General features: G+C 45.7%; 2 protein-coding genes across 9 annotated transcripts; one reads left to right on the forward strand and one right to left on the reverse strand.

The window, feature by feature from the left end:
* Window positions 1-25436: 25436 nt before the first annotated feature.
* On the forward strand, window positions 25437-49228 carry borcs8 (BLOC-1 related complex subunit 8). Of its 8 annotated transcripts, none has more exons than XR_009515999.1 (7): window positions 25437-25569; window positions 28242-28354; window positions 29434-29498; window positions 30393-30500; window positions 40994-41021; window positions 48567-48717; window positions 48748-49228. XR_009515999.1 is itself a non-coding variant. In XM_059990948.1 (7 exons), exons 1-6 carry the CDS (start codon window positions 25533-25535, stop codon window positions 41397-41399), a joined length of 489 nt encoding a protein of 162 aa, XP_059846931.1. In that variant the 5' UTR covers window positions 25437-25532; the 3' UTR covers window positions 41400-41432; window positions 48567-48701. The 8 variants fall into 8 exon arrangements, 7 of the variants coding, with proteins under 7 accessions (XP_059846931.1, XP_059846932.1, XP_059846933.1 ...); XM_059990948.1 differs by lacking the exon at window positions 48748-49228 and adding an exon at window positions 41262-41432 and having other exon boundaries at window positions 48567-48701; XM_059990954.1 differs by lacking the exon at window positions 48748-49228 and adding an exon at window positions 41262-41432 and having other exon boundaries at window positions 25541-25601; window positions 48567-48701.
* tmem221 (transmembrane protein 221) lies at window positions 41443-58713 on the reverse strand. The gene is made up of 3 exons (XM_059990946.1): window positions 58380-58713; window positions 52105-52190; window positions 41443-45635 (listed from the first exon to the last, which is right to left on the reverse strand). Exons 1-3 carry the CDS (start codon window positions 58673-58675, stop codon window positions 45169-45171), a joined length of 849 nt encoding a protein of 282 aa, XP_059846929.1. The 5' UTR covers window positions 58676-58713; the 3' UTR covers window positions 41443-45168.
* Between the last annotated feature and the right edge of the window lie 2235 nt (window positions 58714-60948).

The raw sequence follows: 60948 nt of genomic DNA on the forward strand, positions 1-60948 counted from the left end.
TAATGCTGGAGTAATAAAATGGATTCAACAGTGGCTAGATGGGAGATGCCAGAGAGTAGTGGTGGATAATTGTTTATCGGGATGGAGGCCGGTGACTAGCGGGGTGCCTCAGGGATCTGTTTTGGGCCCAATGTTGTTTGTAATATACATAAATGATCTGGATGATGGGGTGTTAAATTGGATTAGTAAGTATGCCGATGATACTAAGGTAGGAGGTGTTGTGGATAATGAGGTGGAGTTTCAAAGCTTGCAGGGAGATTTATGCCGGTTAGAAGAATGGGCTGAACGTTGGCAGATGGAGTTTAATGCTGAGAAGTGTGAGGTTCTACATTTTGGCAGGAATAATCCAAATAGAACATACAGAGTAAATGGTAGGGCATTGAGGAATGCAGAGGAACAGAGAGATCTAGGAATAACTGTGCATAGTTCCCTGAAGGTGGAGTCTCATGTAGATAGGGTGGTGAAGAGGGCTTTTGGAACGCTGGCCTTTATAAATCAAAGCATTGAGTACAGAAGTTGGGATGTAATGCTAAAGTTGTACAAGGCATTGGTAAGGCCAAATTTGGAATATTGTGTGCAGTTCTGGTCACCGAATTATAGGAAAGATATCAATAAATTAGAGAGAGTGCAGAGACGATTTACTAGGATGTTACCTGGGTTTCAGCAATTAAGTTACAGAGAAAGGTTGAACAAGTTAGGTCTCTATTCATTGGAGCGTAGAAGGTTGAGGGGGGATTTGATCGAGGTATTTAAAATTTTGAGAGGGATAGATAGAGTTGACGTGAACAGGCTGTTTCCATTGAGAGTAGGGGAGATTCAAACGAGAGGACATGATTTGAGAGTTAGGGGGCAGAAGTGTAAGGGAAACATGAGGGGGTATTTCTTTACTCAAAGAGTGATAGCTGTGTGGAATGAGCTTCCTGTAGAAGTAGTAGAGGCCAGTTCAGTTGTGTCATTTAAGGTAAAATTGGATAGGTATATAGACAGGAAAGGAGTGGAGGGTTATGGGCTGAGTGCGGGTAGGTGGGACTAGGTGAGATTAAGGGTTCGGCACGGACTAGGAGGGCCAAGATGGCCTGTTTCCGTGCTGTGATTGTTATATGGTTATATGGTTATAAAATGCTAATTCACATCCAGGAAGTGATGCAAATAATGACTGCCAACCTGAAAGGGTCAATTTATTCCAGTCTTTGTCTGTACAATTGTCACTTCTCAGTCCACATCAGTAAATTACCTCCAACTAACTTTGCTTTGTCCTTGTTGACTGTGTATGTATGTTACCAAATGCCTTCTGAAAAATCATTTAGATCACATTCCCCTTTGATCTTCCAGCAGTTCAGTCTAATGTGTTTTTTTTCTATAAATCCACGCTGACTTTGCTGTTACCCACAAGTGTTTCATTTTCTTCTTAAGCCCATCACGCTACTGACAGCAGCTTGCCAGAGTCCTCACACCTGGGCCAAGAGAAGTTGGATCAGCCCTGTGGCTTCCAGTTTCACCACATGTCTTAATGTGTCTTCTAGGCAATGATTCCTTCTCTTCCAGAGATGTGGTCTTTGGAGTTTCTGTTGACATTTCTGTAGCACTGGATTTTTATGGGATGGGGTTGCTAGACCCATGCCCAAACTGCCTCCTTTTATAACCAGGCTTGACACTGTTCACGGTGGAGTTCATGCCCAGCCCTCCTTTCACAGTGGGGTTAGGGGCTGTTCACGGTAGAGTTACTATGGTCAATATAATTCTATTACTCTAGCGCTTTCCCCACATTAGGCCAACAGGTGAATAGCTCCTTCCTTCCTCTCTTCCTCTTCAATAATGCCTTCAAACTGCAGGAACCATTCCAGAAACTAAACTCTGGAAGTGAGACCCAGCATATCTCTGTCTCTGAGGGCACTTATGAGATGTACATCATCAGGTCCTTGGGATTTATCGGCTTTCAGGCTCACCTACATCACTGTTACTATTTTTGAACTCTTGCTAATTCCCTTCATTGTCCTTGTTAGACTCTTGGACCTCTCATGCCTATGGCAGATTTTTTTTTTACCTTCTGTGTAGAAAAATGTGAAAGTAATTGTTGAATTCTGCTGTGGTTTGCTTATTTCCCATGTACTTTCTCCTGCCTGTCTACAAGGGTCCAATAGTTGTCCTCACTATCCTTTCCATGTACATACAAAGGCTCGGGAGAGGGACACAGCTTTTGCCTCAAGTATTGTCCCTCCCAAGACCTGCTCCTCCAGAGACAACACTGAGGTATTTGGATAGCTCCACTCTTATCACCCCAGAGTAAAATTTATTTATGACATGTATATCCAAATATCGTGAAATGCTTCAGAATCAGGTTTATTATCACTGACATATGCTGTGATATATGTTTTGTGGCAGTAGTAAATTGCAATACAAGATTTTTAAAACAAGTTATAATAATTAAATATATTAAAAATTTTAATTAAGTTAGTAGTGCAAAAAGAGAGAGAGCAAAAATAAATACTGAGATAGTGTTCAGGAGTTCATTGTATATTCACAAATCTGATGGCAGAAGAGAAGAAGCTGTTCCTGAAGCATTGAGTTTGTGTCTTCACCTTGATGGTAACAATGAGCAGAGGGCATCATTTGTGTTAACCAACACAACAGGATGTCCTGGGGCCAGACCACATGTGTTGCCACACATTTCAGAAGTAACAGCATGCCCACAATGCTTGGCAGAACAACACTGAACAAAACCGTAAAGGGGAACCATTTTGCTTCCTCTCACCCACACACATGGACAGGCTTCCAGGCTCCACACAGGAATTCACAGTGTCATTTCATCATTGTGTTCGCATGAAGTAATAGTGTGGAAGCTAAGTTACCCTGCCAGGCCTTTACCAGAGTTCTTGACATTTGCAACAAAGGAGAATATGAACCATGGGAGAGGGAACTGACCCTCTTTCAAACTTCCCACTCAGGGTAGAGTTGAACACCTCAGTTAATGTATTTTCTCAGCAGCAGCACTCTGACATTCATTTTGAGAGGACTAGAATATAAAAGCAAGGATGTAAAGATGCTGAGACTATAAGGCATTAGTCAGACCACACTTGGAGTACTATGAGCAGTGTTGGGCCCCTTATCCAAGAAAAGATGTACTGGTATTGGAGAGGGTCCAGAAGAGGTTCATGAGAATGATTCCAGGAATGAAAGGGTTAAAGTTTGAGTGTTGGCTCTGGGCCTGTACTGGCTGGAGTTCAGAAGAATGTGAAATCCTATCAAATATTGAAAGGCCTAGATAGAGTGGATATAGAGAAGATTTTTTTAATGAGTGATTCTAGGTTGAGAGGACACAGTACCAGAACAGAGGGACAACCCTTTAGATCAAAGATGAAGAATTTCTTTAACCAGAATGGTGAATCTGGAATTCTTTGCCACAGTGGCTGTGAGGGGGTCCAGCCATTGGGTATATTTAAAGCAGAGATTGAGAAGTTCTTGATTTGTCGGTATTAAAGGTTGCAGGGAGAGGGCAGAAGAATGGGGTTGAGAGAGATAATAAATCAGCAAGATGGAATGGCAGAGCAAACAATGGGCCAAATCACCTAATTCTGCTCCTTTGTCTTGTGGACAGTGTAGCACTCCCTCAGTCATACAGTCAATATTAAATGGCAGCCCAGGACAAGACTTCAACCCACAACTGCATCGGACTCTCAGTGTGTTAACTCTAGGCAATTCTGATCGACCTGACAGATTGGGTTGGGATTTAAAGATTAGCTTTATTTGTCACGTGCTCATCAAAGCATACAGTGAAATGCATCATTGACATCAAATCAAGGAATATTGTGAGGGCGGCTTGTAAGGGTCACCACACTTCTGGTGCCAACATAGAATGCCTACAGCTTACTAACCTTTGGAATGTGGGAGGAAACCCACACAGTCACGGGAAAAATGTACAAACTCCTTACACACAGCAAAAGGAATTGATCCCTGATTGGTGATTGCAGGCACTGTGAAGTGTTGTGCTAACCATAGTGCCACTGTACTGCCCCAGTTGGCTCTTGTTTGGACTACATCACTTTTCATTCACCCCAAGAACCAATGATCTGATGTTCAGAGTGTACATTCCCTCCTGGACATGAAAAATGTCTTCCTGTTTCTGGAGAAGAATGTGTTTATTAACTTGGTTTAATGTACTGCTGGAAGAGTTAACACAAATGATGGAGAATTCAGGCAAATTCCATCTGTCACCTGATCACTGCAGACCTGGCTCAGATGATCTTTCTGCAGCCTTAGTCCATTAGATGGAAGCTGGCTCTTCAGAGACTCTGGCAGACAGTGAAATAAACCTGGAGACAGAGCCTTAGCAATGGAGCCAACTGTTTATGCCCACGGTGAGGCAGCAGTAGCGAATGAAATATATCACTCTATTGTCTGTCTAAAGGTTGTCACAGAGATCAGAAATCCTGCAGCATACTTAATGTCAGTCTGCTAACAACTATATTCCCCATTAGTCTACATCCCTGTAACAGTTCCTTTGCCTATTGCAGCCAGTGCTTCTATTATAATACTCTTTCCCATTTTAACTCTTATCTCCATTACTACCCTATTCCCTGTTACAGTCTCTGTCGCTGTTACTGCCCTTTTGCCTATAACAACCAATCTCCATAAGACATAGGAGCAGAATTAGGCTATTTGGCCCATTGAGTCTGCTCCACCATTCAATTATGGCTGATCCTTTTTTCCCATCCTCAACCTCACTCTCCAGCCTTTTCCTTGTAATATTTGATGCCTTGGCCAATCAAGAACTGATCAAGCTCTGCCTTAAATACACCCAATGACCTGGCCTCCACAGCTCCCTGTGGTAATTCCACAAATTCACCACCCTCTGGCTTAAGAAATTTCTCCACATCTCTATCCTGAGGCTGTGCCCTCTTGTCCTAGACTTCCCCACCACATCCTTTTCACATCTACTCTGTCTAGGCCTTTCAACATTTGAAAGGTTTCAATGAGATCCTCTCATTCTTCTAAATTCCAGCAGGTACAGAGCCATCAAATGTTCTTTGTATGTTAACTCTTTCATTCCTTGTAAACCTTCCCTGAACCCTCTACAATGCCAGCACATCTTTTCTTAGATGAAGAGCCCAAAACTGTTCACAATACATACTCAAGGTGAGACCTCACCAGTGCCTTATAAAGCCTCAGCATCACATCCTTGCTCTTGTATTCTAGACCTCTTGAAATGAATGCTAACATTGCATTTGCCTTCCTCACCAGTGATGCAACCTGCAAGTTAACCTTTAGAATGTTCTGCACAAGGACTCCCAAGTCCCTTTGAATCTCAGAGTTTTGGATTTTCTCCTCAGTTAGAAAATAGTCTGCAGATTTATTTCAACTACCAAAGTGCATGACAATGCATTTTCTAACATTGTATTTCATTTGTCACTCTCTTGCCCATTCTCCTCATCTGTCTAAGTTCTTCTGCAGCCCAGCTGCTTCCTCAACACTATCTGTTCCTTGACCAATCTTCGAATCATCTGTAAACTTGGCAACAAATCTATCTAATCCATTATCTAAATCATTTATATACAGCATAAAAAGAAGTGGTCCCAACACCAACCCCTGCAGCACACCACTAGTCACTGGCAGCCAATTGGGCAGGGATCCTTTTACTCCCACTTGCTGCTTCCTGTCAATCAGCCAATGCTCTAATCATGCCAATAACTTCCTTGTAATGCCATGGGCGCTTAACTTGGTAAGCAGCCACATGTATGGCACCTTGTCAAAGGCCTTCTGAAAGTCCAAATATACAACATCCACTGCATCCCCTTTATCTATCCTACATGTAATCTCCTCAAGGAGTTCTAACAGGTTTGTCAGGCAAGATTTTTCCTTAAGGAAACCATGTTGAGTTTATCCTATGGTGTCCTGCGTCACCAAGTACTCCATAACTTCATCCTTAACGATGACTCCTGTATCTCCCCAACCACTGAAGTCAGGCTAACAGGTCTATAATTTCCTTTCCGCTGCCTTCCTCCTTTCTTAAAGAGTGGAGTGACATTTGCGGTTTTCCAGTCCTCTGGCACCATGTCAAAGTCCAATGATTTTTGAAAGATCATTATCAATGCCTCCACAATCTCTTAACACATCGTCTTTCCAGTACATCCGGCCAAGGTAATTTATCCTTATCCCTTTCAGCTTTTTGAGCACTTTCTCCTTTCTAATAGTAACTACACTCACTTCTCTTCCCTCACACCCTTCAACATCTGGCACACTGCTCATATCATCCACAGTGAAGACTTATCACCATCACCATCACTACCCTACTCCCTGTTACAGTCTCTGTCACTGATACAGCCCTGTTACCTAGTACAGCCAGTATCTCAATTACAATTCTCTTCCCAATGATAACCCTTATCAACATTACTATCCTATTCTCTATTTTATTCACTCTCCCACATTAGCTCTTTTGCCATACTTTTCCATTATAGACCTCATCCTCATTACAAACCAGTCAAACCAACTGTTCCCAGGACATCTCTTTGCATGAGGAGTCCATTTGAACCTATCCCATCACTGGTTCCCAAAACCATGCAAATCTTTCCTGGCTTAGTTGTGGTGACCAAAGATTTGGTACCACCTATCTGTACTTTTGCTAGTGTTCATCGGTATAGTCCTAACCCTGCCATTCTGTCCTGCAGTCTTAGGAATCTATTTCGAGTCCATTGACAAATAAAGCTAATTTTTATTCCATCGAGTTCCAGCTTCTTTCAGTTACCTGTTTTCCACTGTGTGTTCCAGGAGCAGGTTTAATCTTGCCCTGATCTGCTTGCTGTATCCCCTTTCTTCCACAGACTGTGGCTCAATGGCTGCAGCTTCCTTCACTGAATCAGAGGTTGTAAGGACTGAGTCCTTCACCAGAATCAGAATCAGGTTTAATATCACCAGCATATGTTGTGCAATTTGTTAACTTAACGACAGCACTACAATGCAATACATGATAAATACGTATAGAAAAAATAAATCAATCAATTGCAGTAAGTATACAGCGTATATGTATATTAAATAGTTAAATTAAAAATAGTGCAAAAACTGAAAAAAAAAGTGAAGTAGTGTTTATGAAGTAGTGTCCATTTAGAAATCGGATGGCAGAGGGGAAGAAGCTGTTCTTGAATCACTGAGTGTGTGCCTTCAGGCTCCTGTACTTCTTTCCTGATTGTAACAATGTGAAGAGGGCATGTACTGGGTGATGAGAGTCCTTAATAATGGATGCCGCCTTTCTGAGACCCTGCTCCTTGAAGACGTCTTGGATACTATGGAAGCTAGTACCCATGATAGTACTAATTAATTTTCCAACTTTCTGTAGCTTCTTGCGATCCTGTGCACTAGCGCCCTCCCCCCATAACAAACAGCGATGCAGCCAGTCAGAATGCTCTCCATGGTACATCTGTAGAAATTTTTCAGTGTTGTAGGTGACAAACCAAATGCCTTCAAATTCCTAATGAAATATAGTCACTGTCTTACCTTCTTTATAGCTGCACCGATATTTTGGGCAGGTTAGATCCTCAGAGATATTGACACCCAGGGTCTTGAAATTGCTCACTCTCCGTTTCTGATCCCTCTAAGAGGATCAGCTCCTGTTCCCTCATCTTACCCTTTCTGAAGCCCACAATCAGCTCTTTGGTCTTGCTGATGTTGACTGCAGGGTTGCTGCTGCAACACCACTCAACTAGCTGGTATATCTCACTCCTGTATGCTCTCGCATTTCCATCTGAGATTCTATCAACAATGGTTGTATCATCAGCAAATTTATAGATGGAATTTGAGCTGTACCAAGCCACACAGTCATAGATATAGGGAGAGTAGAGCAGTGAGCTAAGCACACATCCCCGAGGGGAGCCAGTGTTGATCGTCTGATGTTATTACCAATCAGCACGAATTGGGCTCGTTCAGTTAGCAACTAAAGGATCCAGTTGCAGAGGGAGGTTCAGAGGCCCAGGTTCTGGAGCTTATCAATCAGGACTGTAGGAGTGATTATGTTAAACACTGAGCTATAGTCAATGAGCACCATCCTGACATAGGTGCATGTACTACCCTTCCCCTTACTAAGAGAGTTCTACCCATGCAGGCATTGTCTTTTGGATGAGATGTCAGCTCTCTCAGATAGGTGCTAAAGATACCACGGTACAATGGGCTGATATTTATGCTTTAACCAGCTTCTTGTGCACTGATATTCTTCCATGGTTTCTGTGTCACAACATTAACACAACTGGAAATGTACCCTGTAAGGTACTTAGATCATTATGTAGTCACAGGGTCCCTGCCCAGCACAGCAGATGGGATTAAACGGTCTTCTCAGGATGAGAACAACATCTGCCACTTTAACATTTACTGCACACACGCTCTTCGAATTCCACCAAACCAGTGGCTGTAGGGTGCATCTGTCACAGATAAAACTTTCCAAAATTGCTCCAACATCACCACCCAAACTCCCGACCCCTCAACACCCATCATGTTAACATTCACTACACTGACTTGACTAAGTACTATATCTCTCCCAGTGTAGGGTGATCTTTCTCATTTTAATGGCCTCCTTGCTGACTCAAGTGCTCCACCCTGCTCTGTGCCAGACGGCCTCAGGGCGGTCCGTCCAGGACAATATCCACTTCGTCTGGGTGGCAGCTTTCCGCCTTAGGACCCTGCACAAATACCCTTATACCGACCACCCTCCAAGACGGCCTGCGCTGATGACACAATTTCTCCGCCTGTGACATTGCCTGCAGGAGGATACACGGCTTCCAGAAGCAAGCATCAGCCGTGTCATTTCGCAGAAGCTGCAGCGGGTTAGGGGTTTAGTCACGCCCAGACAGGGTGCTCCTGTGCTGGTATGGGATGATGCTCTGGCTGCCGGGGGACTAGTCTCCATCCTATCACGTTGGGTGTCGAGGAGCTTCGGGGGCATTGTGGGGTCCCATCTAGGCCAACACCTGGTCAGCTGGACTTGCTCGTCGGACCTAGGCCTCCAGATACCTCGCGGGAGAGAGTTCCTCTGTTATGTACCCCGTAACTGGGTCACTTACCAGCAAAGATAGAGAGGTCCGTTGAAGTCTGATGGTACTATTTTTAACAGTATTTATTGATAAAAATACACAAAAATAATATCAATGCAAACATACAGATACTATGTGTCGTCAATACTAAATCTAAAAGCGCGGGTATAATAATAATCAATAAGAAATAGCTCTATCGTTGTCTCGGGGATAATGTATTGTCCGATGGAAATATAAAAGTCACTCAAGTTCATTCAAGCTGCAGCTTTTTGGTTGGAGAGAAAGACGGAGGTTTAACTTGCCCATTCCTTTTATGATGTCAATCCTTTGAGAGTCGTTGGGGACTGATTTCCCCTTTGTGGTTAGCTAAAACTGTGCTTCCGTGGTAAAGACCCACCAGTTCTGAGGCAAACGGAAAAGGACGCAGGTGGGCTTTTCCACCGGCTTTCACTATTACGCTGTTACAGGAGCTCTAGTATTTCTTCTGGTGCATCTAAAGGGGCTGTTCCCCAGACCCTCTTTTATCCTGACTCACAGGGTCTCAGATGTCAATCAGGTTGGGATGATGCAATCCCTCCACCAACCCCCCCTCGGTTCACTGCCTGGGGACTTTGATGAATTGTACAGTATTCAATACACAATTCCGTCTCCAAGAGACAATAGCCGTTACCAATGGTTCCGCCTTTTGGAGGCCAGGACACATTCCAAACTCTCTGTGGATTCTGCATGTCTTTCTCTCATTTCCTGGGTCTCCTGACCTGACTTAATAGTGATCTTGCGATTCTCAAAAAGGAGGGGGTCACGGACGTAACACCCCCTTTCTTCAACGCATCTTTTTACCATCAGAAAAAAAACAAAGTAATATAGAGTCTTACAGGATTTTAGAATCTAACACAACACCAAAGTTTTTTTTCTACAGAGTAATACAGTTATACATTCAATTCAGTATCTAGATGGTTACCAATTGCATTGTCACTTCCTTTAATACCTTAACAACTTGTACCTTACTAAAGTCTTGTAGCATCAGACTCCAATTTAGTAACCAACTATTTGTAGGTCTTACTTTTCTTTAGCAAACAAAAACTAAAGAGTTGTGATCTTAGCTTAAGGGTATACTACAAAAGTTCATGCAAATACTAATCTTTATGTTGCTTTCAAACTTAACAGGCAGGCTTCCATGGGGTTGTCTTTATTATTCACATGCTTTGTAGAAATCCTGTAAAACCGGCTTTTGCTATTTAAAAATGGCGTCCCCATTAACCCTCGCCTCTTTTCCGGTAAATTCCCACATGGGGAGCTTGGGCACCCTGGCGAAATAGGCTTTCGTCCACTCCTTCCATAGGAGTTATTTTATCAACAAGGTGTCCCAAACTTAGACCATCTTCTGAATTTCCACCCTATTCTTTAATTTTATGCAAGTTGCTAGTTTTCTCTTCAGGACCCTTCAGGCTATTAGTTTTCAGTTCAAACTCTTTGTTCAAACAGCATTTCAAATTCTGCCTTTTCACACCACACTCTGGAATAACAATAGTATGTGGGGCCCCATTACCTTCCAACTCAACCTGTAATTGATTCTCAGGCTTTGTGGTACCACGCCATTGTCTCTGTAGCCTGATTGCTGCCTTTGATATCAATCCAGCCTTTAAATTTTCTTCATTCAATTTGGGAACTGCATATTGCCCTTTTCCTTCAATAATAATATTCATCTCCCCACTTTTGATCTCCGCATTAACTTTTAACACACCTTAGAGCACAAACACCTGGGAACTCTCACTTCCCACTATTACCAAGGTTAACTCTTTCTTCCCTGAACCAAGTCTATCTGACCCACAAGGACTGCATTCCTTTTCAACTGAATCAAATACCTCAGACTTTTTCTGAGCTTCATTACTAGGTTCAGTACCACGTGCATCCACATCTTGGACACACTCAAACGGGACATTTGCCTCTTCCAGACTTTCAATACCCGTACCCAGTCCAAATTCTAAATTCCCCTGATTCTCCCAGCTACTCTCTGGGCAACTCCCTTCCGGAGTAAACTCAACCCCACGGGCTGAAACAATCTCATCTGCCAACCCAGCAGACTCCTTCAAGGTAATGGCATCCTTTTCACCTAGGACTGCCCTCATTTCATTATCAGGAACACTTTTAGAATTTTCAACTTCTTCAAACAGTTCTGCCAAACCAGACAGATCATCCATGTCCAACTCTGGACCTTTTAACAGCTCTATCTGTTTCTCATCTTTATTTCATGCCTCTAGAACTTTTCTCCTCGCTAAGGGCAGGTCTACCCCCTCTCCCTTACTCTCTTTCACTTTCCTATTCTCCGTTTTCCCACCCTCCTGGTACAGGGTTGGTAAAAACGTCTCAGCCAAATCGATACTGGCCTGATTTAAACTGCTCTCTGTCTCAGCTGCCTTTCTCGACATGCTGCGAATGACCGCGCATGCGGGATAGATCTTGGAATCTAGGGGTGGAGCCTCCACCGGCTGTCTGGTCAGCGTCATTGCTGACCAAACCTTACCACCGGCTAAATCATTACCCAGAAGGACGTCCGCGTCAGTTCTCGGGAATTCTGATCACACCCCTATTTCAACTGGTCCAGAAATGAGCTCACAATCCAGAATGATCCTATGCAAGGACACCATTTCCGTCCCTTTTCCTATTCCTTTCACAGCTACCATTCCCGTCTTGTGACCAAAATCTAGTACCTTACTGCTGATCAATGATAGTTCAGCCCCTGGTGTGTCTCCCTCCCTCACAGACATGGTTCCGTTTGACATACAAGTCTCAGACCCTTCCGTTCTCTGTCTACCTGGGGATCTCTTGTCGATTTACTGATTACCACAGCACATCCGATAGGGACCGCTGCTTTCCCTTTTCCTGTCTCTTTCCTCTGAGCAAAGCACCTAGATGCAATATGCCCCCACTTTCCACAATTAAAACAGGTCAAGCCTGGAAATCTCTGGCCGTCTTGCCTTTCCCCCTCAATCTTACCACTAGCTCCCGGCGGGACCTCTGCCTCAGCCGGCGGGCTTTCTCGATCATTCCCACGGTCTCTCTGGGAACTTTTATTCAAGGAAAACTTTGTCTTGTGGGTTAGGGCGTATTCATCTGCAAACCTAGCAAATTCTGAGATGGACTTATTTGACTTCTCATTCAAATACATCCGGATATCCTCCGAAACACAACCTTTAAATTCCTCAATCAGAATTAACTCCCTGAGACGCCAATAATCCTCGTCCACTATTTCTGCTGTACACCAACGGTCCAAGAGCACACCCTTCTCATAGGCAAACACGGTATACATCTGATTCCACTCTTTCCTGAACTTTTGTCTATACGCTTCAGGTACTAACTCATAACTCCGGAGAATGGCTGCCTTTACTTTGTCATAACTCTCCTCCTCTTCCTCCTCCATGGACAACGCTGTATATGCTCGTTGTGCCTTCCCTTTTAACACACTTTGTAACAACGCCACCCACTGCTCTTTGGGCCACTTCTGATTCACTGCCACCTTTTCAAAAAGCAAGAAATAACTATCAACATCCGTCTCCTTGAACGGAGGTACTAACCTCAACTCCCGACTAACATTAAACCGCTCTTCTCGGTCTGACCCTTGACCTCTCCGCCCTTGCCTTAACTTCTCCATCTCCAAGTCATGTTTCCTCTGTTTCTCTGTCTCCTTCTCGTTCTCGGCCCTCTCTTTCTCTTTCTCAGCTGCTTCCAGCTGTTTTAACTGAATTTCATGCTCTCTTTGTTTCTCAGCGCTTTCCTGCTCCCGTTTCACCTCTAACTCCTTTAGCTGGAGCGCATGCTCCCTTTCTCTCTCGGCCCTTTCTTTCTCTCTCTCTCTCTCTCTCAGCTCTTTCTTTCTCCTTCTCAACTGCTTCTAGCTGCTTTAACTTAATTGCATGTTCCAACCTTAATTTCTCCAACTCTAACTGAGCCGTCCCACTAGCTGGTACCTTTTCAGACATATTTTCCAATACCTCAGCTGCAAACACATTCTTCTCAATATAATACTGAGTTATTGCCCTTCGCACCTCCCGCTTTTTCATGGACAACCTCACCTCTGCGAGGTTTAGCCCTTTTGCCAGATTTATCAAGTCCAATTTGGTGGCTGCCTCTAGCGCCTCTAGAGTCGGGTTTTCTATAAATTCATCCACGTCCATCTTTGCTGGTTTCCCATCTGGCTACCCGCGTAACCAGATCCAAGTTTGGACTTACAAGCCTGATTCACTGGCCTCCCAATTTGGTGTCAAATCCCGGACGAGCCCCCAACTGTTACGTACCCCGTAACTGGGTCACTTACCAGCAAAGATAGAGAGGTCCGTTGAAGTCTGATGGTACTATTTTTAACAGTATTTATTGATAAAAATACACAAAAATAATATCAATGCAAACATACAGATAATATACATCGTCAATACTAAATCTAAAAGCGCGGGTATAATAATAATCAATAAGAAATAGCTCTATCATTGTCTAGGGGATAATGTATTGTCCGATGGAAATATAAAAGTCACTCAAGTTCATTCAAGCTGCAGCTTTTTAGTTGGAGAGAAAGACAGAGGTTTAACTTGCCCATTCCTTTTATGATGTCAATCCTTCGAGAGTCATTAGAGACTGATTTCCCTTTTGTGGTTAGCTAAAGCCGTGCTTCCGTGGTAAAGGCCCACCAATTCCGAGGCAAATGGAAAAGGACGCACGTGGCTTTCCACCGGCTTTCGCTATTACGCTGTTACAGGAGTTCTAGCATTTCTTCTGGTGCGTCTAAAGGGGCTGTTCCCCAGACCCTCTTTTATCCTGACTCACAGGGTCTCAGATGTCAATCAGGTTGGGATGATGCAATCCCTCCACCAACCCCCCTCAGATCATTGCCTGGGGGCTTCGATGAATCGTACAGTATTCAATACACAATTCCGTCTCTAAGAGACAATAGCCGTTATCAATGGTTCCGCCTTTTGGAGGCCAGGACACATTCCAAACTCTTTGTGGATTCTGCAGGTCTTTCTCTCATTTCCTGGGTCTCCTGACCTGACTTAATAGTGAACTTGCGATTCTCAAAAAGGAGGGGGCCACGGACGTAACACCACGTGACTTGAGCCATCTTAGGGAATGCCCCAGGTGCTCTTCCGTGATGTGCTGAGGTGGTTCTGTCCGGGCTGCTCCTGCACACCTTTCACCTCCTTGCCTTTGTCTGTCAACCAGATTCGCCGTGGCAGTCTGTCCCACCATCTGGTGCTGGAGGTGGACCCCAGAGGAGATCTTTTTATGTGGGGGTCCTTCCCCTGTACATTGGGGTACTGTAAAGGGCAGTACCATGCAACAGGTTTTTAAAGTAGGTTCACGGACACCTGGTCCATTTGTCCGTTCTGTGACTGAGAGGAGTCAGTGTACCATGCATATATTGAGTGCGAAAGGTTGCAGCGCCTGTTTATGCTAAAGGGGCAGCTCTTCGGGTTTTGGTTACACTTCAGCCCTGCGTTATATATCATATATGGCACCCAGTACGGAAGGGGGTGGGTTGGTCGGAAGATCTACCGGTTTGTTGCTGGGCCTGGTCAAGATGGACATTCACAAGTCTAGATGGCAGGCAGTTGAGGGCTCTGCCAGGGCCGATTGCCTGTCCTTCTTCTGGGGATATGTTCATGCTGGTTATCCTTGGAGAGAGCACGTGGTCACAATGGGTGCAGTGGGGGATTTCCGGAAACTGTGCCCCCTCTCCTGGGAATTGACTGTTTTAGACAGTAGTAATCATATTTTCATTTGAATTTGTCAACTGCCTTGTAAATACTTGATGTTTGCATTTTGAGTTTTTGTGTAAATAAACTTTTGTAGTTTTGTTAAAAAAGAGGGTGGTACACTGCACCATGAAAGAGGCTGGACGGAGGGGTTCCACAGAGCCAGAGGCGCAATCCTTTGGATGCTGTGGGCCACCAGATCCTGTCTGTTCGGCTGACAGATGCAAAATGCTGCTCATGTTATGTTGGTGGAAACATTCACATTTCTCCTTGTACCCTGGGGCCAGCACTTAGTCCTTCTCAGACAGATTCGCTGACCTTGCTAACTGTAAATAGACTGACTTTACAATGATCATGGGTAATTAACATTTCACTGGCTTTGAATCATTTGGAAATCTTGTGGAAAGTGCTATTGAAATGAAAGTCACAAACAGGAGAAAATCTGCAGATGCTGGAAATCCAAGCCATTATTTTCTTTAACACAAAAAAGAGCTGGTGTGGATTTCAGCACAATGTTTGTCTTGAAACTTTTCTGCGCTTCTATTAAAAAAGAGATTCTGCAACGCTGAGGCGCTTTTAAATGATTCTGAACAATGACAACGTTATTCTGAATGTCAGAACAGATTGCAAAGATTCAAAAGAAGCACAGGACATGCTGGCACGTAGAGCTGCTTCAGGAGGGGCTGTGCAGAACTGCAGCAACAGAATAGAGCTGACCTAGTTTTCCGTTTGTTTTCCAAGCGAGCAGTACCTCGGGGTTGCAGCAATTACGCAACGTGCGCGCAGGGAAGGCAAGATTAGAAAGACAAACAGGAGACATTATTATTAAAATCCACCCCCCCCCCCACACACTTTTCCTTTGCGTTCTCATTAGCATGGAGGCTTACACCAGAAAAGTTTGTGGTTATTTGGGAGGTTCTGTCTGAGAGTGCTGAACCCATATTCTGCCGGATCATTTAAAAGGGAATTTCAGAATCACGTTTACAAACACAGACCTATGTCGTGAAACTTGTTTTGTGGCAGCAGTACATTGAACTTCAATTATACTATCAATTATAATAAGGAATATATAGAAAAAAGTGCAAAACAAGAGCAAAAATACTGAGGTAGTGTTCATGGGTTCATTGTTCAGGAATCTGATGGCAGAGTGGATGAAGCTGTTCCTGAATCGTTGAGTGGCTCCTGAACCTCCTCCTTTATAGCAGCAATGAGAAGAGGGCATGTGGATTCTCAATGATGGATGCTGCCTTTACCAGGCATTGCATTTTGCAGGTGTTCTCGATGCTGGGAAGGCTAGTGCCCATAATAGAGCTGGCCTGAGCTGGTAGGGCAGTGCCAGCCACAGAGGTTTCGCTGGCTGCTTACTCTGCAGAATCTAGCAGCTTTTTCTAATCCTGCGCAATGGCCCCTCCATACGACCAGTTTGCATGCTCTCTACTGTGCATCTATAGAAATTTGCTAAGTCTTTGTTGACACTCCACATCACCTTAAGCTCCTGATAAAGTATAGCCACTGGCGTGCCCTGTTTGTAATTGCATCAATATCTTGGGCTCAGAGATCTTCTGAGATGTTAGTGATGGAATTACTGCAGTTTTCAGCATCATCCAGATTCTGCCTCTTTAGGAACTCATCCTGATAAATACAGGGGAGCGTTTTGTCTCCACCACCCTCCCAGGCAGTGACTACAGGCCCCAGGCATTGATGAATGCACTCCCATCTCATCCTGAATCAATGAGCAAGTCCATGACTCCTGATTATTGACTCCTCTGTCCACAGTCACAGCCTTCCTGCTCAACATATCCAGGACTCTTCGTCTTCTACACCCTCAGCCTCCTCTGTTCTAAGGAAACAACTCCAGCCAAGCTAAATGTTGTAATCAGTTAAACTTCCCTGGACAACAACTGTGGGGAACGAGCAGGAGACGGAGATGTTTGGAAAATTCTGCTGAGAGAAATGGGAAGAACTGCTTTCGTCCCATTGTTCTATCAGTCTAAGTCTGATCAAATTCAGAGTACATTTATTGTCAAAGTATGTATACCAAATGCAACCTTGAGATTTGTCTTCTTGCAGGCAGCCACAAAACAAAGAAATACATTAGGATCTGTGAAAAACCCAACACAACAACCAAAAAACATCCAATGTGTTTAAAAAAAGAACAAATTGTGCAAACAATAAAAATGTAAACAAATAACACATAGAACATGAACTGCAAAGTCCCTGAAAGTGAGGCCACGGAGCCAGTTCAGCACTGAAGTGGGTGAAGCCGGTCCAGGAGCCCGATGGCTGCAGGCCACAGCCACAGAGCAGATGCACGCACCTCAGTTCTGATTTTAACATGAAAGTGGATTGGGAAAACCAGGCCAGTACTGGACCTCAAGAGAGAGAATTTGTAGAATATCTAAGGGATGGCTTTTTAGAACAGCTTGTTGTTGAACCCACTAGGGGATCGGCTGTGCTGGATTGAGTGTTGTGTAATAATCCAGAGGTGATAAGAGAGCTTAAGGTTAAGGAACCCTTAGGGAACAGTGATCACAATATGATCGAGTTCACTTTGAAATTTGAGAAGGAGTAACTAAATTCCACTGTGTCGGTATTTCAGTGGAATAAAGGAAATTACAATGGCATGAGAGGGGAACTGGCCAAGGTTGATTGGAAAGGGACACGAGTAGGAAGGACAGCAGAGTTGAAATGGCTGGAGTTTCTACAAAAAAATGAGGTAAGTGTAAGACAGATATATTCCAAATAAAAAGAAATTTTTGAATGGAAGAAGGACACTACTGTGGCTGACAAGTGAACTCAGAGCTAAAGTAAAAGCTAAAAAGAAGCCATACAATGAAGCCAAAGCCTGTGATAGATTCAGGCATTGTACTGGATGGCTGGATAACTGCAAATGTTACTCCACTACTTAAGAAGGGTGGGAGGCAGCTGAAAGAAAACTATAGACCTGTTAGCCTGACATCAGTGGTTGGAAAGTTGTTGGAATCGATAGTTAGGGATGAGATTACAGAGTATCCGGAGGAACATGACAAGGTAGGCCAAAGCCAGCATGGTTTCCTGAAAGGAAAATCCCGCCTGATTAACCTACTGCAATTTTTTTGAGGAACTTACAAGTAGGGTAGACAAAGGAGATGCAGTGGATGTGGTGTACCTGGATTTTCAAAAGGCCTTTGACAAGGTGCTGCACAAGGGCTGCTTAGCAAAGTAAGAGCCCATGGAATTATAGGGAATTTACTAGCATGGGTGGAGCATTGGCTGATCGGGAGAAAACAGAGTGGGAATAAAGCAATCCTATTCTGGCTGGCTGCAGGTTACCAGTGGAGTTTCACAGGGGTCGGTGTTAGGACCATTGCTTTTTACAATGTATGTCAATGATTTGGACTATGGGATTAATGGCTTTGTGGCTAAATTTGTCGATGATACAAAGATAGGTGGAGGAGAGGATAGTGTTGAGGAAACAGAGAGCCTGCAGAGAGACTTAAATAGTTTAGGGGAATGGGCAAAGAAGTGGCAAATGAAATACAATGTTGGAAAGTGTATGGTCATGCATGTTGGTGGAAGAAATAAATGGCAGGCTATTGTTGAGATGGGGAGAGAATTCAAAATGCAGAGATGCAAAGGGACTTGGGAGTTCTTGTGCAGGATAGGTTAACCTCCAGGTTGAGTTGGTGGTGAAGAAGATGAATGCAATGTTGGCATTCATTTCCAGAGATATAGAATATAAGAGCAGGGGTGTGATGTTGAGGCTCTATAAGGCACTCATGAGACCACAGTTGGAGTATTGTGTGCAGTTTTGGGCTCTTTATTTTAGAAAGGATATACTGACATTGGAGAGGGTTCAGAGAAGATTCACGAGAATGATTCCAGGAATGAAAAGGTTACCATATGAGGAACGTCTGGCTGCTCTTGGGCTGTAATCCCTGGAGTTCAGGAGAATGAGGGAGGATCTCATAGAAACATTCCGAATGTTAAAAGGCCTAAACAGATTCGATATGGCAAAGTTGTTTCCCATGGCAGGGGAGTCTAGGACAAGAGGGCACAACTTCAGCATTGAAGGACATCCATTTAGAACAGAGATGCAGAGAAATTACTTTAGTCAGGGGATGGTAAATCTGTGGAATTTGTTGCCATAAGCATCTGTGGAGGCCAAGTCACTGGGTGCATTTAAGGCAGAGATAGATAGGTTCTTGATTAGCCAGGGCATCAAAGGGTATGGGCAGAAGACAAGGGAGTGGGGATGACTGAAAGAATTGGATCAGCCCATGGCTGAATGGCAGAGCAGACTTGATGAGCTGAATGGCCTCCTTCTGCTCCTATATCTTATGGTCTTAAGACTCATGGAGTAGTGAACTGAACACCAGTTCATCCTTCATCATCAACCTCAACACCTTAATCTTTTTAACATAGCTCAGGTAAACTGGCTAAATATTTGTCCGTTTTCTGCTCTCGGGCCTGGGCCCTGATGCTTCAATCCAGCTTGAAGTCCACACCAGTAATCACTGCCACGGCCATACCTGCATTCTCAAGAGATGACATATCTTTTAGGAGCAGCAATTTGTAAATCTCAAGAATCATAAAATGTAAACATGTTGCATTTGTATAGTGCCATCAGCACTAAAAACAGATGTTCCCACGAGTTGTGTGTTTTGTTTTGTAACTGTAAAAGATAATCAAAAGAAAAATGTATGTTCTTTTCTATTTTTAATGAGGCATTCACTTATTACATAGTGACATAATGACGTATGCCATTCACATATTTTTACACAAAACCCATAATGCAACAAAGAATGTAGCAACAAAGAATGCCTTAACAATATATTTACAATACTAATCAAATATTACTGAAATATTAAATACACAACACTCCTCTCTGCTTAGCTATAAACTCCAACTCAATATAGAATTAATCTCAACTCAAATATGTAATATACTGCTCTCTCGTCATTTATACATACATAGATGTATGCATACACAGTATACTATATAATACAACTACTATTTAGGCATCCACAGCACAGTTAATTTTAAATTGTCCCATTCAGGTCTAAAGATTTAATTGCTATGGAGGATTTCTTACTCTTGTGGGATAGTGCCTGTCCAGACAATGGAGTCACTCTGCTTGGCAGAGTGAAACGATATCAGGTTTTGGGATCTGACAGTTCTGGACCCCCATCTACTCACTTTTGATTATTTCTGTAGTCTGTCACCAGAACTACAGAAATAATCAAAAGTGAGCAATTGGGGCTCCAGAGCTGTCAGAACCATTTCCTGCAGCTCAAGAGTCAACATCTATGACCATCATGAAGCAGATCCCAAAACCTGATACCGTTTCACTCTGCCAAGCATACAGACATTTTTCTTCTGAATATCTTTTACAGTTACAAAACAAAACACACAACTCATGTGAACATTTGTTTTTAGTGCTGATGGCACTATACAAATGCAACACGTTTACATTTTATGATTCTTGAGATTTACAAATTGCTGCTTCTAAAATGTTGAAAATTGACTCTAGTGGTTTAGGATCAGTAACCAGGGTAAACTCCCTCCCATACCGGTACTGGTTGAAACATTTTACACCCCAAACTAGACTGAAGACCTCCTTGTCAATCTGTGCATAATATTTCTCTGCATCTGTAAGGAAACATGATACAAAGGCTATGGGGTGTTCACTTCCGTCACTTGGCTGGCGGGGTGGGGAGTTTGTGGAGCAAACAGTTGAATGATGTACCAGTTAGTAGGTTAATTGGTCATTGACTGCAAATCCAGGGTGTGTAGAATGGAGTACTGGGTGTTGGAGGGGGATGGAGTGATAGAGGGGAGGGTTAAGGGTGGGGGGAGGGCTGGAGGAAGGGAGGAATATTGAAGGGATGGGAAAGAGAAATAAGGAGAATGGAGGGATGAAGAGAGCAGAGGGGAGCGATGGATAGGAGGGAATGGAGGAAGAGAGTGGAGGAGAGAGATGATGGAAGGGGAATTAGGGTGGGGGAGGTTTGGGGTGAGGAGACATAGGGAAGGGGAGGAATGAGAGTGTGGGGGATAGGGGATGGAAGGAATGGTGATGGATTTTTGAAAGAATTCATGTTTGGGACATCACAACCTCAGTAGTTATTGCCCACCCCTACTGCCCATCAGTTGGTGGGGGTGAGTCAGCCGCTGTGGGTGAAGGTGTTACCTAGCAAAGAGCTGACATCCAGTGGAGGTGATATATCTCCTCAATAATTGTCCATGTAGCCCACTTCCCACACAACTACAACATTAACCCACCAAAACTCATGTCATTGGAATGTGGGGGGAAACCAGAGCACCTGGGGAAACTAACATGTTCATAACTAGCATTATGCTCTTACAACTCAGGATGTCAGAGTTCAGAGTTCAATTCCAGCGTCCTCTGTAAGGAGTCTGTATGTTCTCCCCGTGGAGTATGTGAGTTTCCTCCCACAGTCGAATGGTGTACCAGTCAGCGGGTTAATTGGTCATTGTAAATTATCCTGTGATTAGGCTAGGGGTTGTTGGTGGTGCAGTTTGAAGGGTCAGAATGGCCTGTTCTGTGCTGTATCTGTAAATAAAATAATGAAAACATGCAAACTCCACACAGACAGTATCAGAGTTTGAGATGGCACCTGGGTCTCTGGAGGTGCTGTGCTCTTGGAGGGGAACCTACAGGTAGTGGTGCTCCCCTGTGTGGTGGGGATAGGTGTCAGATTCGGAAGGGGCTGTGGGATGAACTGGGGTGAGTAATTGCAGTGATTGAGTCGTTGCTCCTGCCAAGCTCATTGAGAGATCTGTAGGAAGTAATATGTCTGAGGGAGGGACCGAGCCAGGAAACTTTCTGTGGCTAGTAGGCCACCTGGCCCTTCTTGCTTTTTCCTACGTTTGGTAAGATCTTCAAGTTCAACTTCAAGTTTATTGTTATTCAACCATTCACAGGTATACAACTAAAAGAAACAGCATTCCTTTGGTGCCAAGGAGCACAGAACATACAGTCACACACAGTACATATGGTCACAAAAACCACCTCAGTCCACTTCCCTGCTCTCATCACCTAGCCCATGATTTCCATATTGATCTCAGCACAAGGACTGACCTTTGTCTGTCCTGGGAACCATACTCAGCAAGAGTCAGGAGAGGAGGGCCGGAATGGAGAAAGGAAAATCCAAAGGAGTGTAGTGTTGTGAATTCAATATTTTAGTAGTATTTGAGTAATATTGTAAATATTGTTCGATTAAGCATCCTTGTTTGTTTAAATAATTCTTTGCAGGTTATATGTAAAAATAAGTGAATAAGTGTATTGTATACTTCATGATGTTACCATGTTATAGGCGTGCACCTCGCTTCAAGTAGAAATGTACGTACATGAGTTAGCTTCCGGCTCCATGTTTTTCTTTTAATTAGCTTTTTATACTTCGGAGTTAAAAAAAACATTAGATGTGTGAAACAGTTTCTGTCGACGTGCAGACAGAAGGCTGCCTGGCTCACTTCTCACTAACCATGCCAGCAGCTGACACGCTGTTAGTAAAATATTCATCTGAAGGCTTATGCAGAGAGCTGCCCCCCACAGGCACAGGCTTCATTCTGTCAGCCTGGCACCGTTCTGACCCGTGGCAATGAGAAACTCATTCACTTCATACACATCTCTCTGTATTTCTATTTATTGTGTTTTTTGTTATTATTGTGATTTTCATCTTACTGTGTGTTTTGTGCTGCATCAGATCCAGAATAGCAACGATGTTGTTCTCCTTTACACTTGTGTATTGCAAATGACATTGAACATTCTTGAATTCTTCAGAGGTTTTAAAGTCAGTCTATGGACAACAGAGATGGTTTGTGAAGAGGAAATCTCCATCACTTCTATCCTCCTGTTCTCTCTCTCTCTCCAGGAAAAGTTGCTGCTTTTTCCTGAGGGGACAGATTTAACCCTGGAGCTCAGAATCAGAATCAGGTTTAATATCACTGACATATGTCATGAGATTTCTTGATTTGCAGCAGCAGGACAATGCAATACATCAATGTTCAAAATAAATTTATTATCAAAGTACATGTATTTCATGATGTACAACCCAGAGATTCATTTTCTTGCAGGTATTCACAGTAAATACAAGAAGCACATTAAAAGCAATGAAAAAATCACACTCAACAGGATGGACAACCAATATGAAAAAACACCAATGAACTGCAAATACAAAAAGAGAGAAAAAAATTAATAATAATAAAATAAATAAACAATAATATCGAAAACTTGAGATGAAAGTGAGCCCATGGGAAGCCATGGAAAGAGGCCAGGGGAGAGGAAAAAACAGAGGTCATGGGTTAAGAGTGAAGGGGGAAAGTTTAAAGGGAACATTAGGTGGGGCTTCTTCACACAGAGAGAGGTGGGAGAGTGGAATGAGCTGCCAGATGAAGTGGTGAATGTGGGCTCACTTTTGACATTTAAGAAAAACTTGGACAGGTATACAGATGAGAGGGGTTTGGAGGGATATGGCCCAGGAGCAGGTCAGTGGGACTAGGCAGAAAAATGGTTTGGCACAGCCCAAGAAGGGCCAAAAGGCCTGTTTCTGTGCTGTAATGTTCTATGGTTCTATGGTTATGGGAACAGCTCAGTGTTGGGGTGAGTGAAGTTCAAGATGACATAATAATAATAATAATAATAATAATAATAATAATAATAATAATAATAATAATAATAATAAATCACAAATAACTATAAATTACAATAAGAAAAATAGTTTAAATATTGAATTAAGTAAGAAAAAGAGAGCATAAAAAGTTGAGGTAATGTACATGGGTTCATTGTCCATTCAGAAATCTGATGGCAGAGGGGAAGTAGCTGTTCTTGAAACATTGAGTGTGTGTCTTCAGGTCTACAAGATTATGAGAGGCAATAGATAGGATGGATAGTCAGTACCTGTTTCCCAGGGCACCATAGCAAACACCAGAGGGCATATGTACAAAATTAAGGGAGGGCAGTTTAGGGGAGACATCAGGGCAAGTTTTTTACACAGAGGGTTGTGGGTGCCTGCAATGCCTTGCCAGGGATGGTGGTGGAGGCTAAAACATTAGGGGTATTTAAGAGCCTCTTGGACAGGCACATAGATGAAAGAAAAATAGAGGGTTATGGGGCAGTGTGGGTTTAGTACTTATTTTTAAGGATTATATGGGTCGGCATAACATGGAGGGTTGAAGGGCCTGTACTGTGCTGTAGTGTTCTATGGTTCTATACCCTCTCCTTGATGGTAGCAATGAGAAGAAAGTATGTCCAGGATGGTGATGCTCTTAATGAGCGATGCCGCCTTTTGAAGTTGTCCTGGATGCTGGAGAGGCTAGTGCCCATGATGGAACTGGATGAATTTTCAACTTTGTGCGGCAGTGAGAGCTGCTTGAATCTGTGATGCCAGGAGTGACCCTCCCCATGTAGCGTCCCAGTTTCCCTCGGGATCAATAAAGTATATCTGTCTGTCTGTCTGTCTGTCAGGAAAATAACAAGGGTGTGTTGGGAGAGGGAGCAGAAACCTCCTACCCCCCCCCCCAGAGTGGTCCCTGCATCAACTGTGTGCTGCTCCCTCACTGTGGATCGAGGTGGAACCTCAGAAACTGCAGACCGGCACAGGATGAGCTGCTTGGGTGCCTGGTGTCTCTTACATGGCTCTGAGTGTGGACGTAGGGAGTGGGTAGGATCACTTAAGGATAAAGGAGGGAACATGTTCTTGGAGGCAGAGGACGAACTCCTAAACAAGCACTTTGCATCAGTTTTTACTGAGAATGATATGGAGGGTAAGGAGATCCGTGTGGAGTGTGCTGAAATGCTAAGAGCTTTTGATGTAAAGAAGGAGTTAGTATTGGGTTTCGTAATGAACATTAAAGTGGATAAATCCACTAGGCCTGACAGGATATACACTAGGTTTTGCAGGCAAAAGATGAGCTTGCTGGGGCCTTGACTAAGATTCTTGTCTCTTCTCTAGCCGCAGGTGAGGTCCCCAGAGAACTGGTGAGAAGCTAGTGTTGTTCTATTGTTCGAGAAGTGAAATGCTGGAAACAAACTGTCTCATTTTGAGAAAATACTGCAAAAGATTCTTAGAGATAGGATTTATGAGTATTTGGAAAACCATGCCTCAATTTAATGAGGGGCAGTCTTCATGGCTTTGTGTGGGACAGGCCATGTCTCATTAACTTGTTTTTTTAGGAGGTGACCAGGGTGATTGAAGACAGAGCTGTTGATGTTGTCTACATGGATGATTTCAGTAAGGCTTTTCACAAAGCTCATCCAGATCAAACTGCTGTGAGGAAGTGGCTGAGGCAGGTACAAGAGTATCACTCAACACTTTGATAGGGACATGGGGTGGAGTTTAGAGGGGTATGGGCTGAATGCAGGAGATGTGGACTAACTGGGTGTGGCCTCTGTTTGGCAGGGTCTTGTTGGGCCGAAGAGTTTGTAGCCATGCTGGACAGAATCTTTCTCCCCAGGGTGAAGATGTCAAGCACCAGTGGGCAGAGGCTTAAAGTGAGAGGGAGAAATTCAAACGAGCTGTGTGGGACAGGGGTACCGGTATAGGCCATTTGACACATGGACATGCAGGGTGCGCATTCATTCAATGAGGCAGCATGTACAGCACAGAGACGGTGGGCCAAAGGGCCAGTCGCATTGCCGAGTTCATTTCCCTGTAGTGGTGCTGAAAGCCCTGGAGTTCCCGGCTTCTGTCGCTGGCGGAAGGCGCGTCATCGCGTCACCGCGTCACCGCGCCGGGGGGACGGGACACTTCCGGGGCGGCGGCGCTCGGCAATGGAGGAATCGGAGCTGCAGCTGCGGGTTCGGCGGGGTGAGGCGGGCGAGACTACGGACTGGCCCGGGGTTGAGTGCGGGGATGAAAGGGTGGGTGGCGGTGGGTCTGACACGGACAAAGGGAGTGTGGAGGGGAGAGAAGGGGGATTGAGGGAGGGCGGACGGAGAGGTGGCCAAAGGGAGTGTGGAGGGGAGAGAAGGGGGATTGAGGGAGGGCGGACGGAGAGGTGGCCAAAGGGAGTGTGGAGGGGAGAGAAGGGGGATTGAGGGAGGGCGGACGGAGAGGTGGCCAAAGGGAGTGTGGAGGGGAGAGAAGGGGGATTGAGGGAGGGCGGACGGAGAGGTGGCCAAAGGGAGTGTGGAGGGGAGAGAAGGGGGATTGAGGGAGGGCGGACGGAGAGGTGGCCAAAGGGAGTGTGGAGGGGAGAGAAGGGGGATTGAGGGAGGGCGGACGGAGAGGTGGCCAAAGGGAGTGTGGAGGGGAGAGAAGGGGGATTGAGGGAGGGCGGACGGAGAGGTGGCCAAAGGGAGTGTGGAGGGGAGAGAAGGGGGATTGAGGGAGGGCGGACGGAGAGGTGGCCAAAGGGAGTGTGGAGGGGAGAGAAGGGGGATTGAGGGAGGGCGGACGGAGAGGTGGCCAAAGGGAGTGTGGAGGGGAGAGAAGGGGGATTGAGGGAGGGCGGACGGAGAGGTGGCCAAAGGGAGTGTGGAGGGGAGAGAAGGGGGATTGAGGGAGGGCGGACGGAGAGGTGGCCAAAGGGAGTGTGGAGGGGAGAGAAGGGGGATTGAGGGAGGGCGGACGGAGAGGTGGCCAAAGGGAGTGTGGAGGGGAGAGAAGGGGGATTGAGGGAGGGCGGACGGAGAGGTGGCCAAAGGGAGTGTGGAGGGGAGAGAAGGGGGATTGAGGGAGGGCGGACGGATAGGTGGCCAAAGGGAGTGTGGAGGGGAGAGAAGGGGGATTGAGGGAGGGCGGACGGAGAGGTGGCCAAAGGGAGTGTGGAGGGGAGAGAAGGGGGATTGAGGGAGGGCGGACGGAGAGGTGGCCAAAGGGAGTGTGGAGGGGAGAGAAGGGGGATTGAGGGAGGGCGGACGGAGAGGTGGCCAAAGGGAGTGTGGAGGGGAGAGAAGGGGGATTGAGGGAGGGCGGACGGAGAGGTGGCCAAAGGGAGTGTGGAGGGGAGAGAAGGAGGAAGTATTCTGAATCAGTCAGGTTTAATATTTCTATATGTCATGAAATTTGTTAGGCGGCAGCAGTGCAATACATGATAATAGAACTATACAGGAAGAAGTGTAGCAGATTCCCGTCAATTGGGACGCATCAGGACCAATACATTTTGGCTTAATTAAGTGGCTGCCACATTTAACCGACGTTTCATTAAATAGTTAAAAAGATATATAAAAAAGACAAACTGAGTAACAAATTATGTATTTACATGAAATACAAAACAAATCAGAACACTGCCAATAGCACTAGAATATTATGAAACCATATATTAGTTCCTAATAGTAAGTGATGGAGGAATTCATCCAGTGTATGCAATGAACAAAATCAGTGCAGCCTCCTAGTGTAGATAATGGATTGCCTTCATACAATACAATTGCATCATCCAAATCTTCATTTTCATTTGGCATTCAAGATGATTGTTGATACCTTCAATTTCTTTGTGGGTCCTAACTTGCTGAAGTAAAGAAATTGTTTCATTTTCATTCCCAGCTGTTTCTGGCATCCCTGAGCCTGAATGCTTCAAACTTCAGTGAGCAAAACAGTTCCGAATTGTTCTACTGCTTATTTCTCGTCAACCATCAGTGACAAAAATCACTGCTTTTTGAGCACAAACACATGCAGTTAACACTATTTAGAAACTGTTTGCTCTAAGCACAGTGTAGTCTTAGGGCTACATGACTGGCACTCATTAGAAACTGTTTGGCAACAGTCTCCTTTCACAATTAAGCAACTTAAGTGTTCCAGATAAACAAAGAGAATCCCAGTGATTTTCTTGATTTTTGTTTTTTAAGAGTTGTTCCAAATAAGTAGCTGCCTCAATTAACTGATGGCCCAATTAAACTGAATCCACTGTATATAAAATGTTAAATAAGTAGTGTAAAAAGTAAAAAAAAGTGGTGAGGTAGTGTACATGGGTTCATTGTCCATTCTGAAATTTGATGGCAGAGGGGAAGAAGCTGTTCCTAAAACAATGAGTGTGTGTCTTCAGGCTCCTGTACCTCCTCCTTGATGGTAGCTATGATAGGAGGGCATCTCCTGGTGATGGGGGTCCTTAATGATGGACATTACCTTTTTGAGGCATTGCCTTTTGAAGATGGCCTCGATGCTGGGGAGGTAGAGCCCATGGTGGAGCTGGCTGAGTTTACAATTTCCTGCAGCTTTTTCCAACCCTGTGCAGTAGTTTCTCTATACCAGACGGCGATGCAACCAGTTAGAATGCTCTCTGTGGTATATCTGTAGAAATTCAGCAATCTGAAGACAGAAGATACAGAGTTGTAGGAGAGTGATTGAGTAGGTGTGTATGTAGGGGACGGGTGATCATTATCTTGGATCTCAGAACAATGACTGATCTCCGGGAGCAGATATGATCAATGATGTTGGTGAGACTCTGGCCAAAGTTGTTGCAACTTCATTAGCCAGCCTCTCCTCTGTTGCTACGGGACAGAGTACTGTTTTGTATCTTTCACTCCCTGCTTCTCTTCCAGTTACAGATAAATTCACTGAGAGCATGTACTTTCTGGCTAATGAGCCGTCAGTTGCCCTCTACCGTCTCCAGGAGCATGTTCGCCGGTCTCTTCCTGAACTGGTTCAGCACAAGGTGAGAACAGTGAGGGTGGCTGGGAAATATTGTCGTTCCTCAATCCTGTCACGAATGACCAGACCTGCTGTGCTTCCTGGCCGTTAACTTCTCTTCCCCTGTTCATCACTTCATTGAAGTTGGAATGTAAAATATAGAACATTACAGAACAATTCAGACCCTTTGGCCCGTGATGTTGTGCCAAATTTTTAACTTGCTCTAGGATCAATCAGCACACACATCAGTATCCATCAATCTCCACATAGCCTTCCATTTCCCCGTCATCCATGCACTTATCTGAGAGTTTCTTAAACGTCCCTAAATGATTGCTTCTACCACCGCCCCCCCCCCCCCCCCAGGCAGGGCATTCCATACATCCGCCTTGTGTGTGTAAAAAAAAAACTACCTCTGACTTCCCCCTATACTTTCCTCCAATCATTTTAAAGTTTTATCCCCTTCATTAGTCATTTCTGACCTCAGAAAAAGTCTCTGGCTATCCATTTGTCACCTTGTGCACCTCTGTCAAATTGCCTGTCCTCCTCCTTCGCTCCAAAGGAAAAAGCCCTCGCTTGCTTAACTCCATAAGATGTGCTCTCCAATCCTGGCAGCATCCTAGTAAATCTCCTCTGACCCTCTATAAAACTTTCACATCCTTCCCTTATTAAGGTGACCAGAACTGAACACAATTCTCCCCCATGTGTGGTCTAACTAGGGTTTTATAGCGTTGCAACATTATCCGCAGTTCATGAACACAATCCCCTGACTAATGAAGGCCAACACACCATTTGTCTTCTTAACCATCCTATCAATCTGAGCGGCAATTTGGAGCGATCTATGGACTTGTACTTCCTACTCATCCTTCTCATGATGTGCGTTATGCACCTTCCACACAAGCTCTCAGACAGTTAGCACTGCACTGCACTGCAGTGATAAGCACTGCAGCACTTAGCCCCCTTGTCACATCACACTAACAGGTGCTCACATGTGGAGCCTGAGCCCATCACTGAGCCCCCTCGACTGAAAGGGTTTCACTTGCCTAATATGATACCCGTTCTGCTTCGTCAGTAGAGTCTGACATTGGATTCTTGTTTCCTCTGCAGACAGACATGCAAAGCGTAGAAGAACAATGTCAGGGAGCGATATACACCGTTGAATATGCCTGCAGGTGAGGCTCTGTGGGGAGAGGGAGGTTAAAGCAAAGTGCTGTGTGTGAGGGAGAGGGAGGTTAAAGCAAAGTGCTGAATGCCAGACACCCCTCTGCAGCATGATCTGTGTGCACCACAGGAGTGGAATGCAGTAGGTTTTTACACAGAGAGTGGTGGGTATGTGGGACACCTTGCCAGGGGTGGTGGTAGTGTCAGGCACGTTAGGGGCATTTAAGAGACTCTTAGATAGGCACATGGATGGTGGGTGATGGGGGAGAGAAGGAATAGGTTAAAAGGTTGGCACAGCATTGTGGGCTGAAGGGCCTGGACAGTGCTGTTCAATCAGTGTTGCATAAACAAGAGATTCTGCAAATCTTGAAGAACTTGCACAAATGTTGAAGGAACTCATCAGGTCAGGCAGCATCCATAAGGGGGGAATAAACAGTCCCGTCCTTCTTTCCTTTTTCCTATGGTCCACTCTCCTGTCCTATCAGATTCTTTCCTCTTCCAGCCCTTTACCTTTCCTACCCATCTGGTTTCACTTAAAACCTTCTCGCTATTCTCCTTCCCCTCGCCCACCTTTTTATTCTGTTAACTTCCCTCTACCTTTCCAGTCCTGATGAAGTGTCTGGGCCCAAAACGTCAATTGTTTATTCATTTCCATAGGTGCTGCCTGGCCTGCTGAATTCCTCCAGCATTTCGTATGTGATGCTTTGGATTTCCAGTGTTTGCAAAATTTCTCGTGTTTTATAAGCATTTGATGTTTTGGGCCGAGACCCTTTATCAGGACTCCTAGATGCTGCCTGACATGGTGAATTCCTCTAGCCTTTTGCATGTGCTGCATATGTTCACCTTGCAATCGTGCTTTGGACAGCTGTGCTGATGTTCAATGTGCTGCTCCTCTCCTCCTGCAGTGCAGTAAAGAGTATGTCAAACAGTGCGGCCTATTTCACCAACATCGAGGGGTTGCTGCGACAAGCCATCAGTGTCAAGGACCAGATGAGCTCTTTCCAGAGCCGCAGGTACTGAGGGTTGTGGGTTCTGCTTGGTGTGCCCACCCTTCCCACTTATATGGTTTGATTTGAATCATTGTGCTTGGGTGATTGTCGGGGAAGTCATTGAAAACAGCACGTCACACCTGTCTCATTGAGGTGAGGTTAGACTTCAGACCTGCCTTACAATAACTTATCTGTGAAAGTAATGTTTAGTCTCAAAGTCAATTCACACTGCCACTTATTGGCCTCTTCCCCAGAAATGGATAAGGGTGGGGACAGGAGACTGAACAGGGTATGTGAGTGTCATGAACAGCTCTTTGGTGTGCTGGAGGGCTTCAAAGGGGCTGAAGAATCATTTGTGGGATCTGTGATCCTTGATGGGATGGGTAGTTCAGGATGCAGTACACTCCTCCCACACTAACTTTGGACTCCCATGTGCTCCTGCGCAGAGAGAATGTTCCTCTATCTTTAATGTCAGGATGTTGGGGATTCCTCTCAATCTATGAGGATTTGCTTTGCTGTTCCAAATGGAAAAGGAAATGTATCAATTTACATCAGTCACATCTTGCTTTTGATATAAATCCAGTAAGAACAGAAAGTGAATGTTCTTGACAGGAAGGGTGCACATCTCAACAGAGAACAGCCCACAATGTTGAGCCAAACTTACATAAATCTACTCCATAAAGAATCTAACCCTTCCCTCCCACTTAGCTTTACATTTTACTTACATCCATGTGCCTAAGACTCTCATAAATGTCCAGGATGTAGCAGCCTATGACACCCTGCTGTTATGAGTTCCATTCGACCACCACTCTGTGTATATATAAAAAAACTATCTACCTCTGACATCTCCCCTCAATTCCTTCACTCACCTTAATGGTTTAAAGTTCAAAGTAAATTTATTATCGAAGTACATTTATCCCAGAGTGCTTAAGGGAGTAGCCCAAGAAATAGTGGATGCATTAGTGATAATTTTTCAAAACTCCTTAGATTCTGGATTAGTTCCTGAGATTAGTTCCTGAGGATAGGTCAGCTGACAGATGTATGTTCTGGGGAGCACTTCGGGTCCAGTGATCACAATAGCATTAGCTTCAATATAATTATGGAGAAGGACAGGAGAGGACCTAGAGTTGAGATTTTTGATTGGAGAAAGGCTAACTTTGAGGAGATGCGAAGGGATTTAGAGAGAGTGGATTGGGTCAAGTTGTTTTATGGGAAGGATGTAATAGAGAAATGGAGGTCATTTAAGGGTGAAATTATGAGGGTACAGAATCTTTATGTTCCTGTTAGGTTGAAAGGAAAGGTTAAAGGTTTGAAAGCACCATGGTTTTCAAGGGATATTAGAAATTTGGTTCGGAAAAAGAGAGATGTCTACAATAGATATAGGCAGCATGGAGTAAAGGAATTGCTCGAGGAATATAAAGAATGTAAAAGGAATCTTAAGAAAGAGATTAGAAAAGCTAAAAGAAGATATGAGGTTGGTTTGGCAAATAAGGTGAAAGTAAATCCGAAAGGTTTCTACAGTTATATTAAAAGCAAGAGGATAGTGAGGGATAAAATTGGCCCCTTAGAGAATCAGAGTGGTCAGCTATGTGTGGAGCCGAGGGAGATGGGAGAGATTTTGAACGATCTCTTTGGTATTCACTAAGGAGAAGGATATTGAATTGTGTAAGGTGTGGGAAACAAGTAAGGAAGTTATGGAACCTATGATAATTACAGAGGTGGAAGTACTGGCGCTTTTAAGAAATTTAAAAGTGGATAAATCTCTGGGTCCTGACAGGATATTCCCCAGGACCTTGAGGGAAGTTTGTGTAGAAATAGCAGGAGCTCTGACGGAGATCTTTAAGATGTCATTAGAAACGGGGATTGTGCCGGAGGATTGGCGTATTGCTCATGTGGTTCCATTGTTTAAAAAGGGTTCTAGAAGGAAGCCTAGCAATTATAGACCTGTCAGTTTGACATCAGTGGTGGGTAAATTAATGGAAAGTATTCTTAGAGATAGTATTAATAATTATCTGGATAGACAGGATCTGATTAGGAGTAGCCAGCATGGATTTGTGCGTGGAAGGTCATGTTTGACAATCCTTATTGAATTTTTTGAAGTTACGAGGAATGTTGTCGAGGGTAAGGCAGTGGATGTAGTCTATATGGACTTCAGCAAAGCCTTTGACAAAGTTCCACATGGAAGGTTAGTTAAGAAGGTTCAGTCGTTAGGTATTAATGCTGGAGTAATAAAATGGATTCAACAGTGGCTAGATGGGAGATGCCAGAGAGTAGTGGTGGATAATTGTTTATCGGGATGGAGGCCGGTGACTAGCGGGGTGCCTCAGGGATCTGTTTTGGGCCCAATGTTGTTTGTAATATACATAAATGATCTGGATGATGGGGTGGTAAATTGGATTAGTAAGTATGCCGATGATACTAAGGTAGGAGGTGTTGTGGATAATGAGGTGGGTTTTCAAAGCTTACAGGGAGATTTATGCCGGTTAGAAGAATGGGCTGAACGTTGGCAGATGGAGTTTAATGCTGAGAAGTGTGAGGTTCTACATTTTGGCAGGAATAATCCAAATAGAACATACAGGGTAAATGGTAGGGCATTGAGGAATGCAGAGGAACAGAGAGATCTAGGAATAACAGTGCATTGTTCCCTGAAGGTGGAGTCTCATGCAGATAGGGTGGTGAAGAAGGCTTTTGGAACGCTGGCCTTTATAAATCAAAGCATTGAGTACAGAAGTTGGGATGTAATGTTAAAATTGTACAAGGCATTGGTAAGGCCAAATTTGGAATATTATGTACAGTTCTGGTCACCGAATTATAGGAAAGATATCAATAAATTAGAGAGAGTGCAGAGACGATTTACTAGGATGTTACCTGGGTTTCAGTACTTAAGTTACAGAGAAAGGTTGAACAAGTTAGGTCTCTATTCATTGGAGCGTAGAAGGTTGAGGGGGGATTTGATCGAGGTATTTAAAATTTTGAGAGGGATAGATAGAGTTGACGTGAACAGGCTGTTTCCATTGAGAGTAGGGGAGATTCAAACGAGAGGACATGATTTGAGAGTTAGGGGGCAGAAGTTTAAGGGAAACACGAGGGGGTATTTCTTTACTCAGAGAGTGATAGCTGTGTGGAATGAGCTTCCTGTAGAAGTAGTAGAGGCCAGTTCAGTTGTGCCATTTAAGGTAAAATTGGATAGGTATATGGACAGGAAAGGAGTGGAGGGTTATGGGCTGAGTGTGGGTAGGTGGGACTAGGTGAGATTAAGAGTTCGGCACGGACTAGGAGGGCCGAGATGGCCTGTTTCCGTGCTGTGATTGTTATATGGTTATATATGATTGGAGGGTGGCTAATGTAACCCCACTTTTTAAAAAAGGAGGGAGAGAGAAACCGGGGAATTATAGACTGGTTAGTCTGACATCGGTGGTGGGGAAAATGCTAGAGTCGGTTATCAAAGATTTGATGACAGCACATTTGGAAAGAGGTGAAATCATCGGACAAAGTCAGCATGGATTTGTGAAAGGAAAATCATGTCTGACGAATCTTGAATTTTTTGAGGATGTAACTAGTAAAGTGGATGGGGAGAGCAAGTGGATGTGGTATATTTAGATTTTCAAAAGGCTTTTGACAAGGTCCCACACAGGAGATTAGTGTGCAAACTTAAAGCACACGGTATTGAGGGTATGGTATTGATGTGGATAGAGAATTGGTTGGCAGACAGGAAGCAAAGAGTGGGAGTAAACGGGACCTTTTCAGAATGGCAGGCAGTGACTAGTGGGGTACCGCAAGGCTCAGTGCTGGGACCCCAGTTGCTTACAATATATATTAATGATTTAGACGAGGGAATTAAATGCAGCATCTCCAAGTTTGCGGATGACACGAAGCTGGGCGTCGGTGTTAGCTGTGAGGAGGATGCTAAGAGGATGCAGGGTGACTTGGATAGGTTAGGTGAGTGGGCAAATTCATGGCAGATGCAATTTAATGTGGATAAATGTGAGGTTATCCACTTTGGTTGCAAGAACAGGAAAACAGATTATTATCTGAATGGTGGCCGATTAGGAAAAGGGGAGATGCAACGAGACCTGGGTGTCATTGTACACCAGTCATTGAAGGTGGGCATGCAGGTACAGCAGGCGGTGAAAAAGGCAAATGGTATGTTGGCATTCATAGCAACAGGATTTGAGTACAGGAGCAGGGAGGTTCTACTGCAGTTGTACAAGGCCTTGGTGAGACCGCACCTAGGATATTGTGTACAGTTTTGGTCCCCTAATCTGAGGAAAGACATTTTTGCCATAGAGGGAGTACAAAGAAGGTTCACCAGATTGATTCCTGGGATGGCAGGACTTTCATATGAAGAAAGACTGGATCGACTAGGCTTATACTCACTGGAATTTAGAAGATTGAGGGGGGATCTTATTGAAACGTATAAAATTCTAAAGGGATTGGACAGCCTAGATGCAGGAAGATTGTTTCCGATGTTGGGGAAGTCCAGAATGAGGGGTCACAGTTTAAGGATAAAGAGGAAGCCTTTTAGGACCAAGATGAGGAAAAACTTCTTCACACAGAGAGTGGTGAATCTGTGGAATTCTCTGCCACAGGAAACAGTTGAGGCCGGTTCATTGGCTATATTTAAGAGGAAGTTAGATATGGCCCTTGTGGCTAAAGGGATCGGGGTATGGAGAGAAAGCAGGTACAGGATTCTGAGTTGGATGATCAGCCACGATCATACTGAATGGCGGTGCAGGCTTGAAGGGCCGAATGGCCTATTCCTGCACCTATTTTCTATGTTTCTATGTATGTCGCCATATACAACTCTGAGCTTCATTTTCTTGCAGGCATTCACAGTAAATACACAGAAATAACAAAAAAGCAGAATAATAATAAAATATTGAGAACATGAGCCAAAGAGCACTTGGAAGTGAGTCCATAGGTTGTGGAAGCAGTTCAGATATGGGGCAAATGAAGTTGAGTGAAATTTTCCCCCTGGTTCAAGAGCCTGATGACTGAGGGATAATAACTGTCCCTGAACCTGGTGGTGTGGAGCTCCATATAGGTGTACTTAATAAACTACATCCATTACCCTTTGTAGGATTTTCCGTTCAAGGGCATGATGTTTCCATACCAGGCCACTATGCCTCTGGTCAATACATTCTCCACCACACATCTATAAGTTTGTCAAAGTTTCAGATGAAATGTCCTCTGGTATTGGCCGTTGGTTCCCCGGGAAATGGGCTCTGTCTATGCCTCTTATACTCTTTTCAAGTCTCACCTGTTGTCTCATTTGATTTTTAAGGAGATGGATGTAGGATTTAAAGATGATGAGAAGTGAAGTGCTGATTTAATGAACCCCCGGGGGAGAATTTAATTTGATATTTGGATTTTAGTATTTGTAGTTGTGTTCTAGTTCTCTGAGTACTGAGTGTTCATTATGACATGATTTGGCGTGTGTGTGAGAGAGAGAGAGAAATCCCCTTTCCCCATCTCAGTGTCTGTCTCTCACACTCACACACCAGGCGCAATTACACCATTTTCCTGTGCACCACACACACCAGCTTCTTGAAGAGGCATTCACATTCAAGTTCAAGTTTACTGTCTTTCTGTTTGTTAATATATACAACTGAACTAAACAACATTCCTCCGGACCATGGTGCACACACAAAACATATGTCACACACATCACATTTAACAAAATATCACCTCAAATAAGTCAATAAAATACAATTCAAAAATGAATGTATTGAAGTAAACAGTTTGCTCTCCTAGTGATGGTATTCATTGATCTCACATCCTGAGGGAAGAAGTTGTTACCCAGTCTGGTAGTCCTAGTTCTGATGCATTTGTTCCTCCTTCCTGATGGTAGTGAGGCAAAGTGACTGTGGGTCAAATGGCGCAGAAACAGGCCATTCATCCCATCGCATCCATGTTGACCATCAAGTTCCCAACTAGATGTAGCCCATTCACCAGCACTTGGTCTACAGTTTCCTATGTCTCAGTGAATCAAGAAATAAACCAGAGTACTGCTTCTCTGAGAGTGCTTACTTACTTAAGCTTTGCAGCAATTATAGAGGCATCTCCCCCCTCTCTACAATAGGAAAGATACCGTAGATTCCGGACTACAGAGCGCATCTGATTGAAAGCCGCACGCTCTAATTTTAGAAAGAAAATCAATTTTGTACTTGTACAAGCCGCACCGGATTTTAAGCCGCAGGTGTCCCACGTTGTAATATGAGATATTTACACAGAAAGATATTACACGTGAGGATTTTTTAACATTTAATTAAATCCTTATGGTAACATAAACAAATATATATTGCAAATGCTTTTTTTCGAACAGTGCCTGTAACACAGCTACTTTTAAATATACATACGTATCGGTAACACACAAATTACGTTGCGTATACTTTTTTACTGAACAGTGCACGAACAACATTCCAATATCTCCTAACGACTGGTAAAAAAAATATATATACTGCAGCCTACCAGGAAAAGTTATTGATCACCTTCTTCATCTTCCTCCTGTGCACTAAAACCATCAAAGTCCTTCAGTATCCGAATTGAATAAAACCTCAGGATCTCGTCACTCACTTCAGTCTCTTCGTTGTCGCTCTCACTTGAGCGCACGCGGTCCTCTTCATCACGCAGCAGTCCAGCCTTTTGAAACCCGCTGGTGATGGTGGATGTTGTGACATGGCTCCACGCATTTAGGATCCATTGGCAGACTTGAGTTAAAGATGCTCTTCGCATGCGTCCTGTTTTGGTAAAGGATTTCTCGCCGCTCGTCATCCAAGCCTCCCACTCAACGCGCAGCGCCACTTTAAATGCCCGGTTCACGCTGATGTCCAGTGGCTGCAAATGCTTTGTGATGCCCCCAGGAATCACAGCTGGAATTGAGTTTGTACTCTTGATGGCAGCTTTCACTAAACTTTCATTGTCAGCCGCTTAAAAAATCACCATCGGTGGAAGCTTTAGTCCGGATGCCGTGCAGCTCAGAACACAAGTAAAATGCGTTCTCTCATGGCCACTTGTTTTCAGTGTGATGGACGAGTCACCTTTTTTATTAACAGTCCGAGTGAGAGGCAGGTCAAACATCAAAGGTACTTCATCCATATTTATGATATCATCTGGCCCGATGGAATTCTCCGCTATCTTTGTTTGAGTGAATGTGCGGAAGTTAGCAAGCTTTTCCTCGTGGTCGGGAGGGAGCTGCTGACACAGAGTCGTGCGTACCCTGATGGACAGGCCTTTTCGTCTCATAAATCTAAAACACCACGATGGCCCACCTCTAAAATCTTCGATTTTCATTTTGGTGGCGATTGCTTTAGCTTTCAGTCTGATTTGCACGGTGGAAACACCGCAGCCACCTGCTCTCTGTGTGTTAACCCAGTCTTCAAGAAAGTTTTCAAGTTCGGGCCATCTGCTATGATTACCTCTGAAAGCTTTTGTCGTCTTTTTGCATTGACTCAGTTCTTCTCGCTGGCGTCTCCACCGTCTCAACATCGATTCATTTATGCCAAGATTATGTGCAGCAGCTTGATTTCCTTCTTCAACCGCCAGATTGATCGCCTTTAACTTAAAAGCTGTATCATATGCTTTTCTTCGAGTGTTTTCCATGTTGATGAGGGTGAGTACAAATGACTGATTTACAATAATTTAATTGTGAAAGTGCGCTTGATTTATCGTACAATTTCATTGGACCTCTGTGAACTACTCATCAATTTTATTGGTCTACTGTTACGAGGCAAAATGTTTTTGGCGGCATGAAAAAAAACCATGCATTAGCCGCACCGTAGTATAGGCCGCAGTGTTCAAAGCGTGGGAAAAAAGTAGCGGCTTATAGTCCGGAATTTACGGTACTCACCGGAATTTTATATGACCGGCTTCACCTCTGGCGGAAGATCTCCTGCCTGAGTCTCAATGTGGCTTCTGTCCAGCCAGATGAACATCTGACATGATTTTTATAGCACGTCAATTGCAGGAAAAAGCCCGGGATCAAAATCTCCCACTTTATATGGCCTTCATAGACCTTACAAAAGCATTTGACTCTAAATCAGCCTGCCCTTTGGCAGGTACTGTCCAAAATCAGGTGTCCGGAGAAATACCTCAAGATCCCATAGCTCTTAAACAATGAAATGAGTGCAACAGTCATCAGCAACAGCAGCTCTGAAACAGCACCTTTCAACATTGAGACCGGGGTCAACAGGGGTGCATCATTGCCCCAACTCTCTGCCATTTTCATTGCAACCATTCTTCACCTTACAGGCCAAGACCTCCCAAAAGGAGTCCAGATTCTTTATGGGACAGACGGGGGTGGGGGGAGGGGTGTGGTTGGTAGGAGCTGCTCTTTAACCTTAACTGGTTCAAGGAAAAGAGCAAGGTGTCAACTACTTCCATCATATAGCTCCAATATGCAGACAACAACTCCATCATAACTCACTTTGAGGAGGTTTTGTAGTGCATAATGGATGCTCTTGCACAGCATACAAGCTCCTGGGACTTCATCTAAACATCAAGAAAACCTAAGTTGCAGAATAGGCTGTGTGAGTGTAGCTTTTGCCAGGCTGAGACAGTTTTTGAAGTTTGGGATATCAAGACCCAACACTAAGCTTCTGGTCTGTAAAGCTACAGTCCTTCCCTCTTGCTATATGGAGCAGAGTCATGGACAACAAACAGCAGGCACATAAGATCCCTAGAAACTTACCATCAAAGATACCTCCGAAAGATTCTGAGTGTTATCTGGAAGAACAAGCGCATTAACTCCAGCATCCTGGAGGAAGATAACATTAACTCCATAGCCACAATCGTGACTCAATAACAATTGTGATGGGTCGGCCACATCATCCATAAGCCTGACTTTGACTTCCATAAACAACTTCTGTTTGGCCAACTCAAGGATGCAAAGTGCACTCCTGGAGGGCAGAAAAAGTGGTTCATGGACAATATGAAGACCTACCTGAGGAAGTACCACATCAAACTGAATGGATGGGAGAAATTAGCACTGGATAGGGAAAGCTGGAGAAGGACTGTCTATGAGGGGACTGCACAGCTCAAAGAATGCCTCCAGTGTACCACTGAGTCTAAGTGCCTTCAACACAAGAAGAGACTGGGCAAGACCCAACCAGCTGTATTCACCACCACCTCAATGACCTACACCTGCCAGCACAGTTTGGCCTCTTCAGTCATCACAAGACCAGATCAACCACCAAGAGAAGAATCATACTCGACTACAAGTGATCACTGATGATGATGCTGACTTTCTTAAGCCCAACACCCCTAATGAGGCATAGGATGCCAACAGCAGCTCGCTAGAGTCCTCTGACCTGGGCCAGTGTTTCATGTTGTCTCCAGGTGTAGCCCATTTTCTTGGTGTATCCTTCCTGTCCCAGGGATGAGATCTGTGGAGTGTTTTTGAGTGTTTCTGTAGCTTTAGTTTTTTACAGGATGGGGTTGCTAGCCCCATCCCCAACCCTCCTCCTCTCACAGCCGGGCTTGGAACCGATCATGGTGGAGTTTTTTGAGAGTACATGTGTCCATTATTGCCTCATGTGGTGCATTTGAGGTTGTGACCATTGTGAATAATTCTCCTTCACATCTCTAAATCCTTTACCACTAATCCTAAACCTGTGCCCACGTTTATCTGTTCAACATATCCATGTCAAGTCTTGGTGATTGTACCCTGGGTTTTGAGTGATCCATTCTGAAGGATATCAGTTTCTCATTGCGACATGGTCTTACTGAGATTGGCTTTATCACATGTACATTGAAACCAGCAGATATTGTGCTGGGAACAGCCCACAAGTGTCACTACACTTCCAGCGCCACAACAGACTAACCCTAACCCATCTTTGGAACTGCACCCAGAGGAAATCCACACTGTCCAAGGAGAACTGACAGACAGTGGCAGGAATCGAACCCTGATCTTACTGCCTGTGGTGTAAAGCATTCTGCTAACCACTACAGTACGGTGCCACCTGTATCTTATTGCAAGTCCATTGCCTTTGTCCCAGTGTCTGAAAGACCTAGGTGTGGAGACAATGTTTCCTTTAGTGAAAAAGCCTAGGACCAAAGGGCACAGCCTTAGAATAGACGGATGTCCATTTAGAATGGAGATGGGGAGGAATTCCTTTGGCCAAAGAGTGGTGAATCTGAGGAATTACCACAGATAGCTGTGGAAGGTGATAGGTTCTTGATAAGGCAGGATGTCAAAGGTTACAGGGAATTAGTTTGAGATGATAATAAATCAGCCCTGGTGGAGCAAACTTGATGGGACAAATGGCCTAATTCTGCTCTGATGTCCTACAGTCTTATGGAATAGTTTGAGCAGTTTCACAGGGACAAACTCCTCCTCTGCTGTCAGATGGCTGCTATTGTAATGAGCCCTCAGTACTCAGTGGTTTGTGTTGCATTTTTCCACTTTCTGTTTTTCTTCACCCATCGCTGCATGCAGCTTTAGTGATGTGCGTGTCTGTTACAGTTCCATTGTTACACAGGCAGTTCCTGAAACTCCCTTCTCTTCTTCCTGAGTGCAGAGCCAAGCGTGCACCCCTCCCTTTCCAGGTTAGTATTGCTGATGTCGGCAGCACGAGGGCAGCCGTGATCTTTGTTGAAACTTGATGAATACTTCCTCCCACCTCACCGCCTATCCTCAACAACCACTTACAAAGTTTAAATTATTGTGGGTTTAGTTCACTGGAATGCTCCACAAGTATATTTTATGATGTATGAAGTTCAAAGTAAATTTATTATCAAAATACATTTATGTCACCATATACAACTCTGAGATTCATTTTCTTGTAGGCCTTCACAGTAAATACAAAGAAACACAATAGAATCAATGAAAGGCCTCACCCAACAACAAGATGGACAACCAATGTGCAAAGTCAACAAACCGTGGAAATACAAAAAGAAAGAAAAATAATAATAAATAAGCAATAAATATCAAGAACAAGAGATGAAGAGCCGTTGAAAGTGAGTCCATAGGTTGTGGGAACAGTTCAGTGTTGGGGTGAGTGAAGTTATCCCCTCTGGTTCAGAAGCCTGATGACTGAAGGGCAATAACTGTTCATGACCCTAGTGGCGAGGATCCTGAGGCTCCTATACCTCCTTCCTGATGGCAAAAGTGAGAAGAGAGCATGGCCTGGGTGGTTGGGTCTTTGACGATGGATGCTGATTTCCTGTGAGACAACACTCTGTGTAGATGTGCTCAGTGTTGGGGAGGGCTTTGCCCATTTTTTAATCTTGATGAATGCTTCCTCTCCCCCTCACTGCCTAACCTGAACAACCTTTAACTTAGTTTAAATTACTGTGGGGCTAGTTCATTGGAATGCTGTACAGCTATATTTTCTATCCAAGTATGAACTTTGAGAATATGACTTCTGTGGACTTAGAGGAGCCTCTAAATGACTGGCTATTTGATTATAGGCACTATTAAAATCAGAATCACGGTTAATATCACTGTCATAGGTCATGAAATTTGTGTATGCGGCAGCAGTACAATGCAATACAAAATAATATAAAACTATAAATTACAATAAGTATATATAAAATAATTAATGCATAAAAAGTGCAGAAACAAGTGAGATAGAGTCATAGAAAAATACAACAGAGAAACTAGCCCTTTGGCACATCTAGTCAGTGCCAAACCATTTAAACTGCCTACTCCCATCAACGTGCATCAGGACCATAGCTCTCCATATTCCTACCATCCACATACCTACCCAAACTTCTCTTAATGTTGAAATTGAGCTTGCATGCACCACTTGTGCTGACAGTTCGTTCCACACTCTCACAACCCTCTGTGTGGAAAAAGTTTTCCCTCATGTTCCCCCTTAAACTTTTAACCTTTCAACCTTAACCCATGACCTCTGGTTGTAGTCCCACCCAACCTCAGTGGAAAAAGCCTGCTTGCATTCACCTTTTCTGCACCCCTTATAATTTAGTATACCTCTATCAAATCTCCTCTCAATCTTCTACATTCCAAGGAATAAAGTCCTAACCTATTTTTCGTTATAAGTCATGTCCTCAAGACCTGGCAACCTCCTTGTAAATTTTCTCTTTATACTTTTAACGTTATTTACATCTTTCCTGCAGGTAGGTGACCAAAACTGCACACAAATTAGCCCTCACCAATGTCTTAATACAACTTCAACATAACATCCCATCTCCTGTACTCGATACTTTGATTCATGAATGCCAATGTGCCAAAAGCTTTCTTAACACCCCTTTGTATCTGTGATGCCACTTTCAATGAATTATGGACCTGTTGTCCCAGGAGCTTTTGTTTTACCACATTCCTCAGTGCCCTGCCATTCACAGTGTAAGAACTACCTTGGCTGTCCAATTGAAGTGCAACACCTCACACTTGTCTGCATTAAATTCCATCTGCCGTTTTTCAGCCCATTTTTCCAACTGGTCCAGATCCCATTGCAAGTCATGATAGTCTTCCTCGCCATCCTCTACACTCCCAGTCTTGGTGTGATCCTGTTAACCACATTATCATCCAGGTCGGTGACAAAGAACCGCGGACCCAGCACTGATCCCTGTGGCACTTCTCCAGTTAGAAGAGCAACATTATTGGGTAATGTCCACAGGTTCATTGTTCATTCAGAAATCTGCTGGCGGAGGGGAAAAAGGTGTTCCTAAAACATTGAGTGTGTGTCTCCAGGTTCTTGTCCCTCCTCCTTAGCCAAATGAAAGGACCAAATGAAGTTTAACTTGAGATTGGAAGATCTGTACAAATGCCAAGTGTTGCATTTTCACTCACTATTGCCCCTCTGACAGGCTTGCATTTATTTAGAGATACAGCACGGTCTCAGGCCTGTCTGGCCCAACGAGCCCGCACCGCCCAATTACACCCATATGATCAATGAACCTACTTACCCTTACACCTTTGGAATGTGAGAGGAAACCGGAGCACATGGAAGAAACCCACGCAGAAACGGGGAGAATTTTACAGAGAGCGTGAGAATTAAACTCAGATCGCTGGCACTGTTCTAGCATAACACTAACCATTACGCTGCCATGCCACTCCTATGTTCAGTTGTCCCTCACTTGTTGTGTGGGGGAATCAACTTGGTCACGAGGCAGAGTGAGTTTAATTCAAGAATTGGACGCACCAAGGGACCAGTATCGGAAGTGAGAAAGGGGGTGGGGGGCTGGGGGCAAGAGGGGGCTAGCAGCAAGGAAGTGGCTGGAGGTGAGAGACACTGATAAGTGCACAATGGACACTGTCATTTGAACTCTCCCTCTGGGGTTTGGTAGCCCAAGACCCTGGGACATTTGGGGAATCACAAACACTGATCTTGTTGTGCCCCAGAATTGTCTGCAAAAATTAAGGGCGGCACAGTAGTATAGCCAATGCCATAACAGTTAACAGTGCCAGCGAATAGTCGATTCTGATTTTTGCCGCTGTCTGTAGGAGTTTGTATGTTCTCTCCATGACCACATGGGTTTTCTCTGGGTGATCGGGTTTCCTCCCTCATTCTAAAGACATACGAGTTAGTTTGAGTAAGTTGTGGTCATGCTGTGTGACATCGGAAGTGTGGTGACACTTGTGGGCTGCCCCCAGCACAATCCTTGCTGATTTGTTTTGGTGTAAAACAACCCATTTCACTGTGTCGATGTACATGTGACAAATTAAGTTGATCTTTACATCTTCTGGTGGTAAACGAAGAAAAGGACACAGTTTTGTCCTTTTCGGGATCTGTGCAAGGCCAGTATTTATTACACATCAACACAAAGTACTGGAGGAACTCAGCACGTCAGGTAGCATCCACCCAAGTGAATAAACGATGTTTCAGGCCAAAACCCGTCTTCGGACTGGAAAGGAAGGGGATCTCAGCCTGAAACGTCAGCTGTTTATTCATTTTGATGGACACTGCCTGACTGCTGACTTCCTCCAGCATTTTGTATGTGTTGCTCCGGATTTCCAGCATCTGCAGAATCTCCTGCCTGTGTTTATGATTTATTGCACATCCCTGGTTGTTGTCGAGAATACAGTGCTATTGTGGGGAGTTCCGAGACTTAGACCTGGGCGTGATGAAGAGCAGGTGATACTATCTCCAGGTTAGGGTGGTCCATAACTTGAAGGGGGGTGGTACCAGCTGGTGGTTGTGGTGTTCTTCTGTATCTGGTGAGTTTGTCCTTGCTGCGATGAAGGATAGGCTGGCGGTGTCAGTGGTGCTGCAGGTGCAATGTGGGATGGTCCTGCCATCCTGGGGATCGGGCAGGGGAGTGGGTAAAGTAATTCCCAATTCATCGTCCCTAGAAAATTCATCATTGACATAATAGCGAATGATTGCACTCAGTTTTAGGACAAGTTTGTAAATAACTTTTAATGAGATTTGTGTTAAAGGCACACAAATTCTACAGCTAATAAAAGAACGGTTTTAATCTCTGAACTCATTCTTAATGGTAGAAAACACTGTTAGATGTTGTTACTTTAATTTTCCTGTCATTGGCCTGGTCTTCCTTCCCCCGAACCTGATCATGCCTGATTGTAATCCAGCCCTGATACACTCTGCTCTACTCAGAGAGGTTGTGTGTTATGGTTGGCAGGTTGTGGGCTTGTGGGTAAAGTCATTGCCCATGTTGGAGGGTTGAAGAGTCAGTGATTAATATGGAGAGGGTTCACAGTATGATACTCCAGTCGGGCATATCGATGCTGACGTTCCCTCCAGCGTGACCTGTGCTGGCAAGGCAGGGCTCAGACCAGCGTTGAGTCCCTCCTGCACACCGTTCCCTTACGGGACAACACTCGCCTCATTTCGTGGGTGACTCCATCCCAGGGTTCAGCAGGCGGCAGACCGCGTGCAGCTGGCTGTGCCCGCGAGTGCCCATACCCATCCCTGCTGGCAGAGGTGGCTACATAGAAGGCTTTTTTCTCCCGGTAACGCTCGTAGGCTGTCTCCCTGTGGAAGGCAGGCACGTGTGATGACCCCTCTTCCTCTACATGGTCCAGGCGCTCGGGCTCCAGGTACCTGCCTCCCGAGGGGCAGCTATTCTCAAACAGAGTGGCAGCTGGCTCTGGATACCCTTTCCTGCCCCCTCGACAGGCCTTCACCAGTGCCTGGATGATGATAATACCAATTCCCAGTACTCCTGCGCCAAGGATACTGGCACTCGCGATTGCACTCTCCTTCTCAAACTCCAGCAGTGTGTGGATGCAGAGGGCTGTCAGGAGGAAAGCAAAAGATATCCACGTTAGAGCACAGTCGCAGGAAGGACGGTTCAACATGTGAACGTTGGGGCTGCATCATAGTGTAGCAGTTAGTGCATTGCTTTACAACGCCAGTGACCTGGGTTCAATTCCTCTCACAGCCTGTGGGGAATTTCTGTGTTCTCCCTGTGACTGTGTGGGTTTCCTCCTACATTACAAAAACGTAAGGTTTAGTAGGTTAATTGGTCACGTGGGTGTAATTGAGTGGCACGGGCTTGTTGGGCTGGAACAGCCTGTTACCAAGCTGTATCTCTAAATAAATAAACAAATCTCACTAAACTTATTCATCAACTCTGCCCCCTCCTACACTCCCAGGACAGGGACAGCATGGGTTAGACACAGTAAAACTCCCCTGTACTTTGCAACACACACAAAATGCTGGAGGAACTCATCAAGTCAGGCAGCATCTATGGAGAGGAATAAATAGTCAGTGTTTCAGTGCGAGGCCCTTTATTGACTGTTTATTTCCCTCAGTTGATGCTGCCTGACCTGCTGAGTTCCTCCAGCATTTTGTGTATGTTGCTGTGGAGTTCCAGCATCTGCAGAATCTCTTGTTTCCCCTGTACTGTCCTGTTCCAGACTCCCAGGGCAGACAAGGTCAAGCTCCTCTGTACTGTCCTTTCCAGGGTCTAGTTAAGTCAGTTCAAAGTAACTTTATTATTGAAGTATGTTAATGTCACAAATAGAACAGTGAGATACATTTTTTCCTGCAGGCATTTACAGGTAAATAAAGAAATACAATAGAATTTATGAAAAGTATGCATAAAGACGGACAAACAACCCATGTGCAAAAGAATGCACATTATGCAAATAATAAAGAAAATTAATAGTACTTTGAAGATAAGTTGTAGACTACTGCAATTTGGATTAATACCTGCTCACAGATCTATTGGATGCAGCCCCTCTGAGCCCTACACTTTCCCTGCTGGGGAGGGCTTTAGGGGAGAATGACGATGCACTAGTTTGTCCCCTCCCACATCAACTTTACCTCCTCATTGACAGTAAATGTTGGTGACTCTGACTGTTTCTCCCCATTGTTGGTGACTCTGACTGTGAATCCCATTGACTGTGAATGTTGGTGATTTTGACTGTGCCTCCCCATTGATGGTGAATGTTGGGGACTTTGGACTATGTCTCACCATTGACAGTATGTGTTGGTGATTCCGACTGGACCTCCCAGTCAGACGGTTGATTTTGGGGACTCTGATTGTGCAACTCCATTGATGGTGAGTGTTGGTGACTCTGTGCTTCCCTGTTACGGTGTGCATTGGTGACTCTAACTGTGTCTCCCTGTTGGTGGTGACTTTTGGTGAATCTGACAGTGCCTTCCCATTGATGGTATGTGTTGATGACTCTGAATGTGCCTCCGTTGGACAATGAGTGTTGGTGAATCTGACGGTGGCTCCCCATTGGACGATGAGTGTTGGTGAATCCGACGGTGGCTCCCCGTTGGACGATGAGTGTTGGTGAATCCGACGGTGGCTCCCCATTGGACGATGAGTGTTGGTGAATCCAACGGTGCATCCCCATTGGACGATGAGTGTTGGTGAATCCGACGGTGGCTCCCCATTGGACGATGAGTGTTGGTGAATCCAACGGTGCATCCCCATTGGACGATGAGTGTTGGTGAATCCGACGGTGGCTCCCCATTGGACGATGAGTGTTGGTGACTCTGATGGTGCCTCCCCATTGGACGATGAGTGTTGGTGAATCCGACGGTGACTCCCCATTGGACGATGAGTGTTGGTGACTCTGATGGTGCCTCCCCATTGGACGATGAGTGTTGGTGAATCCGACGGTGGCTCCCCATTGGACGATGAGTGTTGGTGAATCCGACGGTGGCTTCCCATTGGACGATGAGTGTTGGTGAATCCGACGGTGGCTTCCCATTGGACGATGAGTGTTGGTGACTCTGATGGTGCCTCCCTATTGTCGATATGTGTTGGTGACTTCAAATGTGTTTCCCTGTTGTCTCTGCTACCGAGCACTGCCACACCTCCCTTCTCTTTCCAGCAGGAATATGAGTGATTTCACACAGCAGCCCATTCTGCTTTGGCTTAATGGTGCTCTAATTGGGTTTTGTAATGAATATAATGCCACTTGCTTTCCATAGAGCTGAGCATATTTGCTGATTCCACCACTCCCCACTTCTAAAGGCTTAAAGTAAATTTAGTATCAAAGTACATATACATCACCATGTACAACCCTAATTTTCTTGTGGGCATTCACAGTAAATACAAAGAAACAAAAAAAGCTAAGATAATAATTAATTAATTAATTGATAGACAAACAAACAAATACATAAATAAGCAATAAATATTGAGAACATGAGATGAAGAGTCCTTGGTAGTGAGTGCCTAGGGTGTGGGAACAGTTCAGTATTAGGGTGAATGAACTTGAGTGAAGCTATCCTTTGGTTCAGGAGCCTGATGGTTGAGGGGCGATAACTGTTCCTGAAAGTGGCGGTATGGGTCCTGAGGCTCCTGTATCTCCTTCCTGGTAGCAGCAGTGCGAAGAGATTATGGTCTGGATGGCAGGAATCCTTGATGATGGATGCAGCTTTCCTGTGACAGTGCTCTCTGTAGCTGTGTATCCACTACTTTTTGTAGGTTTTCCCACTCAAGGGCATTGGTGTTTCCATACCCAGCCGTGATGCAACCAGTCAATATTCTCTCAATGTTCTCTCCACCCACCACACATCTATAAAAGTTTGTCAAAATTTCGCCATTTTGATTGCATTGAGGCCAAATATGTTTCTCCTGGTACAGATGAGGAGTGGAACCTGGATCCACATCTCCTTGAGTCAGTGATCTAAATGGCAGGATGTTCACCCACTGAGAGCAGGTAGGAGCCTCCGTGTAACACCTGCTTTGCTTTCTCCACAGTGTTGGATGGTGTATTCAGTGAACAACGGCCGTCAAGCTCATCCCAGCCCACCGGAACCAACAGGATCAGACACTCCCAGCTTTTGAGGCCGGACAGTTAGTGGCACTGCTGCATGTGTATGTGTGTGTGTATATATATATATATATATATATATATATATATATATATATATATATACACACACACACACACACACATACACACGTGTGTGTGCACATGGGTACTAGGATTTAAGAGACATGTTTCTTGTAGGTAGTTAAAGGAACTGGTTTCATCAGCACTGAAGACTATTTCACAGAAACTACCCCCACTGCACATATTCCTCCTCCTGTCAGCAACGTGGTTCTCTCTCACAAACAGCGACTGGGGGAGTGTTTGATTGCTAACTGACTATCGGTGCTAATGGGGATTGTACAGAGGACAACATTCCCCTGTTCTTCCTGCCTGTCAAGACCCTCTCCACTATATCTGAAGGCACTGTGCAAAGCCCTGCCCTCAATGATGTTATGGCTAGTCTGCCCAGAAACCCTTACTGCTATCTCAATGTGGTTTGGACTGTTCTGTGACAAGGGACCAAGTCCCTGTGATCATGTGGTTTTGGTGGGCTAGCACTAATGATGTGTATATACACTCTGTTTTAAATAAATGGACGATAAAGACAGACTGCACTTGGTGAATTGTGTATGTTTTTGATTACCCTGTTATGGGAAAGGTGTCGTAAAGCTGCAGAGGGGGCAGAAGTAATTTACAAGGGCCTGATTAATAAGGAGAGGTTGGCCATGCTACGGTGGGAGAATCTAAGACCAGAGGATACAGCCTCAGAATAGAGGGGTGTCCTTTTAAAATGATGAGGAGGAATTTCTTTAGCCAGAAAGTCGTGAATCTATGGAATTCTTTGCTACAGGCAGATATTTAAGGCAGATGTTGATAGATTCTTGATTAGTCAGGGCATGCAGGGATACGGGGAGAAGGTAGGAGATTGGAGCTGAGGAAATTTGGATCAGCCATGACGAAGTGGTGGAGCAGACCCGATGGGCCAAATGGTCTCATTCTGTGCCTGTATCTTATGGTCTTACTTTGGATCTTTATTCCTTGGAGTATAAGAAATTGAGGAGTAACCTCCAAAATTTATAAAAAGAGGAGAATGGGTAGGGTGGACCATCATAGTCTTTCCCCAGGTGGAGGAGTCCCGAACTAGAGGGCACAGATGGGAGAGGTAACTGTACACAGAGGATAGTGAGTACCTGCTATGAGCTGCCAGAGGAAGTGGTCAAGGTGAGTACAATCACAACATTTAAGAGGCATGGCAACAGGTACGTGGAGGGGAGCAGCTTTGAGAATGCTGTGGGCAGCATGGGCCGAAGGACCTGTTTTTGGTCTGTATAACTCCGTGACACTCTGACTCGATGAGCTGTCTTGGTGCTGGAGTCGTGCTACCTTTTATAGGTAACTAGTGTCACACAGAGCTTACAGTTGTGTGCAGGTAATGTTGGTAAACAGGCCTAGTGTATAGAAACAACTCAAACCTCAGGGAACATTTCCATCCCTAGGCCTGTTTATTCCTGTCCACTCCCTCAAGCCCACTGACCCACTCATTTCTAGGGTGCTCAGAGGCCTTTCTCATGTTCATGTTCCCAGTGATACCCACAGCCCAGGAGAGGTTAAAGCAATCCTGCAGGCACCTCCTCAGGCACAAACAGGGTGAGTAATGAGAGGTGAAGTCTCTGAGCAGGAGAAGAGTACAACTGAGTGTTAACTGGAGTTTCCACATGTCTGGGCCCACAAAGCCCGCTGACCATGTCTGGTATAACCGTGTTAACGTGGTGGGGTGCCACACGTCCGGGCCCACAAAGTCCGCTGACTAGTATAAGTGTGTTAACATGGTGGGGTGCCACATGTCTGGGCCCACAAAGCCCACTGACTGACTAGTATAACCATGTTAACATGGTGGGGTGCCACATGTCTGGGCCCACAAAGCCCACTGACCATGTCTGGTATAATCGTGTTAACGTAACGGGGTGCCACATGTCTGGGCCCACAAAGTCCGCTGACTGACTAGTATAACCATGTTAACATGGTGGGGTGCCACATGTCTGGGCCCACAAAGCCCACTGACTGTGTCTGGTATAACCGTGTTAACATGGTGGGGTGCCACACGTCTGGGCCCACAAAGTCCGCTGACTGACTAGTATAACCATGTTAACATGGTGGGGTGCCACATGTCTGGGCCCACAAAGCCCACTGACTGTGTCTGGTATAACCGTGTTAACATGGTGGGGTGCTACACGTCTGGGCCCACAAAGTCCGCTGACTGACTAGTATAACCGTGTTAACATGGTGGGGTGCCACACGTCTGGGCCCACAAAGTCCGCTGACTGACTAGTATAACCGTGTTAACATAGTGGGGTGCCACACGTCTGGGCCCACAAAGCCCACTGACTGTGTCTGGTATAACCGTGTTAACATGGTGGGGTGCCACACGTCTGGGCCCACAAAGCCCACTGACTGTGTCAGGTATAACCGTGTTAACATGGTGGGGTGCCACACATCTGGGCCCACAAAGCCCACTGACTGTGTCTGGTATAACCGTGTTAACATGGTGGGGTGCCACACGTCTGGGCCCACAAAGCCCACTGACTGTGTCTGGTATAACCGTGTTAACATAGTGGGGTGCCACACATCTGGGCCCACAAAGCCCACTGACTGTGTCTGGTATAACCGTGTTAACATGGTGGGGTGCCACACATCTGGGCCCACAAAGCCCACTGACTGTGTCTGGTATAACCGTGTTAACATGGTGGGGTGCCACACGTCTGGGCCCACAAAGTCCGCTGACTGTGTCTGGTATAACCGTGTTAACATGGTGGGGTGCCACACGTCTGGGCCGACAAAGTCCGCTGACTGTGTCTGGTATAACCGTGTTAACATAGTGGGGTGCCACACATCTGGGCCCACAAAGCCCACTGACTGTCTGGTATAACCATGTTAACATAGTGGGGTGCCACACATCTGGGCCCACAAAGCCCACTGACTGTGTCTGGTATAACCATGTTAACATGGTGGGGTGCCACACGTCTGGGCCCACAAAGCCCACTGACTGTGTGGTATAACCGTGTTAACATGGTGGGGTATCGCTCATAAGAACTGAGACCCTTCATCAGGCTTCTTCCCTCTTCCTATCCAGTCCTGATGAAAGTTCTTGCCCCAAAATGTCTACCGTTTATTCCCCTCCATAGATGTTGTCTGATCTGCTGAGTTCCTCTGCCATTTTGAACTCATATAAATGAATTCAATTTGACGTTGATTGAAGGATGAACAATATCTCAGCAACAGGGGAATGATCCTGGATTTTGTGTGATATCCTCACAGCAGGTCTATGTTGGCTAGAAGACAACACTGGCAATGAGGTGTTCCCCGAGTACTGTGTTGAGAAAATTAGCCGAGACTGGCTGCACACAACTGTGGAGTGGGCCTTGATTGCCAGGGCCAACATTACAGAGGGGCAGGATGTTCCGGGCTTCACACTGCACCACATACCTGCTAAATATGCAGTGACACCCAGACAGAATGCAGAGAGAGCCAGCTGTCGAGAACATCGGCTATTCAGGAGAAGCCAACCGGCCCTGGAATGGCAGAGAAAATATGAATAGTCACAACTAAACGCCACAGGTGCCGGCAATCTGCAATAAAAATAAAATTGTAGGAAAGTGATTGGGTGAGGCAGTGCCAGTGGAGAGTGGTAGTCTAACTATTCAGAGTGAGGAATCTGCGAAGGGTAAAGCTCTAGGGTAGGAATCCATAATGTTTTCTCGTGGGGAGGAGATGCCGAGGTGGTGTGGGAGAGAGCAAAGGCCGCTGTGGGTGTGCTGGGATCTGTACTGGGTTACGTGCTGGCCCTTCCCATCAGTGCTACTCTCCAGTGTTGCTTAATGGAAGAACAAGCTGGAGCAGGACACCATTCCTTGCACCATCAGTCTACAGGCCATGTACTCAGGGACTTGGCCAAATTATTGTTGTTTCTGTCAGTATGCTTTCTGCTATCGCAATCCTATGTACTATATTTGTATGCTCTGTGCTGCTGCCACTGTGATTTGGAGGAACGCTGTTTCATTTGGCTATATTCATGTACGATAAAATGATAATTAAACTTGAACTAGGATGGGCTGACAAAGTTCCTGACTTTATCATCACTCTGAGGCTTTGTTCCATGTTACTTCTGTAACCTCTTTCAGCCTCTAACCCTCCTTAATTCTTTCGTCATCTCTGTATTCCACGAAAAATTCTCTCCATGAATCTCTCCAGCCTCTTTACTCTATCAAATTATCTCATGAACTTCTTGCCCTTTCCTTGAAAAAGGTAAATGAGAATCAATGAACTGTAGATTCTGGAACTCCTTGGTAAAGGAATGCTGGGATACCCAAACAAATCCGAATCAGGATTATTATCCCTCAAATGTGATGTGAAATTATAAACAGATACGATTCTGCAGATGCTGGGAATCTTAAATTAATTTCTAGTGTAGTAGGTCCATTCAGAATGACTGCGGTGGGAGGGGTCCTTCATCACGTCCCAAACGCAATATATTCTGCAGAACGGGGGTTTCCCTTCCTCCACCATTGATGCTGTCCTCGCCGACATCTCCTCCATCTCCCGGACACCCACATTCAACCCATCTTCCCGCCACCTTAACAGAGAACGAGTTTCTCTTGTCCTCACCTACCATCCCATGAACCTCCGCATCCAACACATCATCCTCCACAACTTCCATCTCCAAAGAGATCCTACCACCAAGCATTTCTTTACTACCCCCTCCATTCCACTCTCCGCAAGGATCGCTCCCTGTGCGATTTCCTTGCCGTTCATCTGTCCCCACTGACCTCCCTCCTGACATATATCCCTGCCAGCTACACAAATGTTACAACTTCCCATTCCCAGAGGGAATGGTGGGAGAAGGGGGGCACAAGCTGGGGTTGGGGATGTATCAGCGTTGAAACTCCAGAGTGAAGTTATTTAATAACCCTTTTGCTTTTGTTGCTTCTGGGACCGTTGGTTCTTATATTCCCCACCCCTTCGCGTTCCCGGGACAGAGAAGCCTCCTTGCCCACCCCCAGGTTGCTTGAGGTGGCGGCGATGAGTGGCTTTCCTGAACTCCTGCAACCTGGAGGAATCAGAGACATCACGGGCACAGGACGTGACATTCTGCGGCAGCAGTACATTGCGACTATAAAATAATGCAAGAGAGCAGAATAGTGACCTGGTATTCATGGATTCATTGTCCAATCAGAAATTTGACTGCAGAGAAGAAAAGGCTCTTCCTGAAACATTGAGTGTGTGCCATCAGGCTTCTGTACCTGCTCGATTGTAGCACCGAGAAGAGGGGATGTTCTGGGTGATGAGGGTCCTTAGTGACGGAAGCCGCCTTTTTGAGCAAAGCCTGAAAAGAGGAAGATGTTTCTATAGTTCAGGTCAACGGTATCTGACTTGAAACGCTGACTCCGTCTCTTCCCACAGACGCTGCATGACCTGCCGAGTGTTTCGGGGGGAGGGGGGTGGTCTACTTTATTTGGATTTCCAACATGTGCAGATTATTTTCATTCTTTGCGAAGGGGATGTGCCAAGATTCCTGGAGGTACATCTCCAAGTGTGGGCAGCGTGGAGTGATGGCTGCCGATGGTGGCGTTCCCGGGTGTTATTCGAGCCGTGGGTGTCAGTGTTGCGGGCGCGGGTGTTGGGGGGGGGGGGGTTGAATCGTCGTCTATCGTTTTACTTCCTCTGTCATATTGTAGATGACGGTTCTTGCTGGCTAATTCCTCGGTGAAGCATCTGGTCTGCGGTGCCAGTTGCGCATAGAAGCTCTCAAAGGGACACCCTTGCCAACTATCTCCAGTGTTTGGCACCGTGACCTGTCGCGGCTTCTTTGTACCGTTCTTTCCGAATGCCAATTGGAACGTGTCTGCCCTTCCCTCACCCGGGAACTGGCAATTCAAATGGAATTCCGTTCCGAGCACAGTCTCTGGGAATGTGGCCCGGGTTAGGGGCCGGAAGCAAACCCGCACTGACTGTTACTGTCTCAAAGTGAATTCAGACTAGTTCAGGTTGGGGTTGACACGTTCACTGTGAGCCAAGCCAATTTGGCCCCTTACAAAGGGGTCGAGGCGGTGGGGGGGGGGGGGTGTTGCTTTCTGTACAAAAGACACTAACACAAAGCCCGCAGTTCATTAAAGTCCCAACTCACGTTTGCGGAGAGTCAGAACCCGAGAACAGTCACAAAACAGCGAATCATAAACACTAGAGATTCTGCAGACGCTGCAAGTCCTGAAGGACACACACAAAATGCTGGTGGAACTCAGCAGGCCAGGCAGGCTCGGCCGAAGGGTCGACTGTTTATTCATTTCCATAGATGGTGCCAGACCGGCTGAGTTCCTCCAGCATTTTGTGTGCGTTTGTGTGTGTTACTGCGGATTTGTCATTCAATTAACATACGCGTGGTCCGACCACCATCGTCTCTCCGCCGTATGTAGGATCATGCTCTGCACACTTAGCACTGCCCCACCCCACAATCCTGCATCGCTTTGATGATTGGTCAATCTGGTTTCACATCCGGATTAACCATCGCTGTTCTCCGTTCTTCACCTGGCTTAACAACCCGCCCTCTCCCTCTTTCCTGATGGGGCTTTCAGAGATGAACTTACGAAATAAGTGGAACCTGTTCCGCCACATGGCGGATCTATCTCCCTGTAGACACGGACGGCATAGCGGTTGGCGTGCTACCGATCGGGGTTCAATCCCCGCCCCTGACGGTAAGAAGTTTGCACGTTCTCCCTGTGACAGCATGGTCCTGTGATCCATGGTCTAGGTGGTCCGGTTTCCATAAGATATAGGAGCAGAATGAGACCATTTGGCCCAGCGAGTCTGTTCGCCATTTGATCATAGCTGATCCAATTGTCCTCTCGGGCCCAATCACCTGCCTTCTGTCCGCATCCCTTCATGCCATGACCTTCTGCGCTCCGTTCTAAATGGAAGTCCCTCTATTCTGAGGCGGTGTCCTCTGGTTTTAGACTCTCCCATTATAGGAAACATCCTCTCCACATCCACTCTATCAAAGGCTTTCAACATTCGATAGGTTTCAATGAGACCCCCACTCTCCCTTATGAATTCCAATGAGTACAGGCCCAGAACCATCAAGCGCTCCGCAAACGATAAGGCTTTCAAACCCGGAATCATTTTCGCGAACATCTTTTGAACCATCTCCAATGTCAGCACATCCTTTCTTGGATAAGGTGACCAAAACTGATCACAAAACTCCAAGTGAGGCCTCACCAGTGCTTTATCAAGCCTCAACATTACATCCTTGCTTCGATATTCAGGTCCTCTCGAAATGAATGCTAACATTCCATTTGCCTTCCTCGCCATCAACTCAATTTGCAAATTAACCTTCAGAGAATCCCGCAGGAGGACTCCCAGGTCCCTTTGCACCTCAGAGTTTTGAATTTCGAACATTTTGAACATGGTCTGCCCTTTTATTTCTTCTCCAAAATGCGTGACTATTCACTTCCCGACACAGTGTTCCATACGCCATGCCTTTGGCCACTCCGAATCTGTAGCCTTTCTGCTTCCTCAAAGCTACCCGCTACTCCACTGATGTTCGTATCATCCACAAACTTGGCCACAGGGCCATCAATTCCGTCATTCAAATCATTCACATATTTTCGTGAAAAGAAGCGGTCCCAATCATAGACCTATGTGGAACACCACTAGTCACCGGCAGTCAACCAGAAAATGTTCCCTTTAATCCCACACTTTGTCTCCTGCCAATCAGCCAATGCTCTATCGATGCTAGTATCTTTCCTGTAATACCATGAGCTGGTAGCTTGTTAAGCTGCCTCATGTGAAAATCCGAGTACACAACAACCACCGATTCTCCTTTGTCTACGCTGCTTACAATTTCTTCAAAGAATTCCAACAGATTTGTCGGGCAAGATTTTCTCTTGTGGAAACCATGCTGACTACAGCCTGCTCTATCATGTGACTCCAAGTACCCCGAAATCACATCCTTAACGATCGACTCCAACATCTTCCCCACCACTGAGGTCAGACTAACTGGTCTATAGTTTAAATTCTTCTGCCTCGCTCCCTTCTCGAGGAGTGGAGACATTTGTCTCTATCGCGCCCACACAATCTTGTCTGCATTCCTCTGACAATCCTCTTCACCCCTCTACTCTTCTGAGCCACAGCACCAGGCTGTGTGCCAGATTCCCGGTGGCTCCGGCTCCCCCTTAAGCTCGCCCCCTCGACAGTATCCAAAGTGGTATACTTATTATTCTGAGGTATGGAGGGGTGTCAGACGGACGGGGGGAGGGGGACGGGAGGGGTGAAAGTGTGGGGATGTCAGAGCGCGGGGCGAGGTGCGAGAGGCGGAGGCAGCAGGGTGATACCTACTGGATGAGTGGGCGAGCAGAGAGCTGGAGTGGCCGAATGGAAAGAGAGCAGCTCCGGCCCACCGTGCCAAAGGAGGTGCCACGGTTAGAACCCTCATAAATCCAGTACTGGCTAACACACATTGGCGGTATCCCAGGGAATGAGCAGGAGGTGAGAGCAACCAGAGATTCAGCACAGGTACAATGGGCCGAATGCCCTCCAGTACTGCCCCCGTCCCCACAGAGACTCCACATCAATGTACCGGGGCTGCATCTCCAACGCAATCCGATCACACCTGCGCATGGGTCCACCTGATATCGAATTGCACCTTAATCATCCAAAGTCGGAGCCCTTTTGAGAAGTGCAGACCTGAATGTGGGCGAGGGAACTCCGGGTGTGGGCGAGGGAACTCCAGGTGTGGGTTAGGGAACTCTGGGTGTGGGCGAGGGAACTCCGGGTGTGGGTTAAGGAACTCCGGGTGTGGGGGAGGGAGCCCCCGATGTGGGTAAAGGAGCTCCAGCAGCTGAACGTGACGGTGGTCAGATCATCGTCCCGGTGACGGAGACCTCCATTCGCACGGAATCGCAACGGGATCCGCAGTACACACCTCAAATGGATAATAATCTATTATAGATTATCTTTAATACAGACAACGCAGTTCAAAGTACTTTACGATGGGATAAAGTGCAAACATGAAAATAAAAGACAAAAACGATATTTGTTCAAAGCAAGGTTAAATAAATAGGCATTGAACAGGTGTTTAAAAGTGTTAACGAAGTCTGCATTCCTTATCCTGCAGTTTTATGTATTGAATTCCACCGTTTAGGAGCGCAGTTCAAAAACTGACCTGCCAGTTTTCTTTTGACGGAGATTGTTTAAATTAAGAGACCAGGGGAAGAAGGCCTGACAGTTCGAGCAGGATTATAAAACGAAAATCAGTCCGTGATGCACTCCAGTCCCAGACAACTGAGAGCTTTAAAAACAAGCGAGGGGACTCTAAAAGATACAGGAAGACAATGCAGAGTAGCCAGGACTGGAGTGATATGTTCTCTTATCCAGGTTTTGGATAAAAGTCGAGCAGCGGAGTGCCGAAAGAGTTGAAGTTTGTCAATAGATTGCTTTGGAAGGCCGGTGAAAAGTGTATTTCAGTAATCCTGTCTATTCGAATTACTTCAGTATCATTACGTGACAGAAACGAATCGGACGCGCTCCATATGCTCCGAACTTCTATACCACCCACTCCGCGGCCCAATACCCCCACTCTGCCGCCTTCCGCGGCGCACCCTCGGACCCAATACCCCCACTCTGCCGCCTCCCACGGCGCACCCGCGGTGTTCCCGGCACTTCTGTTGTGCACAAGGACCGGGGTCGGGGGGGGGGGGGAGTGGGGTTACCTGTCCGGTTGTCCGTCGGCCGCCAGGTGCCCGTGCAGCAAAGCGAGGAGCAGACAGCACAGGTGTAGCGACACGGACAGAGAGGCGAGTCCCCGGGCGACGGGGCGTAGCAGACGCGTGGCAGCTGCGGGCAGGGGCGAGAGCTGGGGTCCCGGTGGCTGCAGCAGGAGAGAGGCGGGCGGCAGAGTCAGGAGCGCGGCCAGAGCTGCGAGCGAGAGGAGGACGGCCAGGCAGCGATCCGGCGACAGATGCACGGTGCCCGGGGTCTCCGGCGTCTTCCCGACGCTCCGCTGCATCTCTGCGCCGCGCAGACTCCTGCTCCGGACCGGCCTTTGCTCCCTCCTTCACTTCCGGATGATCATTGCAATATCTGGGGAAGTTTACACCCACACCGACTGTACACTGTGTGTAACACCCGCACCGACTGTACACTGTGTGTAAATTCCACACTGACTGTACAGTGTGTGTAACACCCGCACCGACTGTACACTGTGTGTAAATTCCACACTGACTGTACAGTGTGAGTAACACCCACACCGTCTGTACACTGAGTGTGACACCCGCACCAACTGTACACTGTGTGTAACATCCTCACCGGCTGTACACTGTGTGTAACATCCACACTGACTGTACACTGTGTGTAACACCCGCACCGACTGTACACTGTGTGTAACATCCGCACCGGCTGTACACTGTGTGTAAATTCCACACTGACTGTACAGTGTGTGTAACACCCGCACCGACTGTACACTGTGTTCCACACTGACTGTACACTGTGTGTAACACCCACACCGACTGTACACTGTGTGTAACACCCGCACCGACTGTACACTGTGTGTAAATTCCACACTGACTGTACAGTGTGTGTAACACCCACACCGACTGTACACTGTGTGTAACACCCGCACCGTCTGTACACTGAGTGTAACACCCGCACCGACTGTACACTGTGTGTAACATCCTCACCGGCTGTACACTGTGTGTAACATCCACACCGACTGTACACTGTGTGTAACACCCGCACCGACTGTACACTGTGTGTAACATCCGCACCGGCTGTACACTGTGTGTAAATTCCACACTGACTGTACACTGTGTGTAAATTCCACACTGACTGTACACTGTGTGTAACACCCACACCGACTGTACACTGTGTGTAACACCCGCACCGACTGTACACTGTGTGTAAATTCCACACTGACTGTACAGTGTGTGTAACACCCGCACCGACTGTACACTGTGTGTAAATTCCACACTGACTGTACAGTGTGTGTAACACCCACACCGACTGTACACTGTGTGTAACACCCGCACCGTCTGTACACTGAGTGTAACACCCGCACCGACTGTACACTGTGTGTAACATCCTCACCGGCTGTACACTGTGTGTAACATCCACACCGACTGTACACTGTGTGTAACATCCGCACCGGCTGTACACTGTGTGTAAATTCCACACTGACTGTACACTGTGTGTAAATTCCACACTGACTGTACACTGTGTGTAACACCCACACCGACTGTACACTGTGTGTAACACCCGCACCGACTGTACACTGTGTGTAAATTCCACACTGACTGTACAGTGTGTGTAACACCCGCACCGACTGTACACTGTGTGTAAATTCCACACTGACTGTACAGTGTGTGTAACACCCACACCGACTGTACACTATGTGTAACACCCGCACCGTCTGTACACTGAGTGTAACACCCGCACCGACTGTACACTGTGTGTAACATCCTCACCGGCTGTACACTGTGTGTAACATCCACACCGACTGTACACTGTGTGTAACATCCGCACCGGCTGTACACTGTGTGTAAATTCCACACTGACTGTACACTATGTGTAAATTCCACACTGACTGCACAGTGTGTGTAACACCCGCACCGACTGTACACTGTGTGTAACATCCACACTGACTGTACACTGTGTGTAACACCCGCACCGACTGTACACTGTGTGTAATACCAACACCGTCTGTACACTGTGTGTAACATCCACACTGACTGTACAGTGTGTGTAACACCCGCACCGACTGTACACTGTGTGTAACACCGACACCGTCTGTACACTGAGTGTAACACCCGCACCGACTGTACACTGTGTGTAACACCCGCACCGACTGTACACTGTGTGTAAATTCCACACTGACTGTACAGTGTGTGTAACACCCACACCGGCTGTACTCTATGTGTAACACCCGCACCGTCTGTACACTGAGTGTAACACCCGCACCGACTGTACACTGTGTGTAACATCCACACTGACTGTACACTGTGTGTAACACCCGCACCGACTGTACACTGTGTGTAATACCAACACCGTCTGTACACTGTGTGTAACATCCACACTGACTGTACAGTGTGTGTAACACCCGCACCGACTGTACACTGTGTGTAATACCGACACCGACTGTACACTGTGTGTAATACTGACACCGTCTGTACACTGTGTGTAACATCCACACTGACTGTACAGTGTGTGTAACACCCGCACCGACTGTACACTGTGTGTAATACCAACACTGTCTGTACACTGTATGTAACATCCACACTGACTGTA

This window comes from Hypanus sabinus, chromosome 16, assembly GCF_030144855.1.
Source record: "Hypanus sabinus isolate sHypSab1 chromosome 16, sHypSab1.hap1, whole genome shotgun sequence".
Taxonomy (NCBI): domain Eukaryota; kingdom Metazoa; phylum Chordata; class Chondrichthyes; order Myliobatiformes; family Dasyatidae; genus Hypanus; species Hypanus sabinus.

Excerpts from the sequence above, each read along its gene's own strand:
- borcs8 (XM_059990948.1), top strand. The coding sequence starts at position 25,533 with ATGGAGGAATCGGAGCTGCAGCTGCGGGTTCGGCGGG. Across the intron at positions 28,355-29,433 it reads CTGAACTGGTTCAGCACAAG|ACAGACATGCAAAGCGTAGA; the intron begins GTGAGAACAGTG and ends TTTCCTCTGCAG. Across the intron at positions 30,501-40,993 it reads AGCTCTTTCCAGAGCCGCAG|AGCCAAGCGTGCACCCCTCC; the intron begins GTACTGAGGGTT and ends TCCTGAGTGCAG.
- tmem221 (XM_059990946.1), bottom strand. The coding sequence starts at position 58,675 with ATGCAGCGGAGCGTCGGGAAGACGCCGGAGACCCCGGGCACCGTGCAT. Across the intron at positions 52,191-58,379 it reads GCCGACGGACAACCGGACAG|GGCCGGTTGGCTTCTCCTGA; the intron begins GTAACCCCACTC and ends CTGCCATTCCAG. Across the intron at positions 45,636-52,104 it reads TGTCACTGCATATTTAGCAG|CCCTCTGCATCCACACACTG; the intron begins GTATGTGGTGCA and ends TCCTCCTGACAG.